Source organism: Hordeum vulgare, chromosome 2H (genome assembly GCF_904849725.1).
Source record: "Hordeum vulgare subsp. vulgare chromosome 2H, MorexV3_pseudomolecules_assembly, whole genome shotgun sequence".
NCBI classification, from domain to species: domain Eukaryota; kingdom Viridiplantae; phylum Streptophyta; class Magnoliopsida; order Poales; family Poaceae; genus Hordeum; species Hordeum vulgare.
In genome coordinates, this window is record NC_058519.1 from 539226657 (window position 1) to 539298745 (window position 72089).

Here is a 72089-nt window from a genome sequence, read left to right on the forward strand (position 1 = left end):
TGAAAAATTCCCACTAGCATATGGAAGTGACAAAACAAGAGACTCTCTATGTGAAGAACATGGTGCCAATTTGAGGCACAAGTGTGGTAAAGGATATTAGCGAAGTCCCTTCTCTCTTTTTCTCTCATTTATTTTTTTTATTATTTTTTCATGGTGAGTTTTTTTTCTTTTTTTTCTCCCCCATTTTTAATGGTGGGATCATTTGGCCTCCCCCATTTTTATTTCCTCACTAGGACAATGCTCTAATAATGATGATCATCACACTTTTATTTACTTACAACTCGATATGAAAAGCTGATAGGATGATATGACTCTATATGAATGCCTCTCGCAGTGTACCAGGATGTGCAATGATCTAGCATATCAAAAGATATCAAAAATGGACAAGCCATGGAAATATCATTCTAGCTATCTTACGATCATGCAAAATAATATGACAATGGAAGTACAAGTCATGTGAAGTGACACTGGAAGTTGCATGACAATATATCTCGGAATGGCTATGGGAATTCCATGATAGGTAGGTATGATGGCTGTTTTGAGTAAGATATAATGATGCTTATGTGCAAGAGAGTGTATCATGTCATGGGGTTTGGATGCACCAGCGAAAGTTGCACCGATCCTCGAGGTGAGAATGGGCAATGCATGGTACCAAAGAGGCTAGCAAATATGTGGAGGTGAGATTGCGTATGTACATGGTGCCACATTAGTCATAAAGAACTCATATACTTATTGTAAAGTTTATTAGTTTTATCACAAACAAAAGTACTACTCACATGCCCCAAGGGAGAGAGTTGGGAGGAATTAACCATCACGTGACTCCGACTCGAAACAACACTCTGATTTCAACGAGGAATAGAAATGCTCACACATCATCACCATGCCTTTTTAATTTTTAGACAAACAACAAGTTAACACCTCTTAATACCGACACTTCTATGAATCAACAATGATGCACTCACACCCCTTCACATTACCACATCAATATCATTAACCCATATTTTCTCTTTATGTGCTACATAAGGTTTTGATTATCACACCTTGAATGCCTATTATTGTTGGACTAGTCTTATAACCCATGCAAATTACCGTCACTGTTTATTAACTCTCAAACAAATATAAGTGAAGAATGGGAGTTTAATTCTTTCTACAAAAGACCATACTCTAATACATATAAGTGAAGCCAAACTACAAATAACGGTTTTCTATATGTAGAGAAACAAACATCCAACTTGAAATGATGCAAGTGAAGCACATGAAGCATTCTATAAATGAACTATGGACTTTACCATATCCGCATGGTGCATTTCTAAAAGGAAAATAAAGGCACTCGATGCTCCAAGAATTTAAGCATATCATGTGAACAAAACAAAAACCAAAACGTACCAATAATTGTTGAAGAAGAAAGATGGATGCCTTCCAGGGCATCCCCAAGCTTAGAAGCTTGAGTCTCCTTGAATATTTACTTGGTGTGCCTTTGGCATCCCAAATCTTGAAATCTCGTCTCTCCTTATTCATCGCATATCGATAGCTCCTCGATCTTCGAACACTTCATCCACACAAAGCTTAACATAACTTTTATTAGAAACATTAGTACATAATCATCAAATCTCATCATATCATGCCATAACATTATCACATAATTATAATCAAACATTAACCATTGTATGCTATCACAATTCTATGGCTCCCAAGTCACTGGGGCTACACAAGAATTCAAAACATAAGCACGCAAAGCAAATTTAACAACGATACATGAAAAACAGGACAGTCTGAAAAAATGCAGATGAAACGTAAACTTATGTAACTCAAAAAATTCTGAAAATTTAGGAATTGGTAATTTTTTTCTTAAAAGTGCTGTGTAAAAATTTCAGATCTTTTTCACCTTACAGTAAAATAGGAAAAATCAAACCCTACAACCAAAGTTTCTGTTTTTGCACAGCACATATCAAACAAGCAATTTAAACATCCTAATGGTAGATCCTGGCACATTATTTTTATAATACAATGGATTTGTACAAATAGATAATTAATTTATTTAAATTTTTCTGTAATTAATATTCACAAAGTTTCCATGGGCATGAACAAAGTTCAAGGCTAGCCCCCACTTCAACGGTGGTCATCTTTCTCACTTTCACCTTTCTTTTTGAAAAAGTTTTAGGTTCCCCATTTTATTATTTTGTTGTTAATTGTTTTAAAAGCACACAACATAAATAAACGACTCTTTAAAACTTCTGGGTTGTCTCCCTGGCAGCGCTTTCTTTAAATCCATTAAGCTAGGCATATAGTGCTCAAGTAATTGATCCACTCGGATCCCAAGCTATATCAAAGCCAATTTTAATTAAAATGGTTTTTAATTTAGTAGTGAGCAAAACGTGATATATATTATGTATCAACGAAGTCTAACTCTCTTCCTATGCATCGGCATGTCATAAAAGAACAATTCATTCACACAAAGTAAATGCTAATACATGGCATAAGTAGCTTCTTACAATTTTATCATATTGGAAACATAGAAAGGTGAAGATTTGGTTCCTCTATCGTAATAATTGCAAGTAGTGGTAGAAATCACATGCATATTATATTCATCAAAATCATCATGTGTGGTAGTAAAACGCAGCCCATCAATATAATCCTTAATAAGTACAAACTTCTCCAATATGGTGTAGTTGGGAGAATTCAAAAATATAACAGGACTATCATGTGTGGGTGCAATAGCAACAATTTCATGCTTAACATAAGGAACTATAGCAAGTTCATCTCCATAAGAATAATTCATATTGGTATCATGGCCACAAGCATAGCAAGCATCAAGTTCATCAAATAGGAATATTTCAAATGAATCCAAGGGATCATAGCATTCATCCTTCGGTAAGCACGAAGGGAAATTAAACAATGTATGATTTGAAGAGTTACTCTCATTGGAAGGTGGGAACGCTAGCTAATCTGCTCTTCCTCCTTTTGTTCTTCGCTCTCCTCCTCATCTTTTTCATCTAATGAACTCACAATTTCAGCAATTTCTTCTTCCATAGATTCCTGCGAAATATTATTATCTTCCAAGGCAGTGGTCATTCTTTCAGTAAATTCTTTAACATAAGCATTAGAAGCATAGTTTTCATAGCAATATTTAAGTATGGAAAAAATTCAGATTTGTAAAGAGTAGCATCATACTTTTCAATCAAAGTAGCAATTTCACAAGCACCCTTAAAAGCAACAAAATCTTCAAAATGTTCAACATCATAATAATAATAGGCCTCCTTGGCATAAGAAGATAATATTTAATTATCATTAAACACACATTGGTAAGGAAGGTGTTTTTTAGTTTCTTCACAACAACAAGTAAAATCATATATTTTGCATAAACTCCAAACACAACACAAAGTATTAATTTGATGTCACAAGAGTTTTCCATTTTGAGATAAGCGGTGTCGCACATAATAAGCATGCTCATGTAATGCTTTTCCCTCAACTAAGCTAGTTGGGTTTTTAGCACTAGCACAAAGGGACCGAAGATGATCCAAGTAATAAGCTTCAATAGAAGGATACATTTTGCGTGGCTCCTCGACCACTTGGTTAGCAAGTACATCTTTTTTTTGTATTTTTCGTTTCCTACTCATAACTAAAGATAGAAAACAACTTAAAATAGAAAATAAAACTTACTTAGTGATAAATCAAACAAGCACACACGAGAATATCAACCACTACGCTATTGCTCCCCGACAATGGCGCCAGAAAAAGGTATTGATAGCCCACAAGTGTAGAGGATCGTTTGTAGTCTTTTTCAATAAGTAAGAGTGTCAAACCAAATGAGGATCTAAAGGTAGAATTAATATTCTCTCAAGTTCTATCGACCACTGACACAACTATTAGCATGCTAACGCTTACTTTACCTAGAACAAGTATGAAACTACCTTGCGGGAAAGAAACTAGAATTACTTAGTAGGTGTAATAGATAGTTTTGCAAGAAAATAAAGAGCAAGTAAATAAAAGTTAGGGGCTGTTTAGATACATATTAATTTACTTAGTTGTTTAGTAAAAAGCTTTTTGAGTAACGCAAGAGAAAGATTGTCCATATGCAATTGAATATAACATGATAGATACTTATCATATGGAATAAGGGAGAGGCATACGCTAACACACTTTCCGTACTTGGATCATATGCACTTATGATTGGACCTCTAGAAAGCATCTGCAACTACTAGAAATCATTAAGGTAGACCCCACCATAGCATTAAACATCAAGTCCTCTTTACTCCCATACACACACAACTCCCTTACTCGAGTGTAAGCTTCTGTAACTCTAGACACCCACTATAAGTGAATAATGAACATATTGCAAACCCTCTAGCGTTAATCCTTCACGTGTGCGCCTCACGGAAGGCACCTTAGGGCAACACCATATCAACACACAACTCATATCAATAACATCGTATCACAATTAACCCGTAGGACAAAACAAATCTACTCAAACATTATAGGATAGCCACACATCATTGGATAATAATATATAGCATTAAGCACCATGTTCAAGTAGATATTACAGAGGGGAAGATAGGTTTTACACCGCTGCATAGAGGAGGAGAGAGTTGGTGGTGACGGCAGCGAAGTTGTTGATGTAGATCGCCGTCATGATGGTTGCCCCGGCGGTGCTTCGGCGCCACCGGGAGACAGAGGGAGAGAGCCCCCCTCCTTATTCTTCTTACTTGTCCTCCTCCCTCGATGGGAGGAGGGTTTCTGCTCCGGTCCATGGCCACCATGGCACCCGGAGGACAGCAACCCCTCTGGGATTGGATCTCTCTTCCGTTTCTCTCTTGTTTCCACGACCTGTTTTCTGGACATTCACCATTTTTAAATATCGGGAGATCCGTAACTCCGATTGGGATGAAATTTGAGGGGATTTTTATCGGAAAAGTATCTTTATTGCGGCCAAAGGAGAGCTCCAACCGACATAAGGGTTGTCCACAAGCCATCAGGGAGCGACCCCACCCCCTGGTCGTGCCATGTTGGCTTGTGGGGCTCTCGGGCACCGTCTTGCATTTATTCTGACTCCCAAGTTTCACATATATTCCAAAAAATCTTTCTAAATTTTCATAGCGTTTGGAGTCCGTTTGATATGGAATTTCTACGAAACAAAAAACACATAAAAATAGGAACTAACACTGGGCGCTGGGTCAATAGGTTAGTGCTCAAAAATAATATAAATTGGTAAATAATTACTCAAAAAATATCCTAGAATGATAGTATAATAGCATGGAACAATAAAAAATTATAGATACGTTGGTGATGTATCATGCCACTAGCGGCGGCGTCGTGAGGGCACCGGCACATAGGCCGATGCTCATGGTGGTGGAGCCTCCTCCTTCTTCACTTGGCTTTGTCCCTTCTTCTCGGGTGTGGAGTAGTAATGGGAGATGAGATGGATGTGTTCCTGGTGAATGGCGTCATTCTTCTCGTGACTAGGGTTGAGGAGGACTTATATAAGGAGCCTTTGTGGCCCCCTCTCTTGATAGGCTTCATCCAAGGGCTCAAGATGAGTAAAATCATCTCCCAATCTATTATTTACGAGCCAAGGATCTCGTGGGATCGAACGGGGATGAAATCGGTGAATGATCTCGTCTGGAAGGGCGACTTTCGGAGCTACGTGCATGTCAAATGACTGCCAAGATGACCATGTGCCGTCCTTTGGAACACCGTCTTTCTCTCTATCCTTCTCCGGTAAATTGGCCCCAACTTCTTCATACGAAGTCAGAATTTGACGTTCTTGGGCTCGCTAGATTCGTGTGAACGACATCGACCCATTCCTGGTCTTAGATCTTGATTTGAAGCACATTATGGGGGAAATAACTTTTTTCGACCTCCAGAATGGGTATGTGTGGCCCGTGGGTGACTTCGCATCAAACCCATCATTAGTTCTTTCATCGTGCTTGATCATAGGTTGCTCCAAAACATTTGTAGACACAAGAAAAGAAAGAAAACTAATAAAAACTAAATAAAATACTAAATGTGCAATACTCTCAAGGGAAAGTGTAAAAACCGTAATCATGCATAATGGACAACTATTTGGTTCAGTAGGACATGATATATAGAGAGAGAATGCAACAAATGAGCTCTAAAATGTGTAAAATATAGAGCCATCAACCTCCCCACACTTAAACCTTGCTCGTCCTCGAGTAAGAAGGTTGACTACCAAAATCTCATTGATATCAACTCTAAAGCTTACATTGAACCAAACATCAAAAGTGATATCCATGATCATCATGAAAGAATGCAAAAATTAATCAGCAAGGGAGTAATACAAGCTATCCTCTTAGTTCCATTTCCATGGAGGTCACGAAAGAGGATTTTTTTCTGTGGAGCCCAAATTCCCATTGCCAAAGGTTTATAGAGAAGGTTAGTATTATGTTAGGAACATAGTAATAACCATAATAGACAAAAGAAATGAAGCATTAGCGATCACTTCAAAAAAACCAACCCAAGGCATACTAGGTACAATAGCAAGATTGTTTGTGTGCATTATTAAACCACTCAACTACCTATGCAACACTACGCAAGCCTTTGCCTCTCACTTATGGGAATGATAGAAAATTATTGGGGGTTTTAGAAGCCAAAAACAAACAAAGACTTGCATCAACGCATATGACCACTAGGCTATGGAGAAGGCCTTATGATCGATGTATACGCAAGGAGTAGTGATCGCCATGCAACTAGGATGCACATGGATATATGAATATGTGAAAGCTCTCCCATGGACTAAGTCGGGTGCATCCAACTTGCTTGTTCATGATTCGTGAAGACCTTGAGATTTTGACGATGCTCGACATCGGAATATATAAGCCATGTTCTATAATGTAGATTCCCCACTAGTATGAAACATGAAGCTCATGAAACTTTCTACTTAATAATGCATGAAGTGGTGTTACTTTGAAGTACAAGTGCATACTAAAAAGGATAATGGGGTTGCTCCTTCTCTCTTCCTCACATTTTTATTTTTGTGGCACCTCCTTGGTGCATCTTTTATTTTCTCTCTCTTTTTTTGGGTAAGAACAACACCTTACAATGATGAATGATACACTTTACAATGATTCACTTTAGCTAAATGTACTCATAACTTAAAACTAAAACATGAGAGAAATTATATGTGATGAATGCCTCTGTCGTGACGAGTATGTGTAATGATCCGTTGTAGCATAGACATAAAAAAGGACAAGCCATGGAAATGTTGAGCTAGCCATACTTTGATCATGCAAGGCAAATGAAAACAAGTCTCTAATCATGTAATATAATATGATGGTAGTGCATGGTGATATGCTCGGAATGACTATGAAAATACCATGTAGGTAGGTATGGTGGTTGTTTTGTGGAGATGGGGTGTTTTATGTGTCGGAGAACAAGAGAAAGTCCTCCCACGGGTTTGGATGTACCTGCGAAGTATGCGCCAAGTCTCAATGCGAGAGTGGGAAATGCACGGTGCAGGCTTTTAAAAAAAATGATAATTTCAAATATGTTCAAAATTTTAAAAAATGTTTATAATTTGAAATGTTCAAAAAAATGTTCAACATGTCTAAACACATGCAGGCTGCCAAACAAAGTCTCAGCTCAACATGTCTCAGCGCATACATCAGTGCCAAACAAGGGCAACTCCATGGACTCAACATGTCTACATTCGACATGGATGAGAGAATAACAACTAAGCTAGGTCCATGCATGCTACCAAACACACCCGTAGAGGCTAGCAAAGTAATATGAACAAACATGCAAAAGGCTTTTAACTTGCTTTAGTCATAAAGAACTCAACACTACACAAGAGTATCGTGGTCTCATGTTGCATAAGACTAAAAAGCTAAGTACCCCGAGGGGATAGTTTGGTGGAGATAAACCCCAATACGCGTCCCGGGTCAACCGAAGATTCTAGGTTCATTAGCAAAATTCCGCTACAATCATTCAATTGCTAATCAAGCCACCACTTGAGTCCCCAGATTAAGTAATTAGGTGAAAGAAAAGCAACAATTCAAATGACTCCTTTATTGGGTTTTCGATAAAAGAACATGGCAATGTTTTTCACGAGATAACAAGATTTCCACATGCTAAGAAAAGCAAATGCAATGCAAGCATGTCAAAACAACATGACACACTAATGCAAGAAAACACTATGATAAAGTTCATTGCACAAGACACTACACATGCAAAAATAACCTCCCCATGCTTAGGAATTGAATATACTAAACTAAGGGAAATTATGAAAGTGAAAAGGAAGTGCAATTATTAAAAGAGAGTGCGAGAAGTGGTTATATCCCCAAGCTTACGTTAAAGCAAGGGTTAGAAAAATTTAGCATTGAGCTGCATAAGACCTTTCTTCTAATAGACATGGACCTTGCTTCATGTGATCTCCTTGTTGTGGTCCCGTGGTGCCATCCTATAGAACCTGCTAGAAAACGAACTAAAAGAAAATGAAATATTTTGTGCTTTTGTGTTTTTTATTTTTTTGTAGCACAAAAGATTAGCAACACAGGTGATAAAAAACACATATGCCTCACAAAGATCGGTTCAATAGCCTAAGAACCACCCTTAGATCAATAAACAAGTCCAAGAGTGTTAACTACTCTCACATGTGGATGAAGTGCAAGTGAGAGAAAACAAAAACACAAGTGTGCAGCTCCTAGGTTCCTAATTAAAAAGGGAGACCCTCACTTAAGGTGAGAAACTCCATACTAACAAACTTTTATTTGAGCAAGGTTCGCACTTAAAACTTTACCAGGAACTTGTTGTTGAAGTTCATCATGATGAAGCAACCAAGGTTATATGGTTGGCGCCATACCGTACACGTCACCACATAAGGTCCAAGCCCCTGCAAATATAACACACAAAATAAAAACATCGATTCGGTATATGAACGGAGTTCGTATACCCAAACGGCAAAAAGAAATAAAGGAATTCATAGTTGCTAAAGATAATTATTGGCTATTGAGTTTGAGAGGTAATTAACACTAGTTACAAAGCAAATGATCGGTTAGAAAACACCTCATCGACCTCAAACGTTGAAAATGAATCAGATGGAGGTGTTATTTGATACGTCCATTTTGCATCATGCTTTCATGTTGATATTTATCGCTTTTTGGGCTGTTATTTCACTTCACGGTACAATACTTATGCCTTTTCTATCTTATTTTGCAAGGTTTATATGAAGAGGGAGAATGCCGGCAGCTGGGATTCTGGCCTGAAAAAGGAGCAAGTTTGAGATGCCTATTCTGCGCAACTCCAAAAGCCATGAAAATCAGGATCTCTTTATCCAATCCTATATGAATGATCTTCATGTTTTGAGCAAACCAAGGGCGTTGACAGCACAAACAAGCCCGCCAAGGCCAACCCAATGGCAACCACCTCCGAAGAATTTGGCCGAGGTTAATGTGGATGCCGCTACTTTAAGAAACTTAGGTGCTGGTACCGTTGCAGCAGTGTGCATGGACATGGAGGGGTTGTTCCTCGGAGCATCAACCATCTTCTTCAGGGGCATATCTAACCTATAAAACCCGAAGCTCTAGCGGTAAGAGAAGCTATGGCTCTAGCGGAGGAGGATTTGAATCTTTAGCCATCCATGTGCCATCCGAGCGGTGCTTCTTATGATGGTATCATACATAAAACAACATAATACTCTAATAGTTTTAATTCTTACAACTTTGTTCATGAGTTTAGAGGCTCGAATGTCAAAGCTTACAATGTAAAGAAACATACTTTAAACTGAGGGGTTAGCCATCATGTTTGATTAGGTAATCCAAAGAACTTTCTTTCGTCTCTACAAAAACATTGTGACGGGTCAATAAACATCTGTATGATTGTCTCAAAAAAAGTACTTTGGACGCTTACCTCAAAACAAAAATCAGGACTTGGGACGTAATTATTGGCATGCACTGTCAGGGATTACTGCTGCTGTCGACGCGCTATAAAGCAAGAGGATTTTGACATGCCGTGACAGATCCTGAAACCGAACGAGTCAGAGCAGTGGGCTTAACTTGCTGGTCACCCTGGCTGCATTACCTGCCGTGTACTCTTACCAGGCCGTGTGATCGCGGGGCGACGTTGAATTAGGCAACCGGCCGCCGGCACGACGACCAAGCACACGTTCCGTCACCCCGCATCCCCGTCGTCGTAATTCGTAAATTCCTTATGCAGCTGCGTTGACAGGACAGCTCGTGAGGCCAGGACCGGGTGCAACATGCTCCTTTGAAGGCTCGACCTGTAGAAGTAGAACCAGTCGATTGTCAAATCGAAAGGAAAAAAATACAGAGGTTGGAACGGAAAGTTCTCTTCTACAACCCTTTATTAAGGTCATCCCCTGAACCTGAATTGACGTTCGCCGGATTCCGTTCACAAGTGTTTTCTGCCAACCGCGACGCACACGGACGTCGGCCATTTCTAGGCCAGGTAGAAGAAAGCTGTGCGTGACTGTGACCGTGACCGACCAAGCCACGTCCGCTGGTTTGGCCGACCCGAGGCAACGCGCGAACTACGGCTGGCCGCCGAACGGGCCATGCACCGCCACGCGACCACGCCCACGCCCACGCCCGCGGCGCCTCTAACGGCCGTATCGGCCTCGTGCACGCACGCACGCAGCGTGGGCCGATCGTGTGGGGGATGGCTGACCCCTCGCAATATGGCACGCATCCCCGTCACACTCCCAATAGCTATGTGGGCGCACGATCGAGCGGCGACGTGGCCCACGCGTCGCTCTGTTACTTGGGGTTGTCCGCGAAGGAAAAGCGCGTCGACCGGCCGACTGGCAGGTCGTTGTGTGCCGCTAGCTCTTTGCTGCATTGCTCTTGCTCTAGGGACAATGGGACATACTCTATCTAATTCGTCCGTGGTAGCCGCCGAGTTCATCGTCGCATCGCATGCATCGTGAAGTGCAGTGGTAATAACGGGAAAAGGGCGGGTCAACTCTTGCATGCACGATTCTTTTTTCTTCTTTGTCGCCATTCTCAAGTGTCGATCTCTCTTCAGATCCAGTGCCATGAGGCACTCAGGCCGGCAGCCAGACTCTGCCGGAATGTTCGCAAATAACCAAGCAGAAACAATTCGAAGCGTTGACCGAATCTGCCGCCAAAGGATGCGCCACAGTGTCACATGCACACTACGAACAAAACCTTGTAATTCTTCCCAGTAATTCTTGCGAGCAGCAAGCGGTACAATCATTAATCGGCAAGCCCATCAATCTTCTCAGCACAAGCGTACGAAGGAACAAACAAACCAGAAAAAAAAGGAGAAGAATTTCGGGAGGGAGCGGTTTACACGGATTCCCCCCGGCCCCGGCCCGAGCCAAATATCTACATACACCTGCTAGTAGTAGCAACCAAGCATACAAAGCGCACATTAATCAGCGTGGCGATCCGTCCGTCCGTCCGTCGATCAGGCTAGCGCGGCGAGCCCGCCGCCGCGCATCATCTGGCGGAACTCGTGGAAGTCGACGCGGCCGTCGCCGTCGCGGTCGACCTGGCCGATCATGCGGCGGCACTCCTCGGCCGACCGGCCCTGCTTCAGCCCCAGCGACGCCAGCACGGCGCTCAGCTCGTCCACCGTGATGAACCCGTCGCCGTTGGCGTCGAACACCCGGAAAGCCTCCCGCATGTCCTCGTCCTCGTCCTCCTCCTCCGCCTCCGCGTCCGACGAGCCCTTCTGGCCCCCGCCGCTGCCCGTGGACATGATGGTGCGGTAGAGCTCCCCGAACTCCTCCACGTCCACGCACCCGTCGCCGTCGGCGTCGATGCGCGCGATCATGGCGGCCAGCTCGTCGCCCGGCACGGGGATGCCCAGCTTGCCCAGCGAGTCCTCCAGCTCCTCCCGCGTGATGCGCCCGTCGCCGTTCCGGTCAAACAGCTCGAACACGCGCGCCAGCTCCGCGCGGTCCGCCGCCTTCACCGAGGGCGACATCTTGCTCGGGGCCGGAGACGCCGGCGGTGGGGGCGACGGCGAGGGGGCCGCGCCGCAGCCGCGGGCCGGGAGGATGGAGGAGAGGCTGGTGGGGATGTAGGAGAGGAGGCCGGAGGGTGGCATGGAGGGTGGTGGTGTTGCTTTGCTGTGGAGGCTTTGAAGATCGCTCGAGTTGAGTTGGTTGGGTGGGGAGAGGTTTGGTGGTGGTGGCGCAAAGCCTTTGCCCTGGACCATGGTACTATTTATACTACTTTCTCGCTCGTTTCTTCTTCTTTCTTTCTTTTCATGTAAAAATACTTATATAATAGTACTGTACAATAAAAAGGTTAAAGTGCTTCCGTGTCCTTGTATGTCAAGAGTTCAGTTGACGAAGAATTGGAGAGTGGAGACGGACTATGTTTTCCTGTGTATTGATTTGACTTCCGAATAAAGTGTCATTTTGTCTTATTTAATTTTCTCAGATTTCCCTAATATAGATATACTAGAAAATAGTTTATGTGTTGCAACTAGGGTTGGGTGTTCGGTTTATATGGTTAATACGGTTCGGTTTATTCGGTTCTATATAATTTTGATTTTAAAGAAATAAAAACCGAAATAATCATTCAGAATTTAGAAACCGAACCATATTAACCATAATATATCGGTCCGACTTGTTTGGTTAACCGAAAAACCAAAATTCATGCACTTGTCAGTATATAAGTATAATGACTCAAGAGCACGATTTGGATTGTATAATATAATGTTTTAAATACCGGGCTACGCAAATAGCGGCGAGCCTCTAAATCAGCTATAGCGGGCTATAGCGGCATATTTGTACATGATATCATTTAGCGGCACCCTGCTGAAAAGGCTATAGCGAGGCTATAGCGGGCTATTTAAAACTATGATAATATGCAAAAAATAATCGCAAGTTCTAGCAATCTTTCTATGGTTTGTTCGGTCAAGCAGATTAGTAACCATAATTAAGTAGAAAAAGCACATGAAACGTGAAATTTATTATGTGCGGACAATGCTGATGTCTCCAAACTGTTACACTTTTGAAAATAAGGTATTACATGGGGTATCATACTTGTTCGCTATATTCAGTTTCTGGACACTGAAAACCGAACAAAAACAAAACATCGAACAACCTTATAATTTCCCTTCGAACGAAAAAAAACCAACAAATTAATTAATACGGTTTGGTTTTTTGATTTTTGGTTTTATAGTGCCCATCCCTAGTTGCAACGGAAGAAAATTAATAATACTACACTTCTCTAATCCAATAAGTATGACTCAGCACTCAAGACCCCCAATAGATCCATGCCCTTTGTTACATCTCATCTATGATATCATTTATCCTTGTTTCCATCCTTGTCAACAATAGTCTTACTGCTCACACAATCACAACGCGTTTGAATGGTGTCAGTCTTAAAACGTCTTCCCCTCCGCATAAGATGAGAAATCTGTTTTTTTTTAAAAGGTTTTGATGAGGCGTGCATTTGTGGTTATAGATGCTTTCTTTCGTCTCCAATCCTGGAGGTATTTATTTTCAATCCGTATCGAAAGCGGTATTAAAGAAAGACGGGTCATGCGATATTAATTATGGTTAACATGTAAAATAACATGATATCCGGATTTTACACATTTTTAATCAAACCGCTTGTATAACATGTCAAAGTTTAAAAGATATAGATATTTTTCATAATCATTTGATATGTATTGTGGGTTGATTATCAAAACAATTAGGAGGTTTTCTATAGAAGCAAAATTCTAACTTGAAATTTTGAACTCCAAGTTGATCACCAATAACATCAAAGATTTTCTGTAAAATAGCATGATGAACCAAAAATGTCGAGTAATGCTACACGCGTGGAGTTCACGATTTACGAGATGGTTAGATCTAGTTAAGGTGGACTGCTAGTGAAATTCAAAGGAGGGGGGGGGGGGGGGGCTAGAGAAGGGTGTCCACACACATCCATGAAAATTCGTCGTTGTTGTTATCCCCAAAATTTGTTGGTATAGATATAAATATGGATATATTCACATGACTCGCAAAAAAAAAACAAGGGTACATATACGCTGTGCTGAAAGTATGTGTATCGGAAATGGTACTCTAGACATAGGGGTGTAAATGGCAAATATACAGGATTCGCAAGTCTCGTTTAGTTAGCTAGTTTGATACTCCCTCCGAGTCTTTTAAGAGATTTCATTAGGTGACTAGATACAAAGTAAAATGAATGAATTTATACTTTAAAGTATGTCTATATACATCCGTATGTAGTCCTTTAGTAGAATCCCTAGAAAGACTTATATTTAGGAACGGAGGGAGTAGTTTACATCCCTATCTGGACATGTGTATGTAGGAGCCCATTCCATGAAATTTGCCAAAAATACTAGCAGACAAAAATTGCTGGCACTTTAGAGTATAAATTCATTCTTTTTGCTTTGTATGTAGTCCTTTAGTAGAATCCCTAGAAAGACTTATATTTAGAAACGGAGGGAGTAGTTTACATTCCTATCTGGACATGTGTATGTAGGAGCCCATTCCATGAAATTTGCCAAAAATACTAGCAGACAAAAATTGCTGGCACTTTAGAGTATAAATTCATTCTTTTTGCTTTGTATGTAGTCCTTTAGTAGAATCCCTAGAAAGACTTATATTTAGAAACGGAGGGAGTAGTTTACATTCCTATCTGGACATGTGTACGTAGGACATCCCTATCTGGGCATGTGTACGTAGGAGCCCATTTCATGAAATTTGCCAAAAATACTAGCAGACAAAAATTGCTGGCTGTGGGGTTCGAACCCACGCGCACTTATGTGCAGAAGATCTTAAGTCTTCCCCCTTAACCACTCGGGCAAACCAGCTCCTGTGGCAAACAGCATCATATCTCCCGTAAAATACTATGGTGGCACAACTCACATACTATCATGTTAGGATGACCGTATAGATAAAATGACACTTTATTTAATGTCTTGTTGATCAACGTTGGTGTTCGTGTATATAGTATCTTGTTTTACCACGAAGCATATGATTTTCGCATAACTTGAAAATGCAACCGTTTTATTCTTTATTTGGGTGAGCTATGCTTTGTGCCAGACTTGTTGCCACGATGGAACTAGAGGTTCAAAACTAATGTTGGAAGAAAGACAAAACACATTTGACTTTAGTTTTGAGAATAAATAGTCAGGGCATCTTTAAATCAAACCCTCAAATCGCTGGTAAACATCCCGACCGTGTTGTTTGGACGCAGTTTGTCATCCAACGTCGTCCCTCATCGGTCCATAGACCAGTGTGTGTGTTCGTTTTTTCGCAAACCGAAGCAAATTAGGGGACTTTGCAGAAGTCCAGACCATCGTCGCGTAGGACTCTGACAACCCCGGCCTACACAAAAACACACCCACACCCCAGTCTCCATACCTTTCCCCCTTTTCTCCACCCGCTTCCTCCCCTAGTCGACGCTTCATTGTACCACCCCGCTGCCCATCAAGCCCTTGTCAGATCTCCGCAACCTCCGTCGCTCCACCCGGTAGCCACGTCGCTCTGCATACACCGTCGTTCCACACCTCCCATCCGTCCGCCATACATGTACCATCCGTAACTATGGATGTCGTATGTTGAGCAGCGTGAAATGCCCGTGCTGTTTTTGATAAATTTTCTCCCTTCTTTGAAGCAATAATTTAATTTGTGCATGAAGTACATGTACGGGCACTATGTTGATTCCTATAACAACTCGTTCACAAGGAGGGTTATGCGAATGAAACATCGATGATCCAGGTGCTCCTTGCAGATGTGGAGCATGTGGAAGAGCATGTTCTCAATTTCAACTAATCGATCAAGGGTCATCGGGTGCTAAATCGGAACAACACACGGGGGGCATTTGATGTTGGTGGACTACTACTTTCCCTCCCATGCCCTATTCGCGATTAATTTTTGCCAACGCTTTTCTGTCCGAAAAACTGTGTTTGGTCGCATCTACAATGGCCTTCGGTCCTATGATGACTACTGCATCTTGAAAAATGATGTTGTACGAATAATTGAATTCTCTGGTCACCAGAAGTGTACGGCTGCATTGCAGATGCTTGCATATGGCACGGCCGCAGATTCGTGCAACGGTTACCTCCAGATATCTGAGAGCACATGCGAAGACACCATGGTCAGATCTGCTAGTGCAATGGTCGAGGTGTTGGGACCTCAGTACTTGAGACAACCAACTATTGCAGGCACCGAAAGTCTCATGGCACTCTCGGAAGCAAGAGGATGGACATGGATGCTCAAATCTCTTGATCGCATGCATTGAAGATGAAACAATTGTCCAAAAGCTCTACAAGGACAATACGAGGGCCATGTTAGGAAGCCCATCATCATTATTGAAACGGTTGCGTCACATATTCACATGACCTATGAATTTGGCACTCTTTGTTTGACATGTATGGCTCTGGCTCTCACAATAACATTAATGTGCTTGGTCTCCATTGTTTGTTAGGTTAACTTAAGGACAAGCTTATTCATGCAACTATATTGTCAATGAATATGAGTACAACATGAACTACTAGTTGACAATGTCTATCCTCTGTGGGCTACCTCCTTGAAACCATCTTTGAGCTGGTTGGACAGAAAGTGCTCATTTTTTCCAAAGACAAGAAAGAGCTAGAAAGGAAGTGAAGATGGCAAAAAATGGCATCTGGGCATTGGGGCATTGGAGCCTTTTTTTTGAAGTAACATATTTTATAGCTTGAGAAATTCTATTTTTTTGTGGACGTGCACATATAGCAATGCAGTATAACGGGCCAAAATTACACCAATATACATGCTTGCATGTATGAGAGGTAACATGTAAATATTATTCTTTTTTGTTGATTTGGGCCGAAATTTTATCTTTTTTGTGCACAGTGCAATAGAACATATTATTGAGGGGAATTTCACACGTACTTAGACTACATGCATGTGTATTCATGTAAAAACATATAAAAAATCAAGTCTTTTAAGCATTTGTTTTGGGTTGGTAAAAAGAACCTGCTCCAATGCCCCCATGCTCCAAAGTCAGCTTTAGTGAAGAGGGCATTTGGAATGCTCAAAAGCCGTTTTGCAGTAAGCCTGCTAAACAATGGGGTGCAGAACCTTGTAGAAGGATATTATATGTTGTGTGATCATGCATAATATGATCATGAAGGATGAAGGTGAAGATATTGCCGAAGGTATGAAATTTAAGAACATGGGTGATCCTAACCAACTTTCATGTCAAAATTCGGCCATGTTGGATGAATTCATCCAAATGCATTAACAAATTCGACATCGAGCAACTCATAAGATGTTCAATAAAGATTTGATTGCATATCTGTGTGATGTTAAAGAGGATAACTAGAGCATACATGTGAGTTGAAGTCAAGTTTGAACTATTTTATTTCAAAACTTGGTCGAATTGTACTCTCTTTGTCTCATAATATAAGAGCGTTTTGTTTAGCTTGCAAAATGATCTTACATTATAAGAAGGAGGGAGTAATACTTAAATTAAACATGTCCCAATTGAATATTATCATTAATCGAAGATTTGATATGCTACTATTCATCAAAGACGGGCGACCCGCTACCACTGTATCCCTGTCCATGAATGAGTCCGAACCGGTCCACGAACAAATACTATGTACGTTTTTTAAGGCCGGCGAGATTGGAGATGCCCTCATATATCTTCATGTTTTCATACTAAAAGACTTGCTGGCACGTACTACCCACTTACCATATACTTCCTCTGTTCCTAAATATAAGTCTTTCTAGAGATTTCACTAGTGGACTACATACGGATATATATAGACATACTTTAGTGTACATATTCACTCATTTTGCTTCGCATGTAGACGTCTAGTGAAATCTCTTAAAAGACTTATATTTAGGAACAGAGGGAGTACATATCTTTACCTAATAATAAAAAGGCTATCGCTTCCGTCGGAAAACCCACCAAGGTGATTTTACAAAAAAAGTCCTTCCTGTTTATGACATTAAACTCATAGTATATATTAAATGTTTTTTAAATACCCATATCTTTTAAACCGTAACTCCAAATTTAACATATTATATATGGAATTTGATTAAAAAATATGTAGAATTTAAATATGATATTATTTTATCTGTTAAACGTTTAATAAAAATACTATCTAGGATGCAATCTTAATAAATAAGTCATTATTCGTCTTTCTTTCATACCGGTACTCATCCGGGTTGGGGATGAACACGTCAACAAAATCAGGATTAGAGATGAAACTGAAGGTCACTTGACTGATTCTTTGTACGTATTAAATCTACATGCAAGTCGTGTTAAAATAGAAGACCTGTGAAATTTTGAACTGCATTTTTGTAGGATAAGACCATTTTTATTTGTGTCGTAACTATAAATTCTCAGATTATAGACCATTTTTTATAAATTAAGAGCGTGTGGTATTTCTTTCTCCCGTTGCAACGCATTGGCCCTTTTGCTAGTATACACAAATAAACGAAGAGAAGGAAAGGCTGCAAACATAAGGACAAACCACTTTCCATATTTCTCGTTAAACGCAGCGGCATACAGCAACATTTTGCAATAACGCGAACATCTTGTCACGTCTGATTGTCCGGTCCTGCTGAACAAGAGAAGAGGATATGCTGCCGCAGTGCCGCTGATACTAGTAGCAGCTTCTACGGTCTGGAGGCTGGAGACACCTGTTGGCATGCCAGGTGAGAAGCGAGAGCTCCCGAAAGGATACCGACGAAAAGGGTGGCCGGCCCTTGTCATCAAGTCGCATGCAAACGCGTTTTGGCAGGTAGTTGGTCTGCACTCCTCTTCATATTCAAGTTAACACAGGGAGAGAAAAGAAAGGCCAAGAAAACTACAGGTCAACCGAAACCGCGTGGAGCAAGCAGTCCCCACTGTACCGTCGGAGGCGGATCTCGGTCGTCGACCGTCGCCCGCGATCTCACCGTCGGATCGGACATCCACGGCAGATGTGCGTGCTTCCACACGTGCCGAACCGCCGACAGGCCGGCGCCCTCTAATTCCGCGGGTAGATGCACGAACTGCAGCTGGCTCGGCTCGGGCTTCACTGGATTGCAGCTCATCCGTGCCGCTGTATTATGGTTTATGGAGCCTGAATGAGTGGCACTCGACCGGAACTGACCTGTTGTTCGCGATGCGCGTGCATGGATTTGGTAGATTAATCCCCGTGCTAAGAATCGTTTGGACATGCTGGGTTAGCTTAATAGTGTAGGAGGAGACTTGGGAGGGCGATAGATTCTTTCTTGAATGGTGGCATTCCATGTGCATCGCGCAGTACATGGCGTGAATTTCCAGCGGGCAGGCGAGCAGTGCTCGTCTAGTGCGAATAAAGAACAAGAACTACTGGAATGGTCCTTGCAGTGGCTAGCTTTACCTAATCAATGCGGTGTTCAGTTTGACAAAGGGCTCAAACGGGAGGTGACAACCGCAAAGAGTAACGTCAACGTCACGACGCCGGCCTCTCATGCTGGGTTGGTACTTCGCACAGTGACGGAAACACTGGAGTTGAATCAAGTGATGCTCTTTCGCACTGTGCACAGATAACAGATTACATACATTCTACTTTGACCGGTATTGTAGCAAAACTGCATTGGCTTGTCTTCTCCAAGCTAAGCCAGTTGCAAAACTGGGCATTTCCTACGAGCATCAAAGAAGGAAAATTGGCCTGTACATGATCGTAAACAATTTGAACTATGCAAAAGACTGCCTTGTAGAAGAATTTGAAGCAAATTTTTTTGCAAAGGGCATAACTGGGTGAACCTGTAGCACAGCCGTTCCACTATCAACAAGAACGTTGTGCAGCATTCCAGCTCCATGATCACATCGCAGAAGTAACTCTGCACCAACTAGCTATCCACATAATAGCAGCCAAGATTGCCTTAAAACAGCTACCCGTCAGCTTGCATTCACCGCAATACTGCTCCAGGACAATCAGGATTACACCAAGCCATCAATCTTGGCCAATGCTCCAGGATAACCAAGATTGAACAAAGCCACCAGTCACCCTGCAATTTGGTGTAGGTGAAAATGTTTGGCAAGGCAACACTGCTTTCACCTGGAAGTTCAAAGAGAAAAATACCAGTAACCACAAACTGGTTCAGCTGCAGAAAAGGTGGAACTCGAGAACATAATGGAAACTAACCCGGCCATAGGAAAGATTATATCCAGGACAGGTCTTTTTCGTCATATCCAGGATAGGTAGATAAAAAGTCTGATATTGATCGACCATTTGGAATAGCAAACCTGAAATTCACTTAGGAGCAGACTGCCAATCAGCTCCAGATTGTAGGATTTTTGAACTGTAAAGATATTGCTTCAGACAGGAACTTCACAATTTCTTCCTTTTCAACATCTTTCTCCTTTCTTGCATCGAGATGTCTAACCTGAACCGAAGATAATAAAAGCATAGAAACATTAGTAATTTCCTGAACCAAGTGCAGGTAGAACAATCCGTGGTTTTCCTTGACGTTAATTTTCCTCGTCGAAATAGACATATCAATGGTCAAGTTTGCATCTACCCTAAATTTTTCAGTATTTTGCATGATGTTTTTAGTGTGCCTCCGTACTACATTAGAATAGATGGACAGCAGAAAACATATCATGTAATAGATTTTTCAGATGGAACCCAGCAAACACAATGATTATCCAAAATAAAGAAAAAAAATCCAATGCTTCCAAAAAGATGTTGAAATTATTCGTACACGGCACTCAAGAAGTCCAAGAAGGTACGGTCAAGAAACAGGCACAACTGTAAAACCAGATTTGATCTTTTCTTAAGATTTGTACTCACAATACAAGCACATGGTCCAAATGTAAATAAGTGCACATCATTCTGGTATTCATGTCACAGCCTATTTTTATTTTGTGACGATCATAAGCTACCACTTCTTAACAGTGTAAAAATAGAATAAGGTCAAATAACCTCAACATATTTACCTTCACAAGATCAGTTTGCGCAAGACCTGCTTCAGTGATAAACACAAGGCATTTGATGTCATGATCACTGGCGTACTCGTATTGTTCTTGAAGACTTGGGTCTTCCTGAGGAACAAACTGGGCCTAATAATAGTAAATCTATCAGCACTTGCTGAAAATATTATATATATAATCTGCAAGGCTTCTGTAGAATTCACCTTTATGTTAGCTTCCCAAAGTTCTGCAACAAGTTCCATGCGTTCGTTTAAGAGTCCGCCGCCGCCCTTTGAACAGACTAGTACACTGATGCTATTTTCAATCCTGATGTCCAAAAAATATTAGCGCATCTAAAGAAATCTCAGTGACCCATTAAAGGGGGATGTGAAATGCAGTACAGCTAGATGATCAGTTGTGCAACCTTGGCAACCCAACGTCAGATGAAGGATTATTAGGTAGGAATTTCTCAAGTGCAATGCTCACACCAACAGCACCCGGGGGTTTGGTTTTCTGTGCAGGTTATCAAATACAAGTTAATCAGTTGACAGTCCTTCATTTTGATCACATGATAAGCATTCACAGGGGAAATATTGTGGTAATAACAATTATATAACTCCTTTGTTTTCTCGTTCTAAGGAATCACCAGCATTTGAATGTCTAAAGGTCATGTTCTGAGACTGCAGAGTGAGTTTCTAAGCAGATGAGGTCAAAATGTTATTTATCATATGGCGTGAGCAGCTTCCTATCAAAACAAACAGTGTATCTAGGGGGTGGCTACGGTACAGATAACTTGAGAAAAGTCTCTGGGTCTACTTCTTTCACATTTTGAACTTCTCCCCATTTAACATCTGGTGGCCAGCGAAAAGTTTGTACAAAGTTATGCTATGTACCCCCTAGTCACACCTTCAGTTCTAATGCCACAAAAGTTCCATCTCATGACTCATCTCCTTTGCATCTTTTTGAAACACAGGCCAGAAGCCTCCTTATCAGGACATCAGTGCTAAAGGAAGAATTAGAGTTATGTACACCTCCCATCACATTGCTGGTGACAGAGTTGCACAATAGAACAGCTGGTCCAGTGGTAAAGCACTCTTCTGTCATGTACATCCATTCCCTAGCAAATCTACTTCGATGGGTGAGTATGGAATAAAAGGGGGTTGAAAGATTTAAGATGTCATCAAGGAATCTTTGCCATCTATATGTAGTTACTTGTTATTGCAAACAGTTTTGTTAATTCTTTCAAGTTCCCATCAAGCCTACAGTAGCATCAAGTACAACTTACATGTGTCTTATCCCAAGCATTTTCCATCAACATATCATATCGCCCGCCAACAGCAAGCAACTTTTCATGGGAACTCGACGCAGGACTGCCTTCTTTTGAGTAGATCTGTGATGAAACATGGTTAGTCGTGTGTGCCATAGTGATGACTAATGAGATATTATTTCATCAAACAGTAAGTGCACATATTAACATATCATCTTTTAAACCATGTGACTGAACTTAACAAATGTTGGGATTAGGAATAATACAGTACTCCCTCTGTAAAGAAATATAAGAGTGTTTAGATCACTACTTTAGTGATTTAAACACTTTTATATTTCTTTACGGAGGGAGTACTTTTTCGAGAAAACGCAAAAGACTTTTGCGTTTCGTTTCATTGAAAAGATAGGGGTTTAAGTTACAATCCTCCTAGGAGGTAGTTACAGGGTCAGGAAAGAAAATCAGTGGACATCCCAGGTCTGTGGGATCGCGGCTTTGAGGCCTTGTGCGCCGGCTTTGGCCCAAAGCGCCGCTTCGGAGGGAGTACTTTGTATTGCTATACTGATGACTAATAAGATATTATGTCATCAAGCAGTAAGGTATGCTTTGCGCATATTAACACATCATGTTTCAAATTAGGTGACTGAACTTAACAAATGTTGAGATTGAGAAGAAAAATACAGTACTATTTATTCCCGTTACCATATTCTCATTACATTACGGTAAATATAAGACGAGAATGATGTACAGCCTATACTGCATATCATGAGAACTAAAAAAAGAATTCTCTCCAAAGATGCAATCAGACTGTTCACCAATGCTTTAGAATTCCAGAAAAGAAAAGAAATAAAGTTACAGTTCATCACCTGAAAAAACATATCTGAGTAGTAATAGTCTGAAGGAGGCATAAGTACATCAATAGCAATATGTTCTTCAACTGACCATACCCTCAAACATTTAAGGAATGTGGAGAGATCATCAAGAGCCTTGCAAGCAGATTTATCTACAACAGGAAACACACAATGATGCCATCATAGAAATTCCTAGTGTAAGGAGCTATGTTAAGAAATGTAAGAGCAGCCATTACCATAGAAAAAGGTCCCTCTTAATCTAGCAAGTACTAGATCTGCAGATCCACAAAACCGCTGATCTGCTTTATGTAGCTTTTCAACAACTTCTTCAGAAAGACGAAGATCCTGGTCCATTCAATAAATTAGCTTAAACACTGAAAATTATTAGCCACATAATGTCTCTTCTATGATGTTCAGGTGTGTAACTACAAGACTCACAGAAATAACTAGAATATTCAATTCACAGAACACAATGTAACACACAACATAACTTGTGACACATTTAATGAAGTGTGTGAATTATGAACAAACTTTACACTTCCTACTCATGGAGCAGGTTATACCTGTAATAGTTGCCCTCGAATGAAACTCCACTGTGACTTACGATCCGCCTTGTTTGGGCAATATTGAACAAGAGTAGAAGATAGAAACTGAACAACAAGATAGGATAGGTATCAGCTAAAATCATTCCGCAAATTATAGAAACTGTTAAGGCAAAATAGCGTACCTCAGCAACATTCTGTCTTCGTTCCTGAGGAACTCCTGCCCAGGAACAAACTGCTTCAGCGAGTTTGCTATGATTCAGTCGAATAACTATTGCCTTCGAATTGTAAAAACGTCTCACAAGGTCCAAAGCTACCTATGGTTGCATGGAGTAATTGTTTATGTCACAACACAAAAGTACATCTTAAATGTTTAAAAAAATCCAAGATAAATGCCTACTTCAAAATGCATTGTTGCAAATGAAACATAATATAAAGAATGTAAGATCGCCGCAAAATGCAGTCAAAGAAACAAGGTAAATGATGCAACATGAAAATGTATTACCTTGATAACTTCGGCCTGTGTTATTGGTGAAGAACCTCCAATGATGTCAAAATCACCCTAAAAAAGACATGAACATAATCTTAGAGAAGGAATCTGGAAACGATTTCATGACAGTGAAAGTTAGACAAAGAAAGATATGGCTATAATCCAGCTTGACAGTAAATAATAATTATATAAATAGAACATTACCTGAAGAAAACGATAAGGAGTTGAATGGCCAACTGCTCTTCTGTGAACCCATGATATTTCATAACGCTTACATGATGATAACTGCAAGTAATTGTGTAAAATAGTATTCGCTGTTAGGCAACATAGAGAAGTACAAGATGGCCAAGAAGGCTGCTAAGCAAGCTGTGAGTGAAACAAGGGGTCGGGCATATGAGGACTTCTACCATCAGTTAGACACGAGGGAAGGAGAAAGGTACATCTATAAGATGGCCAAGATCAGAGAGAGGAAGACGAGGGATGTTGACCAAATGAAATGCATCAAGGATGGAGGAGATCAGCTCCTGGTGAAGAACAAGGACATTAAGCATAGATGGCAGGAGTACTTTGACAAGTTGTTTAATGGGGAGAGTGAGAGCTCTACCATTGAACTAGACGTCTCCTTCGATGATACTAGTAGGCGCTTTGTGGGGGCAAATCTAGGAGTTGGAGGTTAAGGAGGCCTTAAAAAGGATGAAAGGAGGCAAGGCGATGGGCCCTGATTTTATCCCCATGAAGGTATGGAGAGGCCTCGGGGACAGCGATGGTATGGCTAACCAAGCTTTTCAACCTCATATTTCGGGCAAACAAGATGCCAAAAGAATGGAGATGGAGTATATTAGTACCAATCTTCAAGAACAAGGGGGATGTTCAGAGTTGCACTAATTATCACGAAATTAAGCTGATGAGCCATACAATGAAGCTATGGGAGAGAGTCATTGAGCACCGCTTAAGAAGAATGACAAGCGTGACCAAAAATCAGTTTGGTTTCATGCGTGGAAGGTTGTCGGATTTCGGGCTCCGCAAAACCCTAAAGATTCGAACTCAGGGGCGTGTACGAAGATCTCTCGCGGGCTCGCCTCACCTAACTCGCTACTCGCTGGGGATGACAGAGAACTCACTCGATGGTGAGGAAGACACAGTACACGGCAGTTTACCCAGGTTCGGGCCACTGAGAAGCGTAATACCCTACTCCTGCTTTGGTGGATTGCCTCTCGTGGAGGTTGGTGGATGAACTAGTACAGTGTTCGTGGGCCTCCGGAGGCTGGGTAGCCTTCGTGTGGTGCCAGAGAGCGAATGAATGAATCGGTCGTCCTCTATATATAGCAGCGGCCCGGGTCCTCTTCCCTTATCGCAAGGGCGGGAAGGGATCCCACAACGGCCAATTTTAAAGGGGAACAGGGGAACATGCTCCCCCTGTCCAAAGGTGGTCTTCGCCTGCAAAGTGGCTCCCAGCGCTGCAAGGACGGGTCCAGGGATGACGTCTGTCCTGCTGGCGGGCGGCGATGGTCTTGTTGCACCGAAAGAGAAACCTTTGAAAGATGCTTTGGGAACCCGCGTACGTCCTTCCCTCCTTTGCACGAAAGGGGAAACTGCACCATCCTGCAATCCGCTGCTCGTCTGTCCTTTCCCCGCGTCATCCTTGACTCCTGAGGCCGGGTCTCGCCTCGGAATATCCACCACTCTAGAGGGGTCCTGCAGAGGCCCCCTGCGGGTCTTGATGTTGCTCCTCCTCACGAGGCTCGGGCCCTCGTGAGGGCCTTGCCCCGAGTGGTACCGTGCCTGGTTGTGTTTGGTCGATGAAGTGGGCCAGCCCTGGGCCACAGGCAGGCAAGTCTGGGTACCCCCGTTCCCAGAACGCCGACAAAGGTCGACCATGGAAGCCATTTTCTTGGTACGACAACTTAAGATAGGACTGCACCAGGGGTCGACTTTGAACCCTTATCTTTTTGCCTTGGTGATGGATGAGGTCACAAGGGATATACAAGGAGATATCCCATGGTGTATGCTCTTTGCGGACGATGTGGTGCTAGTCGATGATAGTCGGGCGGGGGTCAATAGGAAGTTAGAGCTATGGAGACAAACCTTGGAATTGAAAGGTTTTAGACTTATTAGAACTAAAACCGAGTATATGAAGTGCGGTTTCAGTACTACTAGGCACAAGGAGGAGGTTAGCCTGGATGGGCAGGTGGTGCCTTAGAAGGACACCTTTCGATATTTGTGGTCAATGTTGCAGAAGGATGGGGATATCGATGAGGATGTGAACCATCAAATTAAAACCGGATGGATGAAGTGGCGCCAAGCTTCTGACATTCTCTGTGACAAGAGAGTGCCTCAAAAGTTAAAAGGCAAGTTCTATAGGACAACGGTACGACCCGCAATGTTGTATGGTCCTGAGTGTTGGCCGACTAAAAGGCGACATGTGTAGCAGTTAGGTGTGGTGGAGATGCGCATGTGGAGATGGATGTGTGGCCACACAAGGAAGAACCAAGTCTGTAATGATGACATACGAGATAGAGTTGGAGTAGCGCCGATTGATGAGAAGCTTGTCCAACATCGACTGGGATGGTTTGGGCATATTCAGCGCAGGCCTCCAGAAGCTCCAGTGCATAGCGGACGGCTAAAGCGTGCTGATAATGTCAGAAGAGGTCACAGTAAACCGAATCTGACATGGGAGGAGTCCATAAAGAGATATTTGAAGGGCTGGAAAATCACCAGAGAACTAGCCATGGACAGGGGTGCGTGGAAGCTTGTTATCCATGTGCCAGAACCATGAGTTGGTCGCGAGATCTTATGGGTTTCACCTCTAGCCTACCCCAACTTGTTTTGGACTAAAGGCTTTGTTGTTGTTGTTGTAGTATTCGCTGTTAGCTATACATCATTGTACTCACTAGCAATCTCTTAAATCTCTTAAAGTGAAAGAGTGAAACCAATACACAAGACGCACATTCAAATTTACTACACTAGTCTGGAACAAATGGTTTACTACCATTCATTAGAAACATTTCCATTCCAGAAACTGTTAAAGAGTTGTATATGCTTTCCATGAGTTAGTTGTGTAGTATGCCCATTGTATAAAGGGTTTGCCTATGGCCTTATGGAAATACAAGTTGCTATCAGCCAATGGCCTTATAGAAATACAAGTTGCTATCGACCTATTGCCTTGTGGAAATACAAGTTGCACATTTGCATACTTCCTCACATGGTATCAGAGCCCTAGGTTTTCTTCCCACCGCACCAACAACTCCTGCTCTCTAACTCAGGCAGATTGGTTTTATCTTTTCTCGGTATCATCTCGATTTCTATTTCTGATCGATTCTCATGACATCAATTACCCTGATCAAGTTTGTGCCCAAGTTCCCCTATCACTCCATCCCAACCCTGATTTCCAGATCAATTCCCCTACACAACACCCACCCTACTTCTAAAGGAAATAAGAAATAAAAGAAATAGATCTAAAAGTTGGGAGCAAATGTGATGTAACCAATCAAGGCATACACACACTCACACAATTAAATAAGGGCTATTGCACTAAAAAAACAAGTGTGTCACTTGTTATAGACCTGGTTAGCAGCAACGTTCATAACAAATGGTGTTCGCAGCTCATAGCAAAGTTCTAGCATCTCTCCTCCTTGCGTTAGGATCTTCACTGTCTTTCCACTACAAATTTGCAAATAATATAAATGTCAGCACAGAGTAGTTGTGATGGAACAATCACTAGTTTCTATTCTACGTACATTAAATATTCATAAGGTAAGTGGACTAGAATTCAAACACACCTATTTTCAGTAAATTTCCCATCCAATGTATGCAAGGGTGTTATCTGGAACCTTTTAGCACAATGTCGCTTAAAAACCTCTTTGCTAACCTCAATAATGGAATCCAAGAGTTCACTGTTATCATTTTTATAAGTGGATTTTTTACTGCTTTCATGCTGACATTGCATTTTGGCGACCAGTCGATCTTCATTAAATATTGTAGATATAACTCGATCATAAACGTAAGTGTCTTCTGGTGTCTGTATCATTCTAAGTACATCTGCATAAAGTGGACAAAGGCAGACATAATAAGTAAAAAAAGATTGAACTGACACTTCAAATATATTCAATATCCATACACAAGAAAAAGGCTGAAACAAGTTGCCTGAAAGGTCCGTGATGATAATAATATCTACCAATTTATTAAATTACAGAGCATACAAACGAGCACCATAGAGCAGACAAACAGTCCATGTTTGAGGCTTTGAGCAGTGCAATTGCAGTCAGGAAATCAACAAAGTACAAAGCACAGTTCATATTTGGGCAACTGTGTTGCCCTAGTAAAGTTTTTTTTTCACCAGTTGTAAATTTTGCGCCGCTTCGGTGCTCTTCTTAATACAAAAAGACACGCAGTCCAGTGCTTCCAGTGCGTGTTACTACACAATATAGAAGAAACTTAAAACATCGCCTCATGATCTGTTCTTCAAATGGTACGACCTAATGTTAATGTAGAAAAGCCAAAAGCTTACCATTTAACCACTCGTCCTCCATCCGAGGAGGCAAGTCATTTTGCAAAAGCTCAATCGCAGATGGACGTTCGGACGGGCTTGGACACAGCAAGCGTCTTAATAGATTTGATTGACCAGGAAATTGTGTTGACCATGATATTGGAGACTCGCCTTTCTGTTTAAGATCAGTGAGAACAAGATGTCTTTCCATTGCTGTTGAAAATGGATGCCAAAGCTCAAAGAATATAACACCCGCACTGTACATGTCAACCTGAAAATAACCAAGATAAAACCCCAAGAAGTTTAGATAATACTACAACTGGTATTAAGTTGATATTATCAACAAAGATATATCTATTTCTTAATTTTTTTAAATGAACAAATTAGAAGTCTACTCTGACCTTTTCGTTTATCTGTGGCCACTTCTGTTCTACCTCCGGTGCAGTATAAAAATAGGTACCTACTTGACCTGTTCCATCCATTGAAACGCCCATTCCTTCAGTAGGAATATATTGGTCATGATCCAGCTGCTCCAGCTTTAGAAATTTGGCTGAAAAAATGATTAAAATGAAGTCAGTTCAAACTTTCCTCACTAACCTAGAGTTACACTTCACATAAAATAGGGCAATTAACTACTAAGTACTCCCTCAGTTTCTAAATATAAGTCTTTTTTAGAGATTTCAATAAGGACTACATACGGATGTATATAGACGTATTTTAGAGTGTACATTCATTCATTTTGCTACCTATGTAGTCCATATTGGAATCTCTAAAAAGACTTATATTATGGGATGGAAGGAGTAGAAAATATCTGCAATTCAGGATGTCAAACCCCAAGAATTCTGACAAAATAATCATGACAATTTAACATCTGAACTATTCTGTGGGTTCATTCAATATACAAATGTCAATATGCTGGAGAGAAAAGACTGAAGTGGTAACTTTGTACGTCATCTTAACACTTCATGTCGAGATGACAGTATCCAACCTATCAACATCACAACTCCAGGAAGAAATAAAATACTGCCAATAACTATATCTATGAAACCACATGATTTGTTGCTTAACCAGTAAATAAAAAAGGACAGACCCAGTGCATAGAAGCTCCCACACAAGGTGGGGTCTGGGGAGGGATTATAGGAACCTAATCTTACCCCTGCAAAGTGCAATGCAGGAGGCTCATTCGAACCCAGGACCTCTTGGCACAAGTGGGGACGACTTCACCACTGCGCCAGCCTGCCCTCTGTTGCTTAACCAGTAAATACCATTGAAAATGAAAATAGAAAGCCAACCGACTGCAAAGAAATGTCAGTTCCGGATATAAATAGAAAGTTCACCTACCAAGACCAAAATCTCCAATTTTGATATCGTTGCGCACATCAAAAAATATGTTGCTAGGTGTCAAGTCCCGGTGTATGATGCCTTGACTATGAACATGTGCTAGGCCTTCCACGATTTGTCGAAATAAGTGCCATGCATGGTCGACATTGAAAGATGAACTATATGTCTCAAAGTCCTGTCGCAGGGTTCTGAAAACAACACAAAAAACAAAGTTAGGTAAAGAGAAACCGTTATCAATACCATAGGTAACATTATGGTGTCACTAAATGACCAAAATATAGAAACAGAATGATTGGGTAGTCCATAGTCCCACCAATCTGAATTCTCGGGCCAAAGATCTTGCTCATGACCCAGCTTAGAAGTTTACAATTGACCCTTTTATTATTGTATGTCTAGTCTGTTTATTCTGAAAATGTTAACTTCTATTATTCCTAAAGTGAGTGTAAAGTAAAACAACTACACTAAAAGCTGTCTGGTCAGCAATCAAGCTTACAGGTGAACCTTAGCAATGCCCAACCATGAAAAGTCTGCCTGCCTGAGCTCCTGAAACAAAATTCAATCTACGACTAGGTCTGCATATAGGACATGACTCCTCATATAAATCACTCGTTTCTTTAGAGATAACAGTAGCACAGCTTTCCTTGGTGAAGGTTATTTGAAGTTCCAGGTACTCCGGTTTCTTTCAATTGCTGTACACTACCGTAGTTTCACCATAATAAAGCAAGAGCAGCTTTAGACCCTGTGTTCCAATAAAACTTGCCTAGTGCACTAACTGCATAATGAACATACCTAGGACAATACTCCATTTGGATGTACAAGTACGTGCATTCCTGCTTATTTCCAGCACCTGCATCTGATAAGCTGATCTCGTCGAAACTATACATAGAGCTCTCAGCAGTGCGTGACCCCCCGCTGTTCACAACATGATGTTGACCATATTCAGTTTCAACCCATGCCTAGTATCACAAAGACAGAGGTGAGATATAATTGTATGATCTCCTAAACTTGAACATAATAAAAGGAAAAAACATATGTATAAAAATATTTACCTGGTAGTAACGAACAACATGCTGATGCTGCAGTCGTGAAAGTGTGGCAACTTCTCTGAATACCTCATCAAAATATCAATTACATACATCAAACAAGAGAGCAGAAATGCTAGAAAAAACAGTAGATAAATTAAGCAAAAAAGACTTGTTGAACTACTACAAGTATACCAAGTATAAATCCCTCTGAAAATCTAAATATAGGTCATTCTAATCTGTGGCAACATTCTTGACTTTGACCGTGAATCAACAACAACAAAGTTTTTTAGTCACAAACAAGGTGGGGTTGGCTAGAATTGAAACCCATAAGATCTCGTAAAGCAAGTCATGGTTCTGGCATGTGGATAGCTAACTTCCACGCACACCTGTCCATGGCTAGTTCTTTGGTGATATTCCAATCATTCATTTACACAAGCAAGGATTCAGGAATCTCGATGGCTCCGCTCCGCTCCCTCCCTCCCGCTCCACCTGTCTGACCAAGCCCCCCACCAGCCTCGCCGCCGTCGAATCCCCGACGGCAGCCCACCTTCCCAGCCTCGCCGCCGCAGAACCCCCGACGGTGACCCACCTCCTAAGCCCCCAGCCCTCCCTGGCCATGGCGTCTGCAAACGCTGACCCTGTCGAGCCCCGAGCGATCCTTTCTGGCGACCGTGTGTCCTCTGGTGGCCGCTGGTCGGATTCGGGAAGCGAGTCCTCGACGTGTCGCGCACCCCGTCGGCCGCCCAGCCCCTCTCTGCGCCATGCACGCCCCCCGCTCCACGGGCCGCCGACCCCCGCTGGCCACACGTATCGACCTGCCTCGGCCCTCGTTCCGAAGTGCATCGGGTCGCCGGCGGTGTCCAGGCCGATGCTGTCGATGCTGAGGGGTACCAGCAACCTCGCCGCAAGAACCGCTATCGCCGTCCGTGCCAGGAGGCCACACCCAGCCCGCAACCGCAGCGACGTCGCAGCCCCTCCCCGGAGGAACTCGCTCGACTCTGCTTCCGCTGCCTCGATCCCAATCATCGGGTGAGGGATTGCACGAATGACATCAGGTGCAGGCAGTGCCTCGTCCCCGGCCACGACTCGCGCTCTTGCACCACCGGCCACGCCGCACCTGCGGCCCGGGAGCGCGTCGGACCGGCCGTTCGGGAGTGCGCTCCTGTCCAAGCCCCACCAGCCACAGTCACCAGACTGGCTCGCGCGCCGGCCGCGCAAGGGCAAGAGCCGGTCAGAGTGATCATGGCGCACTCTGTCGAGATGGAGAAGGCCGAGCGGGTCCTGAGCCGTGCGATGGTCGCTTCCATCACCGGCAACAGGCCACGCGTGTCGTGCGCCGAGGTCTCCGACGTGCTCCTCAACACCTTCGACCTTGCCGATGGCGACTTCACCGTGCATGCCCATCACCCCGAGGATTTCCCGATCCTGTTCAGTACTCACACCACCAGACGTCGGTTGGACGGAAACCACTTCATCAACTCGCCACGCTTCTCCCTCTCCATCCGACCCTGGAGCAAGCTCGCCTATGCCGGCTCTGGTGTGTTTGAGTTCAGTGTTGAGCTTGAGCTCCGAGGCATCCCTGCCTAGACCTGGCATCTATCCATTGCCGAGCACATCCTTGGAGAGTCCTGCTGGATCGAGTGCCTCCACCCCAACACACGCTCCCGGGCCGACATGGCCATGTTCCGGCTAGCAGGACGCACACATTGCCCGGACAACATCCAAAGAGCCACTGTTCTGGAGATTGTCGAGCAAACCCCCACTCGCTTTGGTCGTGCCGAGCAGGACACCACAGCTCGACGGCTAGTCGGCCGCAGGGAATGGAGGAGATGGCACGCGCGAGGGGAATGGCCAGAATCGCGCCCCGGGCCAAGGGCGGACGCGCCACCGTGGCCGCAAGCGCCGCCGTACGGACATGCAACCTCAGGGCCGCGCTGACGGCATGGCCATGGACGCACCCTTGTGGTGTGCTGGGAATTGAGCCACCCGTTCCAATGGTGTTGCCATCGCCAACTCATGGTCGGCGCCCGCCGGCGTGGTTGCCCCGCCGCCCGTACCACAAAAGCGATGGGCATGGCCCCATGGCCGGGTCAGCATGGGCCCACGGGAGCTCGTCGCATTGCCGAAAAAGGAAGGGGCGGAGGAAAGCAAAAGCAGGCCGCGGCAGTGGACCAGACCACCAAAGCTGCACAAGCCACAGAGACTCCCAGGAACGTGGCGAAGGAGACTGCCAAAGACCCACTTTGACCAAAGGGGTGTGGGAGGCCACTGCAGGCTCGGGGCCAGCTGGCCACTCGCCACTGGTTGCAAACCGGACCGAGAGATGCACAGCCGAGGCGGATCACGCGAGCCCCACACCTGGCTCGTCCCATCCGATGGATTGTCGGGAGCTGGTTGTACTCAGCTCAGTGCCACACTCGTAGCCAGCAGGTCCACTTATCATGTCGGGGCAAAGCGATGTCTACTGCACGCCAGCATCTGCAGCTGGGCCATGCAAATCAGATGAGCCACCCGGGCCACTCGAACCCGATGAGGTGCAGAGGGAGATGCAACTAGCCCCTGTGGCCAACCCCACTGCCTCCGAGGCCAACCCCGCTGCATGCGAGACGGAATCCACTCCGGCCCCTTCTGCAGATGAACCCCACACCCTAGTCAGAATCCTGCAGTGTTCCGAGACCCAACCCACACCAGCTCGCGTCGAATGGGCAAACACCAACTGGCGTGCGACAGGGCCCGTGCCAATCTGCAACCGGGAGGTTCGCCTCACCGTCGATCACGCTCCGTCGAAGTCGTGGACGTGCTGCCACCTCACGCAGCTGGACTCTGGACGAGTTCCTCGTAGCTGCCACGAAGCACATCAACGCAGCCCTGCCTACCCCAAGGAGAAAACCGTGGCAGCCGCTCAATTTCACACCGCGACGCGGCCGCTCGGCCACAACAGTTGCTCCCCATCCGGCGCGTCCACCGCAATGAGGCGGTTGAGGGTGTCCACGGTGTCCACCGCCGTGGACGTCCCCACAGCTCTTTGTGCTCGTCGTGGACACCCTCAACCGCCTCATTCGACGCGTCCATGAGTGCAGCATACTTCGCCCGCTCCACCACAGACGCGACATTCCGGCGATCTCCCTCTATGCCGACGATGTCAGGGTGTTCTGCCACGCCACGCAGGACGACGTGGCTGCCATCAAGGGGATCCTCACCTTGTTTGGCAGAGCAACCGGGCTCAGAGTCAACTACGCCAAGAGCTCAGCTACCATCATCCATGGTAACCCCGACACTGCAACGATGATCACTCAACTGGGATGGCCGGTGGCCGAATTGCCTATCACTTACCTGGGCATCCCGCTGACGCTCCGTCGTCCCACTGCTGCCAGCTGCAGCCCCTCGTCGATTCGATGAGGCATGGAAGGCATGGCTCATGAACAAAGCTGGACGACTACCGCTGGTAAAGTTTGTTCTAAGCTCAACACCAATCCACCAGTTGGTCGCTTTTGCCCCTCCAAAGAAGACCATAAAACAGCTCGAGAAACTACAACGGGGATTTCTTCGGGCCGGCCGCGCCACTGCCAACGGAGGGCACTGTCATGTCAACTAGCGCCACACCCGTCGGCCCGTTGAATACGGTGGCCTTGGGATCCGTGATCTGGAGCGCACAGGTCTGGCGCTTCGGCTGCAATGGATGTTATTTGCCCGCACGGACACCGAAAGGGCATGGCAAGGACTAGACCTACAGTTCACGAAGGAGGAGAGTACGATATTTTTCGCATCCACCAGTATGGCCCTTGGCGACGGATTGACAACCCTTTTCTGGGAGGACCGGTGGATACATGGACAATCAGTCCGGGAAATTGCCTCCTGCTATACCAATGCATCCCAAAGCGGCGACGTAGAACGAGAACGGTGGCAGAGGGCCTCCACGGGAACGCATGGGCCCACGACATCCGAGGAACCCTCGGGATACACGAGATAGGTTAGTACCTCCTACTCTGGCAAGCTGCCCAACAATTCGCCCTCTCGACCGAGCCCGACCGGCTGCTTTGGAAATGGACGGCCAGCGGCACATACACAACGCAGTCTTGCTACGTTGCCACATTCCAGGGATCCACTCGCTGCCCCTCTTGGAAGCTCATCTGGAAGGGTTGGGTGCCGCCCCGTGTCAGATTCTTTCACTGGCTCGCCAACAAAGACCACTGATGGACGGCAGTGAGACTTGCCCGACGCGGCCTGTAGCACCACCCGAAGTGCCTCCTCTGCGACCAAGAGCCAGAGACAATCCACCACTTGCTTCTAGCATGCCCATTGGCCAAGCAAGCTTGGCACACCATTCTGGACTGGACGCACATACTAGTGCAACCACCAGGTAACGAGCCTACCTTGCATGACTGGTGGCAACGAGCGAAGGAGAAAACCCCGCCCGCACTCCACAATGCTCTATAATCCATCACAATGCTTGTCCCCTGGATAATTTGGAAACAGCAGAACGATTGTGTCTTCAACAACGCGAGACCCTCGATAGAAGCATTAGTTGATAGGATCAAAGTAGAAGCCAAATGTTGGGCACAAGTTGGGGCACAAGGGTTGAGAGTTGTGCTGCCCGCCTCCTGGGACGTCCATTGATGACGAACTGGCCTTGTAACTATCACCTCCTAGGAGGCATGTAATCTCCCACCTTTTCAATGAAACGAAACGCAAGCGCTTCTTGCATTTTCTTGAAAAAAAAAAGATAGTCCAATCATTCAGATCTCTCTTAACGGACTCTTCCCGTGTCAAGTTTGGTCTGCCTCAACCTATCTTGACATTATCAACACACACTACCCGTCTGCTATGCATTGGCACTTCTAAGACATGCGTTGTATATGCCCAAACCATCTCAGACGATGTTGAACAAGCTTCTCTTCACTCGGTGTTACCCCAACTCTATCACGTATATCATCATTCCAAACCCGGTCTTTTCTTGTGTGACGACATATCCATCTCAAAATGTGCATCTCTTGTACACCTAACTGTTGGACATGTCGGCTTTTAGTTGGCCAGCAGCCTACGCCATAAAGCCATACAACATAGCAGGTCGAATTGTAATCCTATAGAACAAGCCTTTAAGCTTTTGAGGCGCTCTCTTGTCACCAAGGATGCCAGAAGCTTGGCGTCACTTCATCCATCAAGCTTTGATTCAAGGGCTCATATCTTCATCGATATCACCATCCTTCTGCAGCAGTGATCCTAAATATCAACAGGTGTCCTTCTGAGGTACCACCAGCCCATCAAGGCTAACCTCCTCCTCATGCCTAGTAGTATTGAAGCCGCACCTCATGTACTCAGTTTTAGTTCTACTAAGCCTAGAACCATTTGACTCCAAAGTACGTCTCCACAACTGTAACTTTCTATTAACCCCCGTCCGACTAGCACCACTACATCATCCGCAAAGAGCAGACACCATGGAATACCTCCTTGGATATCCCTTATGACCTCATCCATCACCAAAGCAAAAAGATGAGGGCTCAAAGCTAACCCTTGGTGAAGTCCTACATTAATTAGAAAGTCATCAGTGTCGCCATCACTTGTTCGAACACCTGTCACAACATTATCGTAATGTCCTTGATGAAGGTAATGTACTTCGTGTTTCTTCAAGGCCTACCACATGACATGCCGCGGTATCTGAGCAGGCTAGCGTAGGCCTTCTCCAAGTCAATGAACACCACATGCAGGTCCTTCTTTTGCTCCCTGTATCTCTCCATAAGTTGTCGTACCAGGAGGCTTCCATGATCGACCTCCAGGCATGAAACCGAACTGATTTTTTGTCCCACTTGTCATTCTTCTTAAGCGGTGCTCATTGACTGTCCCATAGCTTTATTGTATGACTCATCAGCTTAATCCCACGGTAATTACTACTAACTTTGAACATCCACCTGTTCTTGAAGATTGGTACTGATATACTCCGCCTCCATTCTTCGAGCATCTTTTTTGACCAAAAAATGAGGTTGAAAAGCATAGTTAGCCATACTATCTCTATGCCTCCAAGGCCTTTCGACACCTCAACGGGGATACAATCAAGGCCCATCGCCTTGCCTCCACTCATACTTTTTAAAACCTCCCTAACCTCAAACTCCTAGATTCGTCGCACAAAACATTTGTTTGTATCATCAAAGGAGTTGTACAACTCTCCTCACCATTGAACAATTTGTCGAAGTACTCTCGCCATCTATGTTTTATCTCCTTGTCCTTTACCAGAAACCGATCTGCTCCGTTCTTGATGCATTTGACTTGGTTGACATCCCTCGCCTTCCTCTGTCGGATCTTGGCCATCTTATAGATGTCCCTTTCGGCTTCCTTCGTGTTTAAACATTGGTAGAGGTCATCATACGCCTAACCCCTTGCTTCACTCACAGCTCGCTTTGTTGTCTTCTTTGCCACCTTGTACTTCTATATGTTGTCCGCACTCATATCAAGGTGTAGACGTCTGCAACAACCTTTCTTCTCCTTAATAGCTTTTTGGACATCATCCTTCCACCAGCAAGTATCTTTGATTTTGCTTCCCGAACGCAAGTCACCATCTTCATCCACATATTGTTTGCATCACCTCCTTCCTCCCAAAGGCCGTCCTTGATAATCCTCTCCTTGATAGACTGAGTTGCTAACCACTTTGTTCTAGCTACTACTTTGGTGCGCTTATCCCGCTGGACACGAATCCGAAAACGGAAATCAGCCACCATAAGCTTATGTTGAGGGACAACACTCTCTCCAGGTCTGACCTTGAATCTAGGCAAGCACACTTGTCTTCTCGAGGACAATATCAATCGGGCTAGAGTGTTGACCACTACAAAAAGTCACTAGATGGGATTCTCTCTTTCTAAAGAGGGCATTAGCCAAGGACGAAGCTGGAAAAAAGTTTAAGGGGTCATGTTTATTACAACGGGGTCATCTTCTATAAATGTATAGTAATGTACTAAGTTAGTCAAGGATTTGCTACTTTCATTGGGGTTAATTGACCCCAATGCTTAGAAGGCAGTTTCGACCCTTGATTCCCGCTGACATAACCAGAGCCCCCATTCACCCCTTCAAAGCCTTTGTTAGATGTACCCATGTGGACACTGAGGTCTCCTATGAAGAGCTTCTGTCCAATAGGTACAGTGTAACCATCTCCTCCAGGCCTTCCTAGAACTCTATGCGGAGCATACATGCTGATAACGCTGATAATTAAGTCCCTAACGACTAGCTTGACCAGGATAATCCAGTCCCCTTGCCTCTTGACGTCCAACACTTCATACTTGAGGCTCTTGTCGATCAAGATGCCTACTCCATTTTTATTTGTAGTTGTTCCCGCGCACCACAGGTTTAAGCCAGAATCCTCCACCTCCTTCGCCTTTTGTCGCTCACATTTGGTTTCTTGGATGCATAGGATATCAACACCTCTCCTCACCGTTGTATCAACTAACTCTTGTAACTTACCCATCATGCACCCTGCGTTCCAACTAGCTAAGCGGATCAAGTATAAATCCCACTGAAAATCGAAACACGGGTCATTCTAATATGTGCCAACATTTTTTACTTTGACCGTGAATATAACAGTTAAATACAAACGTTGCCAAGATGACATTACCAGATCCATCATCAAACATATTCTCATAATGCACATTTATTTATTATATGAAGCAACAAATTTCACAGAAACTGATGGTCAAAGTGTCACCTTAGAGACCATGTTCATGTCCAAAAACAACTTATGTAGGGATCAAAGGGAGTAACAGGTAAATTAGGGTATTTATTAAATTCACAAAAGTTATAACAACTCACTGATAGGGAATGACAATGATGGAGTTAGATTAGTACATAACGGTTACTCCCTCCGTCCCGAATTACTTGTCTTAGATTTGTCTTGATACATTCATATCTAGACACATTTTAGTGTTAGATACATCTGTATCTAGACAAATCTAAGACAAGTAATTTCAGACGGAGGTAATACTTTGCTACTAACCAATTATCAACATCAAGGAACTGAAATGAAAACATATAGAGCTATATGGACTTGGAGTGTAGGACAATATAGTATATACTTCTTATTACCAAACAAGTTATAGAGCATGTTTGTACTCTGTGTAATCCTTCCAATAATTTATCTCAAGGAACAGTGAAATTGTCAAGTTTTTTTGCCTAACTCATCAACATTGGTTAACAACCAGCAATTGCTCTCAGGCAAGAAAAGAAATGCATTTCAAACAACCCACAAAAAATCATATATGCACATATGGGAATATTATGTGCACTTGCAAACTTTTGCAAAGAAAAAAATGACAAATGCATTTTGCCCTGCACAAAAATAGTCAAATTGGGTACACATATAATTGGAAAAAAAATAACCCTTCATCCCTTGTCTATTTATTGTGCAAGAATACAAACCAACATTTTGTCGACAAAAGTGCAAAATGGTGCCTTTTAGTGCAAATGGTCACTCTTCTTTTAAGAAGCAGATGTGCTTGGGTGCAATAAAGATCCACTATTTAGCAAGTAAAATTGCAAATATGCACATGAAAAGGATAGAGAGACAACAAATCTCAACTAAAAGAACAAGATCAGGGACATCCAAACCTGAGAATCTTTTCATTCACTTGAGGACTTCTATCCTTGAGGCGTATCTTCTTTACAGCATATTGGCGTCCATCGAGCTTGTTTTTACACAATGCCACACGGCCAAAGCCCCCCTGACCTGTCACAAATGAGTTCTTAGGAGTTATACTAATCCATGAAAATACATTCATTTAGTTAGTGCGTCCCAATAAAACAAATGATAAGGTGCATGCCTTTAATACATACTAATCCACTCTGCAATGAGTAACATTTGGGGACATAGGACATCATCAATCCATAACTTATACAACTATCAACTACTATCTTAGCATAACCGTCTTACTTACCATACCAAATGAAAAAGTGATTACGGAACAAGCCAGCACCACTAGTGTTAGTCACTTAGTGTGAAATATTGAGCAGATTAAGCACCTGAAGCCAAAACCTAAGGCCTATAATAAGCAAGCTCGATAAGTGTCAGAACTTCTCATGAATCCCTTACCTTTTGGTCTAAATCATGTTTAAAACTTTTTAGAAAGTATCATGTAGTAGAACCTCATTTGCACAGTACAGAACACAGTAATTGGTGCTTATCCAACATCCAATTATCCAGGAATGTGGTAAACGATTGGTCCATTCTGAGATAGTACGCAGAACGGTATCAAGCGGAAGCAAGACACTCACCAAGTGAACGGAGCTCTTCAAAATCATTCAAATAACGGGAGTTTGGCCTAGACGATGAATTGTCAGCCCTCCAAAATAGAGAGCACTCCGAAGATATCTGTTTGATGTCATCAGAAAGCCAAATAGCAATTAGAAACGATCAACGCCACATCAGTATTGGTAGAAGTAAATCATGAGTTAGCAGAACAGTATCAGGTGTGGCATACCATTTGTTGCCCAAAAACATGATCGAAAGTTTCCCCAAAAACAGCAGGAGATTCAGAAATTAATTGCTTAGCCCATTCAGAAAGAACCTGGTTAACAGAAAATAACATGTAAATCATCTAACTAGGAAATGTGATAAAGAGAAATCGACAAGGAAACATAAATTACTATACTACATTGACACACCCCTATGTTGCATAACTCCAATGATATTACTGGCAAAGCAGCTGAAAGAGAATCTTTTGACGCACAGGCTAACCGAAGCAAGTGTACCTAATGAGGGTACCAAACATGGTCATTAACTCATTACTCAAGTAGAAAATCCTGCTCAAAAAGGGATGAGAAAATCTCACTGAAACAAATATGTATGCAAAACAAATACCAGAATTAAATCCCTTTTCTTATTTTGCGAAGCATCATCAAACATGTCTGAAACATGAGATGGTGCATTTGAAGAGCCAGAGTCTGGAGCAGAATCTTCATCATTCCAACCTTCATCTGCAAGGCCAGAGTCCTACGAGTATTAACAAATATGCCGTCAGATTCAGCATGCTGGATGACTCATTTCAGTATATCAGTGTAGATGTAATCATTCAAAAGTAAGCAGAAAGGTAGTACAAGTAATAAAGTAGGAGCAGCGCTGCAGAAGTTTTCTAGTAAACCATCTAGTTTCACCCCAAAAAAGGCAAAGCATCAAATAAACATTTGTTTTATAGGAATAAAATTTGACACCTGATGGAAAATGTAAGCTAGTGCTATCAATTTACCGAAAAGAAAAGCATAAAAAAATACCAATAAAAGACAAAGACCGAAAGTAGAACAAAATATTATAACACAGAATTCAAAGCCATGAAAAGAAGTACTAGGATAAAAGAAAATTTGAATGTTCATGTACAACTTAGATCATAAAGAGTTCCTTCAAAATCTCGCATTATTATACAGTTTTCTCTTTCTCCAGAACAGCATTCCTCAAATCAGACTGTCCTTCAAATAAACAACTCCTTTTCTTTGTGAATATTTAAACAACTCCTTTTTTGTGAATATGTGAACCATATGTCATGATGTACTAAAAGGAAAACTGTGAAACACCAAGAACCTATAGAAGTTCTGTTTTATCACCTCGGATTCATGTACACTGCTGAAACTCCTCTCTGGAGTATCTGCCATACCTCCTCCGTTGCTTGTGGACAAAGTTTTGCTGTCATTATCAGTTTCCTCTGCAACAACAGGTAAACTTGGAACTACCTCCCGTACAACACCCAGCTTCATGGCATGCTGCTGTTCAGAATTATCCTGAGATGAACTTTTTGCAGCATTGACCTTATCAGCTGAAAAACGGGATTTTTCATTCACTGTTTTCCTCTTGCTTATAACATTTGAATTGACTTGAGATCCAATATTTTTGTTGGCATTATCAGTTGTAGGATCGAAACCTTGCCTTTGCCAACTATTATCATCATATAGTTGACTATACAAATCGAATGAATTGTAGATGTAAAAGATTCCAGGGTAAGGACTGCTGTCAAGGGTAGCTTTCACATCTGCATCAGTTGTTTCCTGTACTGTACTTGAACCTAAGTGAGGAGCCTGCAATATAGGATAATAAGCCTCCTAAGATATGTTTCTTATGCTAAAGCTCAATAAATAAACAGAATAAAGTTATCCAGTGATGAAGCGGAAAAACAAGTAATCCCATACATGAAATCCTAGGATAAATTATGCCAGATTGCAATGTGTAGCAGAGGCAATAGATTATATATTTAAACTGTACTAATCAAGTACCTTAATAGAGTTATTATTGCATGAGTACGTCTGGTGGTCCTTTTCTGCTATGGCTTGTCAGTCTCTAAGACCTCATTTCTTTCTATCTACTACTCCCTCCGTCCGGAAATACTTGTCAAAAGAATGGATGTATCTAGATGTATTTTAGTTCTATATACATCCTTTTTTATCCATTTGCGCGACAAGTAATTCCGGACGGAGGGAGTATATAGACATGCAGTGGTTTGCATGTTCTAAAAAAAAGAGCTACTGCATGAGTTCAAGATTACACAAAATGCGAAATAGAGGATTACCACAAGTTCTCACAATATATATATAACAAAACATGGTGCACTAATTACCAAGTAACATGTGAAGTAACCATGATGAAATTAGCTGACCAAATGAGTCAAAAGTAGAAGGGTAGCATATCAAAAATTTGTAGTGTAGCATCAACCAGTGAAGGTGATAGATAACCTATAATCCCAAGTTAAATGCAACTTCAGCAAACCTGACCGAACTAAACAAGAAAAGCCAACCGGTCTACTTTCTCAAGAACGCTAGGAGCATGAGAAGAGAAGATATCAATTGGATCTTAGGTCAACAGAAATGGCCAGGAAACAGATGAATCTTGATTACCTTTTTTTACAGCGCAATCTTGATTATCTTTTATGAAAGCAAATTAATGTCATCATGAGGAAAGGACAATGCACAGGAACAATGAAGAGGGCGACAAACTACATGTTATGTATTCTAATGAATGCCATGAAATCGACTTACAGTACTTGATGAATCAGCAGCTGGAGCAATTTCTGAAAGGAATTCTTGGGCAGCCTCTACCAAATCGAAAATCATAACACGCCCTTCTCTGGAATAAATGTTTGCCTGAAAACAAACACCAACAGACGAATCGAAGGTGCTTAGTATATGCACATACCAAGGAAAAGCAATTATCACATTTTGATAGTTGTCTAATAAGGAAAACTTGGGCTTAATAAGATAATAGTGAGGACAGAAATTTTATCTTTGACACTAGATTAAACTGGTTTTCTTGACTGGCATACTACTAACTTACTAAGGTACTCAGCTTTCGGAAGCTACTCTAGTACTTGCCAGGAGAGGCACGTAAACTGCTTTACCGTTTGAACACAAGCAACTAACAACAGCATGCTCATGCAAAGTCTGCGCTCTCTCATTATTTTGCAGCACCAAAGTTCCAGTACTAACAACGGTTCAATGAAAATGATATTTAGAAGCAAACCAAATAACAATACGAGCGTAAGCCCATAAAACCATAGAACTTGAGCGAGGCTTCTTATATTCACTTACTGTTAAGGGCCATGTCTCTGTTATAGTCTCTATTTTTCGCTGTCAAGGCTCATAGCGCTAGTAAGTATGTGCTCAGTTAGTTGTGTTATTTATTTGCCGTTAGAGTCATGTGTCCATTGTACCGCATCAAATTAAGTTGTCTCCCTCAGAAGTTAAAGGGGCAATTGGTGATAAGTGGTGTGTTTGTCTACATTCAGCTAAGAAACCCCACAGCGAATGACTACACCATGTAAATCGCCCACACCAAAAATCCTAAGGAAACTATAAACATACCCTATCCATCTTTTTTTTAACAAGGCCTTATCTCCTGAGCTGGTCCTTGCCATAAAACTAATTCCGAACTTTAAATTGGCCATGATATATTTTGATCCGCTCCAACGTGTGGGCACTCAACTGTTCTCAATCAAAGGATTCAACCAAAAGTAATAGGTAATAATTCAGATGAACTCAAAATACCTGGTCAGAAAGAAGGGAAAGTAACCGATCAGCATCTTCTTTAGACAAGTTTTTCTCGGGTATGATTCGCAACTTTGGGCACTTGTGGGGGTAACCAGCAAAGCAACTGTATTATAATCAAAAGACAGATGTCATCAAGTGCAAAACACACAAAACGTCTCTTAAACAAAAAGACTTACATTACATCAAGAATAGCCGAAACATTTAAATCTCCAAAGCCCATGCCGTCAGAGTAAGGCCTGTATGTTATTCATTGATGTAGAAACTTTAGATGGTCAAATACATAGTGATACATTTAGAAGTATGTTTGGGGTCACATAAGACAATACCTGATACATATGCTAAATCGGGTGTTAGGTGATTGTGAAGTTATTTTGAAGTCCTCAAGAAAAATTGCAGCCCTGATTGATATACCAAAAGGTGGCATTAGGATCAGATAACCAAAACAACATAACAATTAGGGAGGGACTAGATTTTTTCAGTGCTCTTGACGACAACTTGCAGAGTAAGTCAATTATAACTTGTCAGTATTCAGTCCACCCTGAAATTCTGTATCGAACAGTTGGATAATGCTCCACATTCCATAATTCAAATCTAATGATCACAAAGCAACCAGAGAACAATAAAGCTAGAACAAGTACCAAAAGTACGCTATAACAAACAGAGATGGCGATCGACAAAAAATTAGGCACCTGCAGACTCAGGACCACCCACCATGGAGTCATCAGGAACAGAGCAATAAAATGGTACTTTACAATCTATATACTTGGCACGTAAACATATACAATGAGCAAATATTCTACAGGAACCCAAGCTTTGTAGTCTCCAAAACACTGGCATATTAGACAACGTAAGATCATCAGAGCGTGTAACCCATCTGTGACTGTCAGTACAGCAATCCAGTTCCAAAAACAAAAGGTAATGCTACCTCCAGCATCTCATATATAGGGGACACAGGCAGGGGTTAACTCGATATGTGCACCACATGCTATCGAACTAGCATTCAAGCAGAGATAGCTGAACAACACTGGGTTCGCAGATTGCCGAAAACATGAAAAGCCGAACAGGGGCGCAGCACGAAATCGGCGGGGTTGGGGCTGGTGCAATGGGGGCTTACAGCGCCGTGAGCTCGTCCGTGAGCGCGGTCTGGTCGCCCTCGAGCTGCGCGGCGTGGTCCTTGGCCGCCTTGCGCCCAGCGCCGCCCTTCTTCTTCTTCCTCCTCGCGCTGTGCCCCATCGGAGCGGAGCGCGCGCGGGAGGCAGCGCCGGACAAGAGGGGGTGGCTGCAGCGGCGGCGGCGATTTGGTGCCTCGGGGAGACGGGGTTGATCGGATTGGATGTTCCGGGTGCGGGAGGGATGATCTGACGAGGAGGGGATCTGCGTTTGGGTTTCTCTGACTCGAGTCCGGGGAGGAGGTTTTGACGTGGAATGGAGCGATGGAGTGGAAGGGGCTGCGCGCGTCGTGACCGGGGTCCAGACTGTTTATCTCGATGCAGTCAGCGCAGAGGCGGCGAGACCTTTGCGACTAGCTTCGGTTCCCTTCCCCTGCTCTGCTCTAGCCGCCACCCAGTGTCTCACTGTCTCCTCCACACCGCCGCCACCCCCTCCTCTCTCTCTCTCCGTCAGCAGATAGACGAGTGGGATCCACCCTTTTCGTTCTGTTATTCAGCGAACGTTCGCTGGGACATTGCAAAACCAACGTTCTCCGTCGCAATTTATGTGTCAGAAATATGGCAATTCCTTCAGAGGGACATGGCAATTTGAATAGCAAATCCATTGTTTGCCAGAATTTGCCATATGTTTCCCAAGAAATCGGGCCATGTGTGCTTGAAGAATTTGCCATAAAATATGTTTGCAAATGTCATTTCTCCAACCAACATTCGCCGGCTAAAAGGACCTTCGTTAATAATAACTTCCATTAATTTCAGTCTTAATAGGTTTTTTTTGTACATTTTTTGATTTTATAGTGGCATCGGTGAGGTGGCTACAATAATAACGTGTTGAAATAAGGTGTCTTCAATTTCGATGAAAAGTTTGTGTGTTAGATATTATCAAATTTGTTTTGTTGACATGTAGCAAGAGTTCAAGGCAAACACACGCAACACTCAACACTATCATATAGTAGTACTACACTGATACGCAAACTCAAACCATTCATGAGAATATCGGGCTCTATTGACATGAAATCAAATCATAGTGCTCTCTCCCTCCTTCTCTTCGATTTATGGTGTAGCAAACAGATTTCTTTAAAAATGAAAATTTTAACAGACCCCTCGCTTAATTATGCATGCGCATGACAAGTTCTTTGTCAAGGTTCTGCTTCCTTGAAAATATGAACTACTAGTAAGATAAACTATTTCATCACTAAAGAAGGAACAAGCTCTCAAAACAAAGACGACGAGCTCTACCAAATATCAAAAGCACACGATTCAAGTAAGATGAGATAATTGCAAGGCACTGCCACACTTGGACACGTCGTGACGGATAGGTACCACTAGTCAAAAGTTTTGCACGTCAGTACCACTTCACAGACTAATTGTTGCGAAACGGGCTGACAAGCGTATAAACGTGTATTGATCACGTATCTGACACACCTGACCCGCATGTCAAGCGACACCGTGGCGTACACGACCGCGACGCGGACCGAAACGGCTCCGTCGCTCGCTCTAACTGACTCAGGCCCCGTCGACCAAGCCAGTCGCCTCCTTTCTCCCCCTTCTCCTCGCACTCCCTCGCCTTTGCCCCTCTCGCCGTCGATCATCGTCCGCCGCCACCATTGCCGCCGCGCCATGGTTTATGAGGATGAAAGTAGCAACGACATGTCCATCCTGGACATCAGCTCTTCCTCCGACGGCATGTAGTATCGGGTCAGTTGTACAGCTAGGGTTAGGGCTAGGGTTTCTGTTTCTTGAATTGGGAGATTTGTCTCTGATTTTTGGTTTGTTCTTTAGATCCCTGCTAGCATCGAAGACGAAGACTACATGGGCATCGAGATTTCGGCCCTGGATGTTTGCTCGGAGCATCGGTTGTCGCATGAGTGTCGCCTAGCATTTGAAGGATTTGAGACATGCATGAGGTTTTTAGTGTCTCCTCAACTGGTAAGAATTCGTGTGATATATTTTGTATTTACATTTTTCACTGTAGGATCTGTATTGGGGCTGCTATGTTTTTGGTGATGCTTACTTTAGGCTCTAGAATGCTTAGTTCATGCTGATGGTCATTGTTTATTACAAATGGGCATCAATCATTGTTTGTACTACTAAAGATGGACACTTTTTGGTCATTTAGTAGTGATAATGGTCATTCTTATTTCCTGTGTAGTACTACTAAAGATGGAGCTGTTGAAAATATGCCCTAGAGATAATAATAAAATGGTTATTATTATATTTCCTTGTTCATGATAATTGTCTATTGTTCATGCTATAATTGTATTAACCGGAAATTGTAATACATGTGTGAATACATAGACCACAACATGTCCCTAGTGAGCCTCTAGTTGGCTAGCTCGTTGATCAATAGATGGTCATGGTTTCCTGGCCATGGACATTGGATGTCGTTGATAATGGGATCACATCATTAGGAGAATGATGTGATGGACAAGGCCTAATCCTAAGCATAGCACAAGGTCGTGTAGTTCGTGTGCTAGAGATTTTATAATGTTAAGTATCATTTCCTTAGACCATGAGATTGTGCAACTCCCGGATACCGTAGGAATGCTTTGGTGTATCAAACGTCACAACGTAACTTGGTGATTATAAAGGTGCACTACAGGTACCTCTGAAAGTGTCTGTTGGGTTGGTACGAATCGAGACTAGGATTTGTCACTCCGTGTGACGGAGAGGTATCTCTGGTCCCACTCGGTAATACATCATCATAACGAGCTCAATGTGACTAAGGAGTTAGTCATGGGATCATGTGTTACGGAACGAGTAAAGAGACTTGTCGGTAACGAGATTGAACAAGGTATAGGGATACCGACGATCGAATCTCGGGCAAGTATCATACCGGTAGACAAAGGGAATTGTATACGAGATTGAGTGAATCCCTCACATCGTGGTTCATCCGATGAGATCATCGTGGAACATGTGGGAGCCAACATGGGTATCCAGATCTCGTTGTTGGTTATTGGCCTGAGAGAAGTCTCGATCATGTCTGCATGGTTTCCGAACCCGTAGGTTCTACACACTTAAGGTTCGGTGACGCTACAGTTATGATGGGAATTTTATATGTGGTTAACGAAGGTTGTTCGGAGTCCGTGATGAAATCTCGGACATCACGAGGAGTTCGAGAATAGTTTGGAGTTGAAGATTTATATATGGGAAATCCAGTTTTGGTCACCAGAAAGGTTTCGGGGTTTATCGGTATTGTACCAGGACCACCGAAACGGTACCGGGGGTCCACCGGGAGGGTCCACCTGTCCCGGAGGGCCACATGGGCCAAAAGTGGGAGGGGACCAGCCCCTGGAGGGCTGGTAGGGAATGTTGCATGGGAAACAAAAAAAATTCCTACGCACACGAAGACTTATCATGGTGATGACCATCTACGAGAGGGAGATCGGATCCACATACCCTTGTAGATCGCTAAGCGGGAAGCGCTAAGAAACGCGGTTGATGTAGTGGAACGTCTTCACGATCCAAATCGCATAGTCCCACGACCTAGCGCTGAACGGATGACACCTCCGCATTCAGCACACGTACAACTCGATGACGATCTCTGCCTTCTTGATCCAGCAAGAGAGACGAAGAGGTAGCTGAATTCTCCGGCAGCACAACGGCGTGGCAGTGATGATGGTGAAGCTACTCCGACAGGGCTTCGTCGTGTCGTACTGATCTAGCTACGAGATGTCAGAAAGTAGTGGAGGGAGAGAGGGCTGCACAAAGGCTTGAGGTGCAAAAACCCTCTCAAACCTCCACTATATATAGGAGGAACCAATGAGAGGGTGGCTTGCCTCCTACTCCAAGGAGGAGGCTTCGGCCGAGGCAAGGAGGGAGGAGTCCTCCTCCAATTCGGTTTGGTGGAGGACTCCTTCCTATCTTGTCCACCTCCTTCCTTCTCTTTTTTTCTTTTCCTCTTTATTTTTGCCTTAGCCGAAATAGGCTTATTGGGATGGCCTCACCAGCCCACTAAGGGCTGGTGTGCCACCCATGGGCCCATTAGGTCCTCTCCCGGGTGGGTGTCCCCTCCCGGTAAAACCCCAGAATCCATTCGTCACTCCTGGTACTTTACCGGCAATGCCCGAAATCTTTCCGGAAGCCAAATGCAACAATCCTATATATCAATCTTCGTTTCCGGACCATTCTGGAGACACTCGTGACGTCCGGGATCTCATCCGGGATTCCGAAAAATATTCGATTACCAACATCAATAATTCAACTATACCGAAAATGTTATTGAACCTTAAGTCCGTTGGGGAACGTTGCATGGGAAACAAAAAAAATCCTACGCACACGAAGACCTATCATGGTGATGTCCATCTACGAGAGGAGATTTGGATCTACGTACCGATACGTCTCCAACGTATCTATAATTTTTGATGGTTTCATGCTATTATCTTGTCAAACTTTAGATGTTTTGTATGCCTTTTATATCTTTTTTGGGACTAACTTATTAACTCAGTGCCAAGTGTGGATACGTCTCCAACGTATCTATAATTTTTGATGGTTTCATGCTATTATCTTGTCAAACTTTGGATGTTTTGCATGCCTTTTATTTATTTTTTGGGACTAACTTATTAACTCAGTGCCAAGTGTCAGTTCCTGTTTTTTCCATGTTTTTGACCCCTTTCAGAGGAGATTTTGAAACGGGCTATAAGTCATCACCGTTCTGAGCTCTCAGTAAATAAAAGTGTGATGATCATCATTTTTAGAGCATTGTCCCATGTGAGGAAATAAAAAAAAAGAGGCCAAAGAGCCCAAAAACAAAAAAAAAGTGAAAAGAGAAAAAAAGAGGCCTAAGAGCCCAAATGAAAAAAATAAGAGAGAAAAAGAGAGAACGAACAATGCTACTATCTTTTTCCACAGTTGTGCTTCAAAATAGCACCATGTTCTTAATGATTGAGAGCTTCTTGCTTTGTCACTACCATATGCTAGTGGGAATCTTCACAATATAACTTGGCTTGTATATTCCAATGATGGGCTTCCTCAAAATTGCCCTAGGTCTTCGTGAGCAAGCAAGTCGAATGCACACCCACTAGTTTTCCTTTTGAGCTTTCACATACTTATAGCTCTAGTGCATCTCTTGTATGGCAATCCCTACTCATTCACATTGATATCTATTAATGGGCATCTCCACAGCCTATTGATACGCCGAGTCAGTGTGACCATCTCCTCCTTTTTGTCTCACAACCACCACCACACTCTATTCCACCTATAGTGCTATATCCATGGCTCGCGCTCATGTATTGCGTGTTAGTTATAAAAAGTTTGAGAAAGTAAGAGTGCGAAAACAATTACTTGGCCAATTCCGGGGTTGTGCATGATTTACATTAGTTGTGTGAGGATGATGGAGCATAGCCAGACTATATGATTTTGTAGCTATAACTTTCTTTGGCCTTGTTATTTTGAAAGTTCATGATTACTTTGCTAGTTTGCTTGAAATATTACTGTTTTCATGTCAATAGCAAACTATTGTTTTGAATCGTACGGATCTGAACATTCATGTCACGTGAAAGAAGTTGCAAAGGACAACTATGCTAGGTAGCATTCCACATCAAAAATTCATTCTTTATCACTTCCCTACTCGAGGACGAGCAGGAGTCAAGCCTGGGGATGCTTGATACGTCTCCAACGTATCTATAATTTTTGATGGTTCCATGCTATTATCTTGTCAAACTTTGGATGTTTTGCATGCCTTTTATTTATTTTTTGGGACTAACTTATTAACTCAGTGCCAAGTGTCAGTTCCTGTTTTTTCCATGTTTTTGACCCCTTTTAGAGGAGATTTTGAAACAGAGTCCAAACGAAAGAAAATCCCCAAAAAGATTTTTTCTGGAACGGAAGAAGATCGTGAAGCTTGGGAGCCCCAGGGGCCCCACAAGCCCCCACCCCGCGACCAGGGGGGAGGCCATGCCATCCAGGCTTGTGGGCCCCCTGAGCGTCCCTGACCTAGGGGTTGTGCCTATATATTCCCAAAAATTCCCAAAACAATCAGGAGATCATCGAAAGTACTTTTCCGCCGCCGCAAGCTTGTGTGTCCGCAAGATCCCATCTGGGGCACGTTCTGGTGCCCTGATGGAGGGGGGATTCGGACACGGAGGGCTTCTTCATCAACAACATGACCTCTCCGATGATGCATGAGTAGTTCACCATAGACCTACGAGTCCATAGCTAGTAACTAGATGGCTTCTTCTCTCTCTTGGATCTTCAATACAAAGTTCTCCATGATCTTCATGGAGATCTATCCGATGTAATCTTCTTTTGCGGTGTGTTTGTCGAGATCCGATGAATTGTGGATTTATGATCAGATAATCTATGAATCCTATTTGAGTTTCTTCAGATCTCTCTTATGCATGATTTCATATCCTTGTAATTCTCTTCGAGTTGTGGGTTTTGTCTCGCTAACTAGATCTATGATTCTTGCAATGGGAAAAGTGCTTGGTTTTGGGTTCATACCGTGCGGTGACCTCACCCAGTGACAGAAGGGGTAGCGAGGCACGCATCGTGTTGTTGCCATCAAGGGTAAAAAGATGGGGTTTTCATCATTGGTTTGAGATTATCCCTCTACATCATGTCATCTTGCTTAAGGCGTTACTCTGTTCGTCATGAACTCAATACACTAGATGCATGTTGGATAGCGGTCGATGTGTGGAGTAATAGTAGTAGATGCAGAAAGTATCGGTCTACTTGTCTCAGACGTGATGCCTATATGTATGATCGTTGCCTTAGATATCGTCATGACTTTGTGCGATTCTATCAATTGCTCGACAGTAATTTGTTCATCCACCGTAATACTTGCTATTTTGAGAGAAGCCTCTAGTGAACACTATGGCCCCCGGGGTCTACTCCACACCATATTTTCAGCCTTATACTTTTTACTTCGTTGCTCTTTCTGCCTTCAGATCTCACTTTGCAAACAATCTTGAAGGGATTGACAACCCCTTTGAAGCGTTGGGTGCAAGCTTGTTTGTGTTTGCGCAGGTACTTTGGACTTGACGAGGCCCTCCTTCTGGATCGATACCTTGGTTCTCAAACTGAGGGAAATACTTACTGCTCCTCTGCTGCATCACCCTTTCCTCTTCAAGGGAAAAACCGACGCAAAGCACAGAAGTAACAAGAAGAATTCCTAAGCGCCTCGGAAGGACTTTTGTTGCCGCGACAAGTGCTAGTTCTAGTTTTTTCCGTGTTTTTGACCCTTTTCAGAGGAAGATTTGAAACGGAGTCCAAACGGAAGAAAATCCCCGAAAAGATTTTTTCGGAAACGGAAGAAGATCGGGGAGCTTGGGAGCCAAGGCAGGGGAGCCCCAGGGGCCCCACAAGCCCCCACCCCGCGGCCAGGGAGAGGCCGCGCCATCCAGGCTTGTGGGCCCCCTGCGCGTCCCCTGACCTATGGGGTTGCGCCTATATATTCCCAAAAATTCACAAAAAAGTCACGAGATCATCGAAAGTACTTTTCCGCCGCCGCAAGCTTCTATCTCCACAAGATCCCATCTGGGGAAACTGAGGGAAATAGTTACTACTCCTATGTTGCATCACCCTTTCCTCTTCAAGGGAAAACCGACGCAAGCTCAAGATACGACATAAGATCTCTGTCGCCGTAGCAGAAGAATTTCTGGCGCCGTTGCCGGGGAGGATCAAGTCAAGAACTCATCCAAGTAAGTGTCGCAAACTCATCTCTTGCATTTACTTTTTTGCCTCTCGTTTTCCTCTCCCCCACTTCTGAAAAATACAAATTTATAAAAAAATCTTTGCCTTTTTCGTTCGCCCTTTTCTCTCGCCTGCTCTTTGTTCGCTTGTGTGCTTGCTTGCTTGCCGAAGTCACCATGAATGAAAACACCAAACTTTGTGACTTCTCGAATACTAATAATAATTATTTTATTAGTACTTCGATTGCTCCCGCCACTAGTGCAGAATCTTACGAAATCGATGCCGCTTTGCTAAGTCTTGTTATGAAAGAGATATTTTCCGGCCTTCCTAGTGAAGATGCCGCATCCCATCTCAATACCTTTATTGTGCTTTGCGATATGCAAAAGAAGAAAGATGTGGATAATGATGTGATTAAATTGAAGCTTTTTCCTTTCTCGTTGCGAGACCGCGCAAAAACTTGGTTTTCGTCTTTGCCCAAAAATAGTATCGATTCTTGGGATAAGTGCAAAGATGCTTATATATCCAAGTATTTTCCGCCGGCTAAGATTATCTCTCTCCGTAATGATATCGTGAATTTTAAGCAACTTGATCATGAACATGTTGCACAATCTTGGGAGAGAATGAAATTGATGATTAGAAATTGTCTTGCTCATGGCTTGAGTCTTTGGATGATTATACAAATCTTCTACGCTGGCTTGAATTTCGCTTCTAGAAATATCTTGGACTCCGCCTCAGGTGGAACGTTCATGGAAATCACGTTAGGAGAAGCCACAAAACTCCTAGACAATATCATGACGAACTACTCTCAGTGGCACACTCAAAGGTCACCTACTAGTAAGAAAGTACACGCTATAGAAGAAATTAACTCGTTGAGTGCTAAGATGGATGAGTTAATGAATTTGGTTGCTAGTAGAAGTGCTCCTTTAGACCCTAATTATATGCCCTTGTCTTCCTTGATTGAGAGTAGCAACGCTAGCTTGGACGTTAATTTTGTTGGTAGGAATAATTTTGGCAACAACAATGCTTTTAGAGGAAACTATATTCCTAGGCATTTTCCTAGTAACTCCTCTAATAACTTTGGCAACTCCTACAAAAACACTCATGGAAATTACAATAGATTACCCTCTGATCTAGAGAGTAATATCAAAGAGTTTATCAACTCGCAAAAGCTTTTCAATGCGTCCATAGAGGAAAAACTACTCAAAATTGACGATTTGGCTAAGAGCGTTGATAGAATGTCTAGTGATATTGATGCTTTGGAAGTTAGATGTGCTCCTCCAAGATCAATATGGATGAAACTTTGAAATCTATGCGTGTTTCCATGATTGAGAGCAAAGAAAGAACCACTCGAATTCATGCTAGACATGAATGGCTTAAAAAGGTGTGTTCTCGTGATAAGAATCATGAAGATCTTAAAGTGCTTGGTGTGACTCCCATTGAATCTTTGTTTTCTTGTGTCAAACCCAATGATGATGGGGCTGGATATGAATCCACTTCTGTTGAAGAGATCCCCAATGATTCGGAGCATATCTATCTTGATGCTAAAAGCATTGAAAGTGGAGTAGAAGATATTAAAACTTTGAGTAGTAATGAAATTACTACTTTGGATTTCAAGGAATTCAATTATGATAGTTGCTCCTTGATTGAATGCATTTCCTTGATGCAATCCATGCTAAACTCTCCACATGCTTATAGCCAAAACAAGGCCTTTACCGATCATATCGTCGAAGCTATGATAAAATATCTTGAAGAGAAACTTGAATTGGAAGTCTCTATCCTGATGACCCACAAGTATAGGGGATTAATCGTAGTCCTTTTGATAAGTAAGAGTGTCGAACCCAACGAGGAGCAGAAGGCTTTGATAAACGGATTTCAGTAAGGTAATAACTGCAAGAAAGTAGTGGTAACAAGTAATTGTGTAGTGAGGTGAAACGTAGCAAGCAAAGAGTAACAAGTAACAAGTAGTAGCAATGGTGCAGCAAGTGGCCCAATCCCTTTTGTAGCAAGGTACAAGCCTGAACAAAGTCTTATAGGAGGAAAAACGCTCCCGAGGACACACGGGAATTTCTGTCATGCTAGTTTCATCATGTTCATATGATTCGCGTTCGTTACTTTGATAGTTTGATATGTGGGTGGACCAACGCTTGGGTACTGCCCTTACTTGGACAAGCATCCCACTTATGATTAACCTCTCTCGCAAGCATCCGCAACTACAAAAGAAGAATTAAGACAAAGTCTAACCATAGCATTAAACTAGTGGATCCAAATCAGCCCCTCACGAAGCAACGCATAGACTGGGATTTAAGCTTCTGTCACTCCAGCAACCCATCATCTACTTACTACTTCCCAATGCCTTCCTCTAGGCCCAAATATGGTGAAGTGTTATGTAGTCGACGTTCACATAACACCACTAGAGGAAAAGACACCATACAACATATCAAAATACCGAACGAATATCAAATTCACATGACTATTATCAGCATGACTTATCCCATGTCCCGAGGAACAAAAGTAAGTACTCACAAGACATAATCATAATCATGACCAGAGGTGTAATGAATAGCATCAAGGATCTAAACATAAACTCTTCCACAAAATAATCCAACGAGCATCAACTACAAAGAGTAATCAACACTACTAGCAACCTTACAAGTACCAATCGGAGTCGCGAGACGAAGATTGGTTACAAGAGATGAACTAGGGATTGGAGAGGAGATGGTGTTGATGAAGATGTTGATGAAGATGCCTCCCGTCCGAAGAGAGGAGTGTTGGTGATGACGATGGCGACGATTTCCCCCTCCGGGAGGGAAGTTTCCCCGGTAGGATCGTCCTGCCGGAGCTCTAGATTGGATCTGCTCAAGTTCCGCCTCGTGGTGGCGGCGAAACCACGAAAAGCTCCCGATTGATTTTTTTTTTCTAGACCAGGACGCTTCATATAGCAAAAGAGGGGGGCTAGTGGGCCTTCAGGCAGCCCACAAGCCTGCCCTGTGCCACCACGGGGGTGGTGGCGGTGGGCAAGCTTGTGGGGCCCTAGTGGCCCCCCTCCGGTAGTTCTTTCATCCAATATTTTTAATATATTCCAGAAAAAATCCACGTAAATTTTCAGGGCAATTGGAGATGTGCAGAATAGTGGACTAGGATTTGCTCCTTTTCCAGTCCAGAATTCCAGCTGCCTGAATTCTCCCTCTTCAAATAATCCTTGCAAAATAAGGGAGAAAAGGCATAAATATGGTACCACAAGTAATATAACATCCCAAGAAGCAATAAATATCAACATGAAAGCATGATGCAAAATGGACGTATCATATCCCTAGAAAGCTTCATGATGAGTGGGAACCTACTATCAAAATCAAAATCAAAAACTATGAATGCAATGCTTTGTGTGATTTGGATGCTAGTGTTTCCGCGATTCCAAACTCTCTATGTGATGTTCTGGGTTTTAATGAGCTTGAAGAGTGTTCTATTAATTTGCATCTTGCGGATTCTACTGTCAAGAAACCCATGGGAAGGCAATGATGTTCTTATTATTGCAAATAGGAACTATGTGCCCTATTATTCTTGGTAGACCTTTCCTAAGAACTATTGGTGCTATCATCGATATGAAGGAAGGGAATATTAGATTTCAATTTCCTTTAAAGAAGGTCATGGAACACTTTCCTATAAAGAAAATAAGATTGCCTTATGAATCCATGATGAGGGCTACTTATGGTTTGAGCACCAAAGATGACGATACGTGATTCTATCGCCTTATGCCTAGCTAAGGGCGTTAAACAATAGCGCTTGTTGGGAGGCAACCCAATGAATTTATCTTTTCCTTTCTGTTTTATTGCGTCCACACCATCATAATTCTATTGTGATTGTGTTTTTGTGTTTATTTTTGTGTTTGAGCCAAGCAAAACCTTTATGACTAGTCTTTGTGAGGGTTGTTTGATCCTGCTGGAAAAAGACAGAAACTTTTTCCTCACGAGATGATTTTTAATTTTTATTCAGAAAGAGATTTTGAGTTCATTCTTCTAGCTGATGGTTTATGTGCCTTTTGCCCAGTCAGTCGTAATTTTTCAGAATTTTTGAGGTACCATAAGTATACGAAGTATACAGATTGCTACAAACTGGTCTGTTTTTGACAGATTCTGTTTTTGTTGAGTTGGTTGCTTGTTTTGATGAAACTATGGATAGTATCGGGGGGTACTAGCCATGGAAAAGTGAGAATACAGTATCCCAACACCAATATAAATAGAATTCAAGTTTGCTACAGTACCTACAGAGGTGGTAGTTTGTTTTCTTGTGTTAATGTTATCACGAGTTTCTGTTTAAGTTTTGTGTTGTGAAGTTTTCAAGTTTTGGGTGATGTTCTCATGGACAAAGAGATAAGGAGTGTAAAGAGCTCAAGCTTGGGGATGCCCAAGGCATCCCAAGCCAAATTCAAGGACACCAAAAAGCCTAAGCTTGGGGATGCCCCGGGAAGGCATCCCCTCTTTTGTCTTCAATCCATCGGTAACATTACTTGGAGCTATATTTTTATTCACCACATGATATGTGTTTTGCTTGGAGCATCTTGTATCTTAGGAGTCTTTTCTTTTTGTTGTGTCACAATCATCCTTGCTGCACACCTTTAGAGAGAGACATGCACTCATCGTGATTTTGCTAGAATGTCATCGTGCTTCACTTATATCTTTTGAGCTAGATACTTTTGCTCTATGTGCTTCACTTAGATCTTTTAGAGCACGGCGGTGCGTGACTTGGTAGTTGGATTATTCTATGAAAGTAGTCCCAAGGTGATAGGTACCCAAAGAGGATACAAAAACCTCCATCTTCATGTGCATTGAGTAGAAAGAGAAGTCTTGATTCCTCTCAATTTGTTTTGAGACGTGGATTTGGTAATATTAAGAGCTATGTTTGTAGGGTGTTGTGAATCTAGAAATACTTGTGTTGAAGTTAGTGATTCCCGTAGCATGCTCGTATGGTGAACCGCTATGTTAGGAAGTCGGAGCATAATTGATCTATTGATTGTCATCCTTTGTGTTGAGGTCGGGATCGCGTGATGGTTAACACCTACCAACCCTTCCCCTAGGAGTATGCGTTTAGCACTTTGTTTTGATTACTAATAAAAACTTTCGCAACAAGTATGTGAGTTCTTCATGACTAATGTGAGTCCATGGTATAGATGCACTTTCACCTTCCACCATTGCTATCCTCTCTAGTACCGCGCAATTCTCACCGATGCACAAACCCACCATATGCCTTCCTCAAAACAACCACCATACCTACCTACTATGGCATTTTCATAGCCATTCCGAGATATATTGCCATGCAATTCCCACCGTTCCGTCTCATGACTTGTGCCGTCACTCTCCTATTGCCATTGCATGATCGTAAGATAGCTAGCAAGATGTTTCAACGTCATACGCCAAGCTAGATCATTGCACATCCCGGTACACTGCCGGAGGCATTTCCTATAGAGTCATCATCATTTTGAGCTTTGAGCTGTGAGTAAATAAAAGTGTGATGATCATCATTATTAGAGCATTGTACCATGTGAGGAAATAAAAGAAAAGAGGCCAGAGAGCCCAAAATAAAAAAATAAGAGGCCAAGAGGACAAATAAAAAAAGAGGAGAGAAAAAGAGAGAAGGGACAATGCTACTATCTTTTTCCACACTTGTGCTTCATAATAGCACCATGTTCTTCATGATTGAGAGCTTCTTGCTTTGTTATTACCATATGCTAGTGGGAATCTTCATTATATAACTTGGCTTGTATATTCCAATGATGGGCTTCTTCAAATTGCCCTAGGTCTTCGTGAGCAAGCAAGTTGGATGCACACCCACTAGTTCTCCTTTTGAGCTTTCACATACTTATAGCTCTAGTGCATCCCTTGTATGGTAATCCCTACTCATTCACATTGATATCTATTAATGGGCATCTCCATAGCCCTTTGATACGCCGAGTCAATGTGACCATCTCCTCCTTTTTGTCTCACAACCACCACCACACTCTATTCCACCTATAGTGCTATATCCATGGCTCACGCTCATGTATTGCGTGATCGTTATAAAAAGTTTGAGAAAGTTAGAGTGCGAAAACAATTACTTGGCCAATACCGGGATTGTGCATGACTTACATTAGTTGTGTGAGGATGATGGAGCATAGCCAGACAATATGATTTTGTAGGGATAACTTTCTTTGGCCTTGTTATTTTGAAAGTTCATGATTACCTTGCTAGTTTGCTTGAAGTATTATTGTTTTCACGTCAATAGCAAACTATTGTTTTGAATCTTACGGATCTGAACATTCATGTCACATGAAATAAGTTGCAAAGGGCAACTATGCTAGGTAGCATTCCACATCAAAAATTCAGTCTTTATCACTTCCCTACTCGAGGACGAGCAGGATTTCAGCTTAGGGATGCTTGATACGTCTCCAACGTATCTATAATTTTTGATGGTTTCATGCTATTATCTTGTCAAACTTTGGATGTTTTGTATGCCTTTTATATATTTTTTGGGACTAACTTATTAACTCAGTGCCAAGTGCCAGTTCCTATTTTTCCATGTTTTTGACCCCTTTCAGAGGAGGATTTTGAACGGAGTCCAAATGGAATAAAATCCCCGAAAAGATTTTTTTCCGAAACAGAAGAAGATCGAGAGACTTGAGAACCAAGGTAGGGGGTCCCCAGGGACCCCACAAGCCCCCTAGCCCCGACCATGGGGGAGGCCGGGCCTCCTTGGCTTGTGGGCCCCCTGGACCTCCTCTGCCCTAGGTTTTGCGGCTATATATTCCCTAAAATCCCAGAAAAAATCAGGAGATCATCAAAAATACTTTTCCGCCGCCGCAAGCTTCTGTCTTCGCAAGATCCCGTCTGGGGCACGTTCTGGTGCCCTGCCGGAGGGGGATTCGGATACGGAGGGCTTCTTCATCAACACCATGACCTCTCCGATGATGCGTGAGTAGTTCACCATAGACCTACGGGTCCATAGCTAGTAGCTAGATGGCTTCTTCTCTCTCTTGGATCTTCAATACAAAGTTCTCCATGATCTTCATGGAGATCTATCCGATGTAATCTTCTTTTGCGGTGTGTTTGTCGAGATCCAATGAGTTGTGGATTTATGATTAGATTATCTATGAATCTTATTTGAGTTTCTTCTGATCTCTTATATGCATGATTTCATATCCTTGTAATTCTCTTCGAGTTGTGGGTTTTGTTTGGCCAACTAGATCTATGATTCTTGCAATGGGAGAAGTGCTTGGTTTTGGGTTCATACCGTGCGGTGACCTCACCCAGTGACAGAAGGGGTAGCGAGGCACGCATCGTGTTGTTGCCATTAAGGGTAAAAAGATGGGGTTTTCATCATTGGTTTGAGATTATCCCTCTACATCATGTCATCTTGATTAAGGCGTTACTCTGTTCATCATGAACTCAATACACTAGATGCATACTGGATAGCGGTCGATGTGTGGAGTAATAGTAGTAGATGCAGAAAGTATCGGTCTACTTGTCTCGAACGTGATGCCTATATGTATGATCATTGCCTTAGATATCGTCATGACTTTGCGCAGTTCTATCAATTGCTCGAGACTAATTTGTTCACCCACCGTAATACTTGCTATTTTGAGATAAGCCTCTAGTGAACACTATGGCCCCCGGGTCTACTCCACATTATATTTTCAGCCTTACTCTTTTTCTTCATTGCACTTTCCGCCTTCAGATATCACTTTGCAATCAATCTTGAAGGGATTGACAACCCCTTTATAGCGTTAGGTGCAAGGTCTCTTTTGTGTTTGCGCAGGTACTTTGGACTTGACGCGATTCTCCTACTGGATTGATACCTTGGTTCTCAAACTGAGGGAAATACTTACTGCTCCTGTGCTGCATTGCCCTTTCCTCTTCAAGCGAAAAACCAACACAATCTTAAGAGACGACAGAAGATCTCTGTAGCCGTAGCACGTACCCTTGTAGATCGCATTGCAGGAAGCATTAAGAAACGTGGTTGATGTAGTGGAACGTCTTCATGTCCGTCGAACCATCCCACGAACCGTCCCGCGATCCGTCCCACGATCCCTTCCGATCTAGCGCCGAACGGACGACACCTCCATGTTCAACACACATACAGCTCGACGATGATCTCGGCCTTCTTGATCCAGCAAGAAAGATGGAGAAGTAGATGAGTTCTCCGGCAGCGTGACGACGCTCCGGTGGTGGTGATGATCTACTCCTGCAGGGCTCCGCCCGAGCTCCGTAGAAATCCGATCTAGAGGTGAAACTGTGTGGTTTAGGCTAGAGTTGCACGTGGCAAAGGTATGTCTCAAAAAGCCTAAACCTCCACTATATATAGGAGGGAGGGGGAGGGGCTAGACTTGAGGCACAAGGCCTCAAGGGTGCATCGGCGCTAGCGAGGAGGAGGACACCTCCTCCAATTCGGTTTAGGAAGGAGGAGTCCTCCCCTTCCTTCCCACCTCCCTCTTTCCCTTTTCCTTTTCTTTTCTTTTTGGTATTTTCTTACGTGGCACCATGGGATCCTTGGGATGACTCCACCAGCCCATTAAGGACTTGTGGCGCCACCCCAGGACCTTGGGCTCACTCCCGGGTGGGTGGGCCCCTTCCGGTGAACACCCGGAACCCATTCGTCACTCCCGGTACACTGCCGGAATTGCGCGAAACTTTCCGGTGACCAAATGAAACCATCCTATATATCAATCTTCGTTTCCGGACCATTCCGGAAACCCTCGTGACGTTCGTGATCTCATCCGGGACTCCGAACAACATTCGGTAACCACACATATAACTCAACTATACTAAAACATCATCGAACCTTAAGTGTGCAGACCGTGTGGGTTCGAGAACTATGTAGACATGCCCCGAGGTACTCCTTGGTCAATATCCAATAGCGGGACCTGGATGCCCATATTAGATCCTACATATTATCCGAAGATCTTTATCGGTTGAACCTCAGTGTCAAGAATTCATATAATCCCGTATGTCATTCCCTTTGTCCTTCGGTATGTTACTTGCCCGAGATTTGATCGTCGGTATCCGCATACCTATTTCAATCTCGTTACCGGCAAGTCTCTTTACTCATTTGTAATACAAGATCTGTGACTTACACTTAGTCGCATTGCTTGCAAGGCTTTGTGTGTGATGTTGTATTATCGAGTGGGCCCCGAGATACCTCTCCGTCACACGGAGTGAGAAATCTCAGTCTTGATCCATACTAACTCAACGGACACCTTCGGAGATACCTGTAGAGCAACTTTGTAGTCACCCAGTTACGTTGCGACATTTGATGCACACAAGGTATTCCTCCAGTGCCAGTGAGTTATATGATCACATGGTCATAGGAATAAATACTTGACACACAGAAAACAATAGCAATAAAACGAACTATCAATATGCTACGTTCATAGTTTGGGTCTAGTCCATCACATGATTCTCCTAATGATGTGATCCAGTTATCAAGTGACAACACTTGCATATAGCCAAAAAACCTTGACTATCATTGATCAACTGGCTAGCCAACTAGAGGCTTGCTAGGGACATTGTTTTGTCTATGTATCCACACATGTATCTATGTTTTCATTCAATACAATTATAGCATGGATAATAAACGATTATCTTTAAAAAATAAATATAATAATAACTACTTATCATTGCCTCTAGGGCATATTTCCAACAAAGTGTGCAGACCCTGCGGGTTCGAGAACTATGTAGACATGACCGAGACACTCTTCGGTCAATATCCAATAGCAGGACCTAGACGTCCATATTGGATCCTACATATTCTACAAAGATCTTATCGGTTGAACCTCTATGTCAAGGATTCACACAATCCCGTATATCATTCCCTTTGTCCTTCGGTATGTTATTTGCCCGAGATTCGATCGTCGGCATCGCCATACCTATTTCAATCTCGTTGCCGGCAAGTCTCTTTATTTGTTTCGTAATACAAGATCCCGTGTCTAACTCTTTAGTCATGTTGCTTTCAAGGCTTGTTTGTGATGTTGTATTACCAAGTGGGCCCCGAGATACCTCTCCGTCACATGGAGTGACAAATCCCAGTCTTGATCCATGCTAACTCAATGGATACCTTCGGAGATGCCTGTAGAGTACCTTTATAGTCAACCAGTAATGTTGCGACGTTTGATACACACAAGACATTCTTCCGGTGTCAGTGAGTTACATGATCTCATGGTCATAGGAATGTATACTTCACATGCATAAAACAATAGCAACAAAATGACACAATCATATGCTACGTTTATAGTTTGGGTCTTGTCCATCACATCATTATCCTAATGATGTGATCCTGTCATCAAGTGACAACACTTGTCTATGGCTAGGAAACCTTAACCATCCTTGACCAACAAGCTATTCAACCAGAGGCTCACTAGGGACATTGTTTTGTCTATATATCCACACATGCATTTATGTTTCCATTTAATACAATTATAGCATGGATAATAAACGATTATCTTGAAACAGGAAATATAATAATAACTATTTTATTATTGCCTCTAGGGCATATTTCCAACATATCGGTATTGTACTGGGACCACCGAAAGGGTACCGGGGGTCCACCGGGAGGGTCCACCTGTCTCAAAGGGCCACATGGGCCAAAAGTGGGAGGGAACCAGCCCCTGGTGGGCTGGTGCGGGCCAACATAGGAGGCCCGAGGCGCCTAGGGCAAAACCCTAGGGCGTGGGGCTGCCTTCCTCCAACTTGGGAGGCAAGCAACCCCTAGGGCAGCCGCCGCCCCCACCTCCTAGGGTTATCGCCGCCCCTAATAGGGTTTCCTAGGGTGGCCGCCCCCCTCTCCCTCCCTCCTATAAATAGTGGGGTTTTTGGGAGGGTTGCACACACCTTGAACCTCTCCCCTTCGTGCAGCCCTGCCTCTCCACTTCTCCTCTTCCGCGGTGCTTGGTGAAGCTCTACTAGAGAACCACAAGCTCCACCGCCACCACACCGTCGTGCTGCCTAAGTTCTCCCTCATCTTCTCCTTCACCCTTGCTGGATCAATAAGGAGGAGACGTCCCTAGGTTGTACATGTGTTGAACGCGGAGGCACCATTCGTTCGGTGCTTGGATCGGATCGCCGCGAGTATGACTCCATCGACCGCGTTCATAGTAATACTTCCGCTTAGCGATCTTCAACGGTATGAAGATGCTCTCCCTCTCTCGTTGTTGGTTTCTCCTAGTTTGATATTGGGGCACGTAGGAAAATTTTGAATTATAACTACGTTCCCCAACAGTGGAATCATGAGCCAGGTCTATGCGTAGATTCTATGCACGAGTAGAACACAAGTAGTTATGGGCGATGATTTGGTCAATTTGCTTACCGTTACTAGTCTTATCTTGATTTGGTGGCATTGTGGGACGAAGCGACCCAGACCGACATTACACGTACTCTTACATGAGACTGGTTCCACCGCCCGACATGCACTTGTTGCATAAGGTGGCTAGCGGGTGTCTGTCTCTCCCACTTTAAACGGATCGGATTCGATGAAGAGGGTCCTTATGAAGGGTAAATAGCAATTGGCATATCACCGTTGTGGCAGTGACGTAGGTAAGAAACGTTCTTGCTAGAAACCCATAGCAGCCACGTAAAACTTGCAACAACTATTAGAGAACGTCTAACTTGTTTTTGGAGGGTATGCTATGTGATGTGATATGGCCAAAATGATGTGGTGAAATATATGTGATGTATGAGATTGATCATGTTCTTGTAATAGGAGTCACGACTTGCCCGTCGATGAGTATGACAACCGGTAGGATCCATAGGAGTTGTCTTAATTTATTGTATGACGACATGTGATTACTTTACTTTATTGCTAACCGCTAGCCATAGTAGTAGAAGTAATAGTTGGCGAGACGACTTCATAAAGACACAATGATGGAGATCATGATGATGGAGATCATGGTGTCATGTGATAACCCACAAGTGTAGGGGATCGCAACAGTTTTCGAGGGTAGAGTATTCAACCCAAATTTGTTGGTTCGCCAAAGGGGAAGCGAAAGAATATTCTCAAGTATTAGAAGCTGAGTTTGTCATATTGAACCACACCTGAAAGATTAGTGTCTGCAAGCAAAGTATCAGTAGCAAAGTGGTATGATAGCAACGGTGTCAAAAACGATCTGTTGACAGCAGACTATTCCTAACTGTTGTATCAATGGCGCCAGTAGGTTGCACGTGGGCGAGTAACTATTCTTCCCCGACAACAGTGTCGGAAAAGATCTTGCAACAAGTAACAGCGAAGTAGCAAGGAACAGCAGTAGCAGCAGCAGCAGAGTAACAGCAGTAGCAACAGTAGTAGCAAAGTAACAATAGTAGCAGCAAAGTGGCCCAATCCCTTTTGTAGCAAGGGACAAGCCTAGACAAAGTAACATAGCAAGGACCAGTAGTAAAAGACTCGTAGGCAGTGGATCGGTGATGGATGAGTATGACGGATGTGATTCATCATGTAACAGCTATAACACGGAGAGATAAGTAACTAGCTCCCGTTCGTCAATCTAATGTAGGCATGTATTCCGTATGTAGTCATACGTGGTTAGGGAAAAGAACTTGCATGACATCTATTGTCCATCCCTCCCGTGGCAGCGGGGTCCTAATGGAAACTACGGGATATTAAGGTTCTCCTTTTAATAAAGAACCAGACCAACGCATTAACACGCGGTGAATACATGAACTCCTCATACTATGGTCATCTCCGGGAGTGGTTCCAGCTATTGTCACTCTGGGGTTGCCAGGTCATAACACATAGTAGGTGACTACAACTTGCAAGATAGGATCTAAAACACACATATATTGGTGACAACATAATAGGTTCAGATCTGAAATCATGGCACTCGGGCCCTAGTGACAAGCATTAAGCATGGCAAAGTAGTAGCAACATCAATCTAGAACATAGTGGATACTAGGGATCAATCCCCGTCAAAACTAACTCGATTACATGATAGATCTCATCCAACTCATCACCGTCCAGCAAGCCTATGATGAGATTACTCACGAACGATGAAGAGCATCATGGAATTGTCGATGGAGGAAGGTTGATGATGTCGATGGCGACGATTTCCCCTTTCCGGAGCCCCGAACGGACTCCAGATCTGCCCTCCACATGAAGAACAGAAGGTGGCGGCGCCTCCGTATCGTAAAACGTGATGTAACCTTCTCTCTGATTTTTTTTCCGGGCGAGACGGAAGATACAGAGCTGAGTTTGGGGACGGTGGTGCCACGTGGGCCCCACAAGCCCTCACGACGCAGCCTAGGGGGGTGGCCGCGGCCTGTGGGCTTGTGGCGCACTGGCACGCCCCCTCCGGTGGATCTTTGCGTAGGTAATTTTCTTTTATTCTAGAAAAATTCTCCGTAAATTTTTAGGACATTCCGAGAACGTTTATTTCTGCACAAAAACAACACCATGGCAATTCTGCTGAAAACAACATTAGTCCGGGTTAGTTCCATTCAAGACATGCAAAAGAGTTTGGAAAAGTAGATACGACGGAGATGTATCAATTCCCCCAAGCTTAAAGCCTTGCTTGTCCTCAAGAAATTCAGTTGACAAACTGAAAGAGACAAAAGAAAAACTTTGACGAACTCTGTTTGATCTTGTTGTTGCAACTATGTCTAACTCATATCCAGAGTTTCAGCAAGATCACAAGCAAACCACATAAGAAAATGACATCTAGGTGTCACGGTAAACTCATATCAATGGCATAATCAACTAGCGAGCAAATAATAGTAAGCCTCAAGTGTCAACACTTCAATCAAAACAACATGAAGCAGTACGAATAGATGGTATCTCGCTAGCTCTTTTTGAGACCGCAAAACATAAATGTAGTTATTCAAGGCAATGAAGATCCAGTCATAGTCATACTCAACACAGTTAAAAGCAAAGCATAAAAATGACAGAGGTGCTCTCTAATTGGTGCTTTTGTAAGCGGAGGATGACTCAGCAGGAACATAAATAGACAGGCCCTTCGTAGAGGGAAGCATTGATTTGCAGAGGTGCCAGAGCTCAAGCTTTGAAAACAGAGATAATAATTTTGGGTGGCATGCTTTCATTGTCAACGCAATGACTAAAAGTTCTCAACATCTTCCATGCTACACATGCTATAGGCGGTTCCCAAACAGAAAAGTAAAGTTTTGACTCCCTCACCACCAATCAATCACACTCCACGGCTAGACAAATCCTCAGGTACCGTCCATACCAACATCAATCCTGGGGGAGTTTTGTTTGCAATTATCTTTTCGATTTGAGCATGGAACTGGGAATTCCAATTACCGGCCCCTTTCTCGTGAATGATAGTGAATAAACACATATCGAGGATAACACGCCTAGCATGGAAGATACCAATAGCCCCCTGTCACCACATGAGCGTTTCGGGCATGCAAAACAAATTATTTCTTGAAGGTTTAGAGAGTGGCACATGCAAATTTACTTGGAACAGCAGGTAGATACCGCACATAGGTAGGTATGGTGGACTCATATGGCACAACTTTGGGTTTATGGAAGTGGATGCACAAGCAGTATTCCCGCTTAGTACAAGTGAAGGCTAGCAAAAGACTGGGAAGCGACCAACTAGAGAGCGACAACAGTCATCAAAATGCATTGAGATTAACTAACATTGAGTGCAAGCATGAGTAGGACATAAATCACCATGAACATGAACATCATAGAGGCTATGTTGATTATGTTTCAACTACATGCGTGAACATGCGCCAAGTCAAGCCACTTGAATCATTCAAAGGAGGATACCATCCTATCATACTACAACATAGTCATCTCAACATTCATGTGGGCATCCAAGACAAACCATTATAAGCTCCTAGCTAAGTAAGCATGGCATAAGCAACTATGATCTCTAAGTTGTCATTGCAAACATGTTTCTCTCACAAAAAAGATGAATCAAGCATGATGAGCTAGTCATATTTACAAAAACAAATTAGATCGAGTTCATACCAGCTTTTCCAGGCTCAGTCACTTCATCATATATCGTCATTCTTGCCTTTCACTTGCACGACCGAACGATGTGAACAATAATAAGAGTGCTTGTTGTGACGCCCTCGGTTTAATCGTACGCTAATCATACACGCAATGCGTACGGTCAAACCCAAGGACTCACGGGAAGATATCACAACACAACTCTAGACACAAATAAAATAACATCAGCTTCATATTACAAGCCAAGGGCCTCGAGGGCTAGAATACGAAAGCTCGATAAACACACGAGTCAGCGGAAGCAACAAATATCTGAGTACAGATATAAAACATGGGGTGCCTTAGAGAAGGCTAGCACAAAAGATACAACGATCGAACGAGGCGAGGCCTCCTGCCTGGGAACCTCCTAAGCTACTCCTGGGCTTCAGCGGCCTCCAGGAAGAAGACACCATCGGGACGGCAGGCGTCGGCAGGAAACTCCACTGCTGGGCTCCATCATCTGGTCGCAGCAACGGGTCAAGGGAACAAGGGGGGAGCAAAGCAACGGTGAGTACTCATCCAAAGTACTCGCAAGTCTTACATCAGAACTATTCTAAGTATGCATCTTCAAAGAAGGGTGGTGTTAAATGTGGACTGACTGCAGCAATGCGAGAATAGGGAGAGAAGGCCTAGTCCTATCGAAGACTAGCATCTTCACGGTCTTGCAGCAATAGACGAGAGTAGAACAGGGGTAAAACAATAATAGTCATATTGTTGCAGCAATATTAAAGTGAGGTCACGCCTAAAGATCCTCCCTCGACTCCCTGCGAGGAAGCAATCCCGAGGCAAACTAATTCCAGTTAAGTAACAATTGTAGTTGTAAAAGATCAGGGCACAACTCCAAGTCGTCCTGTAACCGTGGACACGGCTATCCGAATAGTTAATTTTCATCCCTGCAGGGGTGCACCACATGTCCCGTCAAGCTCGATAACACTCTGGCCGGACATACTTTTCTGGGTCTTGCCCGGCCTCGGAATATCAACACGTCGCAGCCCCACCTAAGACTAATCAGAGAGGTCAGCCCGCCGGTCTAAATCCTAAGCGCAAAGGGTTCATGGGCCCAGTTCCCCTCCGCGCTCCTGCACGATGCGAGGGCGGCCGACGTCAGTCCTAGCATCCCTTAATCACAAGCGCAATGTATCTCGGGACCACTCGGGCGCGCGCCACTACGATTGCTGACATCTGAAAAGCTTCGGCTGATACCGCGACGTCGAGTACCCATAATTCTTCCCGCGTAGCCGGTTAGTGCGAAAAGGTCTCTGACCAACCCAGATCATATACCCAAATCCATTAACATTTTAATTAGGCCAACAACACAGTCTCACGGGAATCCACCCGTCTTACAACTAATCACCAAAGATCCCAGTAACAAGGTCGTGTAACTGTGTGGTTGTAACATCGGGGGGGGGATCCGAGGTATCACCCTCGTTGGATTCCGAACGATGTACCCGTCAAGGTGGGCTTAGAGGAATCACCCTCGGGGGTCCCACACTTGAGGGGTTGCACGACAGAGGCGTCATCGGGAATGGTGAAAGAGGAATCACCCTCGATAACCACGACCGACTAGCTATTCTACAAAGATATCATCAGGAGTACTTAGCGAGGTGTCACCCTCGGTACCCGATAGTATCTCTGTAGCGTCGTACAACTAAGGGGGGTGTATGTGCGGTGTCGGGTCTGGCTCGTCGATCAGAGATCGAGATTTGAAAACAAGCGGGGCAACTGAACTACGGGGTCAGAGGGGATGACTGCTCCACCTATACTAGGCATATTAAAGGTACAGGACTGAAAGTAGCAGTTCATCAAAAATAGGCTATGCATCAGATATAGGAGCTAACTACAACATTAGCAAAAATATTAATGCAAGCAGTATGAAGAAAGACATAGGCGATATAGGAATGATCAAGGGGGGGGGTTTGCTTGCCTTGCTGCTCTGCGGCAAAGGACTGATCGGCAGGGTCATAGATGTACCCGGCAGCAGCATCAGTCTCGGGGTCTACCGGTAAGAAGAGGGGGAGAAACAATAAATAATAGCAACGGTGCAACACAAAGCATGACATGGCAAGATGCAGGCTAGACATGAGCTAACGCAGCAACATCCGTCATAGACGGGTCGGAAGAATATCTGACGATATTTTCCGGGTCTCGGGCTACTACCGGTTATACTGGAAACGATGGAAATGTTCAATGTTTGCTATGCTAGGGACGCGTGACACACGAATGGACCGTGTATCCGGGTTCGTCTCGTTGTGCTGATCAACTTTCATGTTGAAAATATTTTTGATCTGACCTACGGATTATTTAATATTAATTTTTAAAGTTTTATTCAACAATTAGGAATTAAAAACAGCTTTAAATAATTTAATAAAAAGCTATTATGACATCAGCATGATGTCATGCTGACATCAACAGTTGACTGGTCAACTGACCAGCGGGTCCCGAACGTCATATGCACAAGTTTTAATTAAGATTAAATATTAATTAATCAGATTAATTTAGTGGGGGACCCACGTGTCATACTCTAATTATTCTAATTATCCAATTAATTAATATAACTAATATATCTATTTATTTATTTAATAAAAACATTAACATTATCTTTATTTATTTTAATTATCGCGTGGGGTCTCCGTGTCATAGACAGCGGGTGCGTTGGCCCCACCGGTAAGTGACCTTAGGCCAAATACTCGATTTTATTCACAGATACATAATCATGCAAATATCGTATTCCTCCAAATACCTATATACGCAAATACATACATCACATCTCATACATACATACATACATACATACGGAAATACAACGTTTATTTTTATTTCTTTCTCACATCTCACATCTCTCTCACAACTCCGTGTGTTAACACAGAGAAGTCTCTCTCCTAACACAACATGGCAGAACCGCATGTTCAAACCTTCCTACCGGTCACTACCGTCGACGGATCGGAGTCCCGTTTGCCGGAACGGAACCGGGATGATGAGGGGAACGCGGTGGTGGGAGGAGCCCGAGGAGGGGCTCACCAACGTTGATGAGACGACCCGGTGAAGCCGGAGTTCGCGGGAAGGCGAAGGTGACGGCGAGGAGGAAGACGAGGCGGTGACGGTGGTAGCGTGATGGTGACGCGGTTCCGGTGAAGACGGTCGTGCCGGCGAGGAGGAGCCGGCCGGAGGTTCGCCGAGAAGGGCCCCGGTGAGGAGGGCCCCCGGGATGGAGCCGCCGACGGGGGCTCCGGCCGGCACGGGGGTCACGGTGGATCGGAGGAGAACCGGCGGGGAGGGGCCCGATGACGGGGCCGCCGTGGTCGATGGGGACCCCGGCCGATGCGCCGGCGGGGAGGGGCGGCCACCGGAGAGGTGAGGGCCGCCGGAGATGGGCCCCCCGGGGATGGGGAGGTCGGCCGACGGGGATGGGGTGGCTGTCGGAGTGGGGTGGCCAGGTGGGATTCGAGTTGGAGAGGGGCCGGTGGGGGAGAGGCTGCAGGGGAGGGCCGGTGGAGGGAGAGGCTGGCGGTGGGGTGAGGAAGGAGCTCGCCGTCCGGGTGGGGGCGAGGTGGAGAGGAGGGCCTCGCGCAGGGGAGGCCCGTGGGGGGGGAGAGGGAGATCGTGGGGAGGGAGAGAACCGAGAGAGAGAGGGGGCTCTCGTGGGGAAGGTGGGGGCTGTCGGTGCGTGGGGGGTAGTGGGGTGTGGGCTGCGGTAGGTGGGAAGGAGAGCCGAAGGGGGGCTCTCGTGGGTAGGGTGGGGCTCGATGGGGAGGGTGGCGGCGGCCAGGGAACTGGGAGGCGACGGGGGGAACGCAAGGGAGTGCTAGGGTTCGGTGGTGGGGGAGCGGTTGGGGCCTGGCGAGTTGGGCCTCTTGGCCCAGCTCGGCCAGGGGTGGGGGTGTTTTGCTTTTTTTTTGTTCCTCTGTTGTTGTTTCTTTTTCTTTTATTATTTATCTTTTTTCCCCATTATTATTATTCTCTTACCATTTATTTTATTCTTTTAATACTTTCTTTTATTCTATTTTTTTATTCTTTTATTATTTCTGCAATCGAAAACTTCCATCCATAGACTTTAATTTAAACATGATAATTACTTTGATTTTTATTAAGTGACAATCTAGCTTAGTTAAATATGAATACCTAGCATCATTAGGGTGCGGTTACTGTAGCTTAACTACCGGGGTGTCACACTCGTGCATTGGACTAAAGCTGGAATCTGCAGGCAAACACAGAGGAGAAGATACAGTAATATGGCTCTATGAAAGCTAAACAAGTATGCATGCAAGAGCTACTAAACATTGTAAACATGGTCTTCTACCTTGACCGAAAGAAAAATAAAACTATCTACACGGGAAAGCTCCCAACAAGCAAAAGAATAAAAAGAAAATCTTTTGGGGTTTCCTCAAACTAGACAGACACACGAAAAGAAAACGAGAAAAAGAAAATAAACTAGCATGGATGATACAGTGGCAAAGTGTGAACACCGGCTAACAAAGTGAAAGCATAA

At 43.6% G+C, this 72089-nt stretch overlaps 2 protein-coding genes and 1 non-coding gene across 4 annotated transcripts; all 3 read right to left on the reverse strand.

The window, feature by feature from the left end:
- Positions 1-11126: 11126 nt before the first annotated feature.
- On the reverse strand, positions 11127-12129 carry LOC123430457 (probable calcium-binding protein CML22). Its single transcript, XM_045114329.1, has one exon. The coding sequence runs from the start codon at positions 12043-12045 to the stop codon at positions 11401-11403; it is 645 nt and encodes a 214-aa protein (XP_044970264.1). The 5' UTR covers positions 12046-12129; the 3' UTR covers positions 11127-11400.
- Positions 12130-14689: 2560 nt separating this feature from the next.
- TRNAL-UAA lies at positions 14690-14772 on the reverse strand. The gene has a single exon. It is a non-coding gene; the product is annotated as a tRNA-Leu (tRNA).
- Positions 14773-19436: 4664 nt separating this feature from the next.
- Positions 19437-45131, reverse strand: LOC123427096 (eIF-2-alpha kinase GCN2). 2 transcript variants are annotated; one of them, XR_006622364.1, is made up of 31 exons: positions 44956-45131; positions 44168-44239; positions 44018-44077; positions 43839-43944; positions 42834-42938; positions 41412-41879; positions 40675-40806; positions 40479-40565; positions 40295-40381; positions 40089-40185; positions 39426-39543; positions 30864-30918; positions 30604-30770; positions 29815-30002; positions 28875-29023; positions 28495-28744; positions 27767-28025; positions 27551-27647; positions 24192-24272; positions 24003-24059; positions 23683-23814; positions 23519-23605; positions 23192-23300; positions 22971-23107; positions 22126-22230; positions 21265-21353; positions 21065-21167; positions 20868-20990; positions 20074-20314; positions 19692-19986; positions 19437-19596 (listed from the first exon to the last, which is right to left on the reverse strand). XR_006622364.1 is itself a non-coding variant. In XM_045111052.1 (30 exons), the coding sequence occupies exons 1-29, from the start codon at positions 45072-45074 to the stop codon at positions 20204-20206; spliced, it is 3750 nt and encodes a 1249-aa protein (XP_044966987.1). In that variant the 5' UTR covers positions 45075-45131; the 3' UTR covers positions 19437-19986; positions 20175-20203. The 2 variants fall into 2 exon arrangements, 1 of the variants encoding a protein (XP_044966987.1); XM_045111052.1 differs by having other exon boundaries at positions 19437-19986; positions 20175-20314.
- Positions 45132-72089: the final 26958 nt, after the last annotated feature.

Bases quoted from the DNA above. Each gene is read 5' to 3' on its own strand.
- LOC123430457 (XM_045114329.1), bottom strand. From the start codon at position 12,045: ATGCCACCCTCCGGCCTCCTCTCCTACATCCCCACCAGCCTCTCCTCC.
- LOC123427096 (XM_045111052.1), bottom strand. From the start codon at position 45,074: ATGGGGCACAGCGCGAGGAGGAAGAAGAAGAAGGGCGGCGCTGGGCGC. The intron at 24,060-24,191 runs GTAATGTTCTAT...TGTCTTTTTTAG, and splicing joins CTCCTTATCGTTTTCTTCAG to GGTGATTTTGACATCATTGG. The intron at 23,815-24,002 runs GTAATACATTTT...ATGCAACCATAG, and splicing joins CACAGGCCGAAGTTATCAAG to GTAGCTTTGGACCTTGTGAG.